We start from the raw sequence: 72089 nt of genomic DNA on the forward strand, positions 1-72089 counted from the left end.
TCCAGAAGGCAGCGCCCCGGGCAAAAGTCCTGCTTGCCCGTGGCAAGATCCGCTACTGTCTGTAGTATATGGGGGCCACTAATGCTGTCTGTATTATGTGGAGGTCCCTATTGCTGTGTGTAGTGTATAATGGTCACTAATGCTGTCCGTATTTTATGGTGGTCAATAATGCTATCTATAGTATATGGGAGTCATAAATGCAGTCTGTAGTATATGGCGTTCACTATTGCTATCTAGTATATGGAGATGAGGCCACGACCCTGTCCCCATGAGTCCACGCCTGTTTTTCGGTGGCGCACACAAAGAGACCCTTATTTAGGGTTAGGGGCCAAAACATATTGTCTCACCTGGGCGCAACAACCAGTAGTTTCACCACTGCCCTGTGCTCCCCCTTAATGTGCTGTGACCAGGAATTTTAGATTACAGGGCATTTATCACAATACATATAAAAAAAAATAAACTAGATAGGTGTGTGTGTGTGTGTGTGTGTGTGTGTGTGTGTGTGTGTGTGTGTGTGTGTGTGTGTGTGTGTGTGTGTGTTTGAGCATTTATAGGTTAGAGATTTATTTAAAATAAGTCATGACTAACATACAAACTACATGTAATGGTCTTTAGTAAAGCATCTTTAAAGGAAGTATAAAACTATTTTAAAATACTTCTTTGAACTGTGCAATCTATCTGTGAAACTAAATTCTCAGTACTCAAGCTAGCATCATATTCTCCTTAATAAAAAAAATGTTAAAAAATGAATCTGTGGTTGTTTAGAATTTCTTAAAATAGTTTTGGAGGTAAATACAAGATGAAAGAGATTTTGCTGCACTATGCTATACTCTGCAACATCATTATATGTTGGCATTGGTGACCAAACCCTTCCAGTAAACCTAGACCTTCAATTATAGTGAACGAAACAAACATGTTGGCATTATAGGGACATTCTTTGTAAACTGTGTGGCCGTAGCAAGTGTTGACATTAAAGGTTCTTGGTGAGAACCCGCATGGTGACGTTGTTCCAGTGGTTTGATTGGCTGGAGTGGAACAAAGCAGGAGTTTATATTGCAACCTGTCCAGCAAACTGAACAGGCTAAATCTGTGCTCTTCACTCTTTGCTTGAGAACACACTAAAGAAGGTAAGAAAATCTTGTCCCTTTTCTATTGTGCCTTTTTTCTTATAGCACATATAGTACTAATAGTCTATTCTGTAAAGCTCATTATACGAAGTCTGCAATTACAACAACACCTAGAATATAAATGGTTTCATTCAGATTTAGGCAAATGATCATTATACGGCTATTGCAAACCTACATGTTCCAGCATGCCATTTAACTGACAGCCATTTGCTGGCAGGGAATCCTGGAACTTTTAGTTGCTAGGTAGACACCATGTGATCACACCTGGGTTAAATTGCAAATGAGTTGATAGATGCATTATGTAATGTAATACATTAACAAAAATAAGCGTCTTACTTAAGGAAAAGACACATTAGTTATTTGTTTCAAAATACCAAATCCGACCTGTCAACAGCTTCTCAACCGCATCTGGTTTTTGGCCAAAATGGAATATATAACCAGTCTCCAAAACAACACGGTGGACAAGTTTCATGCAGTCTGGCCTCATGGTACAGGCAGCACTCAGAGTGTAACCCCTCCTGGTCTTTCCTAAGCCACCTGCTTTCTACTCTCACTACTCCCCTCCTCTGATCTCTACAACCCTTTCCTCTTTCCGCACCCTCTTCCCCAGCTTGCCCCCCGTTCTCATATTTTTTTTGTTATACTTTATATTGCTTTCTTTTCTCACTTTTATAGTTGATTTCCATCTCCTTTTTCTCATTACCTTTGATCCTGACTGCTCTTCCCACTAGGATTTCTGAGGACTCCCTGTAATAATAGATATGCTGCCAAGCAAACACTGCTACCCTCTGATTACCTGTTTTTTTGTTTTTGTTTTTTCTTTGACAAGGGGGGGGGGGTGTTCTTTTTTTATTCCTTTCCCATACGTGCCTTATTTTAATTGCTGCCCTCTCCCTATTCCTCTCTTTGTTTTTTTTGTGCACTCACTCCAGTAAAATGTATTACTGTTCTTATGTTGCTATACGCCATGTTTCTTAGCCAATAATATTCTATACACTTGTAAATGGATCATTTTGGTCCTCCTTTGCCATCCAGATTTTATTGGCGATTGATGTTCTGTTATTTCTGTTTGATTGTTATTGATTTCTCAACAAAGCTATATGATTAAAAAAAAAATACTTTGAGAAATGATGTGTAGTAATTGCTGGATTATAAAGACACTAATATAACAGTGTCAGACAACAAAAGCGTTTAAGGTTGTGGCGGATGTTAAGAGCAGATCTCTGGGAGTACATGTATGTAGCTTCCAAGGCTATTACCTCACCAAACATGTCATGAAAATTTAGCTTAGGGCAAAAAATATAACTGCTTGTTTTTTTAAATGAGCAATAATTTATTTTAAACCACCCCTGTCTAACGGCCACTCCCTTTAAGCTATCCTGGTCATGTGTATAGTGTTAAGTGAAGATAACAGTGAATTCATTAGCAGAAAAAATTTGTAAAAATACAGCTACACTGAAGTAAAATAGACAGGGAGAATACTGTGTTATGAGGCAGTTTTAAGGCAAGTAAACCTGCTTACCTCATAAAGGTGTTCCCAATTAATCGTGTGTGAGATGTGAGAGTTTATAATAAGGTGTGTGGTTAATGCATGCTATTGTAGAGAGCTAGCAATAGTATCTTACTGGTATATGTTACGTAATATTATAGATGCTGCAAACTTTTCCCTTATTGTCTGACTGCTTTGTTAAAAGCAGCTGACATCCATCCATAAGCCATAACTTTAAAACCACCTGCCTATAATTGTGTAGGTCCCCCTCGTGCTGCCAAAACAGCTCTGACCCATTGAGGCATGGTCTCCACAAGACCACTGAAGGTGTTTTGTGATATCTGGCACCAAGTCTTTAGCAGCAGATCCTTTAAGTCCTGTAAGTTGTGAGTTGTGGCCTCCATGGCTCAGACTTGTTTTCCAGCACATCCCACAGATTCTCGATCAGATTGCAAGAACCCAAGGTTTCCCAGCAGAACATTGCCCAGAGCATCACACTGTCTACACTGGCATACCTTCCCCATAGTGCATCCTGGTTCCATCTCTTCCTCAGGTAAACATGAATCATGAGACCAGGCCACCTTCATCCATTGCTCCATGGTCAAGCTCTGATGCTCACGTGCCCATTGTAGGTGCTTTCAGTGGTGGACAAGTGCCAGCATGGGCACTCTTACTGCTTTTTATCAAAGGCAGCATTTTTTGGGGGGGATATGTGCTATAGTAGATCTTCTTTGGGATCGGACCAGACGAGCTAGCCTTCGCTCCCCACACCCACCAATGAACCAGTTCAACAGTTGTCCTTCCTTGGACTACTTTTGCTAGGTATTAACCACTGCATACCAGGAACACACCATGTCTTGCCATTTTGGAGATGCTGCATGATCCCATAATGAGGTAAACTGGAGACATGATGTAAAGCCTCACCCCATGACTGCCAGTTTCCAAGTGTTGGGAGAATGGGAGCTGAGGGGGCACCCCTTTTGGGCTACATTTATGGCATAAGACAAAAAGTTAAATAAATTATGATTGTCAAAGAGACAAAATAAATTAATAATATAGAGTTTATGCTGGAGTGATGTGGGGATCTAAAAACAAAGCTAATTCATGTGGACATGGCAGTTGGTAAACATACAAGTAGGACACAACAGTTATTGTATAGGCACAGAGCACCATGACATAACTTATTATGCCATGGCAGCATACATTTCAAAGCAGAATTGGGTTGTGTATTTGGGATATGCAACATTTTAAGTGAAGGAGAGAGTGCAGTCACACTAACCATAGCTTGTGGCTATACAACAGTCAGTTGAGGGGTAATGCTTGGCTGTTTATTCTTTTCCTATTTAGCATATTAGTTAGTCAATTATATTTACATGGCGATTGCACTGATGCTTTTTTCATCCATAATAAAGTTAAACATAGTTAATATCTAAACTGGTGGTGGGCAACAGGTGGCCATAAACTGTGTTGTCAATCTCACTTATTTCCTGCTTTGCTATAAAACAGAGAATCAGATTGAATTGGAACAACCAGCTTCCACATAGGTAATCTTCACTGCATATGCAAGGAGGTCACGCAGTACAACTAATCAGTGCAGGAATAGGGTTGTCGATCAAAAGTTCTACAATCGTCAGTTTCCACCCATTGGTGGAAAACAATCGATTGGTTGAAATAACAATTGCATTGCCTATGGTAATGCACAGACCAGTTCTACAATCAACCACCAGACCTCCCTACAACTATATATACACCACTGGTGGTCCCCCATCGATGTCATGGTTGAAAGTGCAGTGTGTTCTGTACAGTGAGGTGTGCCTAATTCATCTTTGGTCTCTTGCTGTAAAAGTAGGTGTATTTAGGCATGTGAAGGATGTTTGAGTAAGCATGTCAGGATGGTATAAGTGGCATGTAGTAGAGATGAGCGGGTTCGGTTTCTCTGAATCCGAACCCGCCAGAACTTCATGTTTTTTTTCACGGGTCCGAGCGACTCGGATCTTCCCGCCTTGCTCGGTTAACCCGAGCGCGCCCGAACGTCATCATGACGCTGTCGGATTCTCGCGAGGCTCGGATTCTATCGCGAGACTCGGATTCTATATAAGGAGCCGCGCGTCGCCGCCATTTTCACACGTGCATTGAGATTGATAGGGAGAGGACGTGGCTGGCGTCCTCTCCGTTTAGACACTTGATTTACTAATTTTGGGGAGCATTAGGAGTACTCAGTAGTGTACAGTGCAGAGTTTTGCTGATAGTGACCAGTGACCACCACTTTTATTTATAATCCGTTCTCTGCCTGAAAAAAGCGATACACAGCACACAGTGACTCAGTCACATACCATATCTGTGTGCACTGCTCAGGCTCAGGCCAGTGTGCTGCATCATCTATATATATTATATATCTGTCTGACTGCTCAGCTCACACAGCTTATAATTGTGGGGGAGACTGGGGAGCACTACTGCAGTGCCAGTTATAGGTTATAGCAGGAGCCAGGAGTACATAATATTATATTAAAATTAAACAGTGCACACTTTTGCTGCAGGAGTGCCACTGCCAGTGTGACTAGTGACCAGTGACCTGACCACCAGTATATAATATTAGTAGTATACTATCTCTTTATCAACCAGTCTATATTAGCAGCAGACACAGTACAGTGCGGTAGTTCACGGCTGTGGCTACCTCTGTGTCGGCACTCGGCAGCCCGTCCATAATTGTATATACCACCTAACCGTGGTTTTTTTTTCTTTCTTTATACATACATACTAGTTACGAGTATACTATCTCTTTATCAACCAGTCTATATATTAGCAGCAGACACAGTACAGTGCGGTAGTTCACGGCTGTGGCTACCTCTGTGTCGGCACTCGGCAGCCCGTCCATAATTGTATATACCACCTAACCGTGGTTTTTTTTTCTTTCTTTATACATACATACTAGTTACGAGTATACTATCTCTTTATCAACCAGTCTATATTAGCAGCAGACACAGTACAGTGCGGTAGTTCACGGCTGTGGCTACCTCTGTGTCGGCACTCGGCAGCCCGTCCATAATTGTATATACCACCTAACCGTGGTTTTTTTTTCTTTCTTTATACATACATACTAGTTACGAGTATACTATCTCTTTATCAACCAGTCTATATATTAGCAGCAGACACAGTACAGTGCGGTAGTTCACGGCTGTGGCTACCTCTGTGTCGGCACTCGGCAGCCCGTCCATAATTGTATATACCACCTAACCGTGGTTTTTTTTTCTTTCTTTATACATACATACTAGTTACGAGTATACTATCTCTTTATCAACCAGTCTATATATTAGCAGCAGACACAGTACAGTGCGGTAGTTCACGGCTGTGGCTACCTCTGTGTCGGCACTCGGCAGCCCGTCCATAATTGTATATACCACCTAACCGTGGTTTTTTTTTCTTTCTTTATACATACATACTAGTTACGAGTATACTATCTCTTTATCAACCAGTCTATATATTAGCAGCAGACACAGTACAGTGCGGTAGTTCACGGCTGTGGCTACCTCTGTGTCGGCACTCGGCAGCCCGTCCATAATTGTATATACCACCTAACCGTGGTTTTTTTTTCTTTCTTTATACATACATACTAGTTACGAGTATACTATCTCTTTATCAACCAGTCTATATATTAGCAGCAGACACAGTACAGTGCGGTAGTTCACGGCTGTGGCTACCTCTGTGTCGGCACTCGGCAGCCTGTCCATAATTGTATATACCACCTAACCGTGGTTTTTTTTTCTTTCTTTATACATACATACTAGTTACGAGTATACTATCTCTTTATCAACCAGTCTATATATTAGCAGCAGACACAGTACAGTGCGGTAGTTCACGGCTGTGGCTACCTCTGTGTCGGCACTCGGCAGCCCGTCCATAATTGTATATACCACCTAACCGTGGTTTTTTTTTCTTTCTTTATACATACATACTAGTTACGAGTATACTATCTCTTTATCAACCAGTCTATATATTAGCAGCAGACACAGTACAGTGCGGTAGTTCACGGCTGTGGCTACCTCTGTGTCGGCACTCGGCAGCCCGTCCATAATTGTATATACCACCTAACCGTGGTTTTTTTTTCTTTCTTTATACATACATACTAGTTACGAGTATACTATCTCTTTATCAACCAGTCTATATATTAGCAGCAGACACAGTACAGTGCGGTAGTTCACGGCTGTGGCTACCTCTGTGTCGGCACTCGGCAGCCCGTCCATAATTGTATACTAGTATCCAATCCATCCATCTCCATTGTTTACCTGAGGTGCCTTTTAGTTGTGCCTATTAAAATATGGAGAACAAAAATGTTGAGGTTCCAAAATTAGGGAAAGATCAAGATCCACTTCCACCTCGTGCTGAAGCTGCTGCCACTAGTCATGGCCGAGACGATGAAATGCCAGCAACGTCGTCTGCCAAGGCCGATGCCCAATGGCATAGTACAGAGCATGTCAAAACCAAAACACCAAATATCAGTAAAAAAAGGACTCCAAAACCTAAAATAAAATTGTCGGAGGAGAAGCGTAAACTTGCCAATATGCCATTTACCACACGGAGTGGCAAGGAACGGCTGAGGCCCTGGCCTATGTTCATGGCTAGTGGTTCAGCTTCACATGAGGATGGAAGCACTCAGCCTCTCGCTAGAAAACTGAAAAGACTCAAGCTGGCAAAAGCACCGCAAAGAACTGTGCGTTCTTTGAAATCCCAAATCCACAAGGAGAGTCCAATTGTGTCGGTTGCGATGCCTGACCTTCCCAACACTGGACGTGAAGAGCATGCGCCTTCCACCATTTGCACGCCCCCTGCAAGTGCTGGAAGGAGCACCCGCAGTCCAGTTCCTGATAGTCAGATTGAAGATGTCAGTGTTGAAGTACACCAGGATGAGGAGGATATGGGTGTTGCTGGCGCTGGGGAGGAAATTGACCAGGAGGATTCTGATGGTGAGGAGGTTTGTTTAAGTCAGGCACCCGGGGAGACACCTGTTGTCCGTGGGAGGAATATGGCCGTTGACATGCCAGGTGAAAATACCAAAAAAATCAGCTCTTCGGTGTGGAGGTATTTCACCAGAAATGCGGACAACAGGTGTCAAGCCGTGTGTTCCCTTTGTCAAGCTGTAATAAGTAGGGGTAAGGACGTTAACCACCTCGGAACATCCTCCCTTATACGTCACCTGCAGCGCATTCATAATAAGTCAGTGACAAGTTCAAAAACTTTGGGTGACAGCGGAAGCAGTCCACTGACCAGTAAATCCCTTCCTCTTGTAACCAAGCTCACGCAAACCACCCCACCAACTCCCTCAGTGTCAATTTCCTCCTTCCCCAGGAATGCCAATAGTCCTGCAGGCCATGTCACTGGCAAGTCTGACGAGTCCTCTCCTGCCTGGGATTCCTCCGATGCATCCTTGCGTGTAACGCCTACTGCTGCTGGCGCTGCTGTTGTTGCCGCTGGGAGTCGATGGTCATCCCAGAGGGGAAGTCGTAAGCCCACTTGTACTACTTCCAGTAAGCAATTGACTGTTCAACAGTCCTTTGCGAGGAAGATGAAATATCACAGCAGTCATCCTACTGCAAAGCGGATAACTGAGTCCTTGACAACTATGTTGGTGTTAGACGTGCGTCCGGTATCCGCCGTTAGTTCACAGGGAACTAGACAATTTATTGAGGCAGTGTGCCCCCGTTACCAAATACCATCTAGGTTCCACTTCTCTAGGCAGGCGATACCGAGAATGTACACGGACGTCAGAAAAAGACTCACCAGTCTCCTAAAAAATGCAGTTGTACCCAATGTCCACTTAACCACGGACATGTGGACAAGTGGAGCAGGGCAGGGTCAGGACTATATGACTGTGACAGCCCACTGGGTAGATGTATGGACTCCCGCTGCAAGAACAGCAGCGGCGGCACCAGTAGCAGCATCTCGCAAACGCCAACTCTTTCCTAGGCAGGCTACGCTTTGTATCACCGCTTTCCAGAATACGCACACAGCTGAAAACCTCTTACGTCAACTGAGGAAGATCATCGCGGAATGGCTTACCCCAATTGGTCTCTCCTGTGGATTTGTGGCATCGGACAACGCCAGCAATATTGTGTGTGCATTAAATATGGGCAAATTCCAGCACGTCCCATGTTTTGCACATACCTTGAATTTGGTGGTGCAGAATTTTTTAAAAAACGACAGGGGCGTGCAAGAGATGCTGTCGGTGGCCAGAAAAATTGCGGGACACTTTCGGCGTACAGGCACCACGTACAGAAGACTGGAGCACCACCAAAAACTACTGAACCTGCCCAGCCATCATCTGAAGCAAGAAGTGGTAACGAGGTGGAATTCAACCCTCTATATGCTTCAGAGGTTGGAGGAGCAGCAAAAGGCCATTCAAGCCTATACAATTGAGCACGATATAGGAGATGGAATGCACCTGTCTCAAGTGCAGTGGAGAATGATTTCAACGTTGTGCAAGGTTCTGATGCCCTTTGAACTTGCCACACGTGAAGTCAGTTCAGACACTGCCAGCCTGAGTCAGGTCATTCCCCTCATCAGGCTTTTGCAGAAGAAGCTGGAGGCATTGAAGAAGGAGCTAAAAGGGAGCGATTCCGCTAGGCATGTGGGACTTGTGGATGCAGCCCTTAATTCGCTTAACAAGGATTCACGGGTGGTCAATCTGTTGAAATCAGAGCACTACATTTTGGCCACCGTGCTCGAGCCTAGATTTAAAGCCTACCTTGGATCTCTCTTTCCGGCAGAAACAGGTCTGCTGGGGTTGAAAGACCTGCTGGTGACAAAATTGTCAAGTCAAGCGGAACGCGACCTGTCAACATCTCCTCCTTCACATTCTCCCGCAACTGGGGGTGCGAGGAAAAGGCTCAGAATTCCGAGCCCACCCGCTGGCGGTGATGCAGGGCAGTCTGGAGCGACTGCTGATGCTGACATCTGGTCCGGACTGAAGGACCTGACAACGATTACGGACATGTCGTCTACTGTCACTGCATATGATTCTCTCAACATTGATAGAATGGTGGAGGATTATATGAGTGACCGCATCCAAGTAGGCACGTCACACAGTCCGTACTTATACTGGCAGGAAAAAGAGGCAATTTGGAGGCCCTTGCACAAACTGGCTTTATTCTACCTAAGTTGCCCTCCCACAAGTGTGTACTCCGAAAGAGTGTTTAGTGCCGCCGCTCACCTTGTCAGCAATCGGCGTACGAGGTTACATCCAGAAAATGTGGAGAAGATGATGTTCATTAAAATGAATTATAATCAATTCCTCCGCGGAGACATTGACCAGCAGCAATTGCCTCCACAAAGTACACAGGGAGCTGAGATGGTGGATTCCAGTGGGGACGAATTGATAATCTGTGAGGAGGGGGATGTACACGGTGATATATCGGAGGGTGAAGATGAGGTGGACATCTTGCCTCTGTAGAGCCAGTTTGTGCAAGGAGAGATTAATTGCTTCTTTTTTGGGGGGGGTCCAAACCAACCCGTCATATCAGTCACAGTCGTGTGGCAGACCCTGTCACTGAAATGATGGGTTGGTTAAAGTGTGCATGTCCTGTTTTGTTTATACAACATAAGGGTGGGTGGGAGGGCCCAAGGACAATTCCATCTTGCACCTCTTTTTTCTTTTCTTTTTCTTTGCATCATGTGCTGATTGGGGAGAGTTTTTTTGGAAGGGACATCCTGCGTGACACTGCAGTGCCACTCCTAGATGGGCCCGGTGTTTGTGTCGGCCACTAGGGTCGCTAATCTTACTCACACAGTCAGCTACCTCATTGCGCCTCTTTTTTTCTTTGCGTCATGTGCTGTTTGGGGAGGGTTTTTTGGAAGGGACATCCTGCGTGACACTGCAGTGCCACTCCTAGATGGGCCCGGTGTTTGTGTCGGCCACTAGGGTCGCTAATCTTACTCACACAGCTACCTCATTGCGCCTCTTTTTTTCTTTGCGTCATGTGCTGTTTGGGGAGGGTTTTTTGGAAGGGACATCCTGCGTGACACTGCAGTGCCACTCCTAGATGGGCCCGGTGTTTGTGTCGGCCACTAGGGTCGCTAATCTTACTCACACAGCTACCTCATTGCGCCTCTTTTTTTCTTTGCGTCATGTGCTGTTTGGGGAGGGTTTTTTGGAAGGGACATCCTGCGTGACACTGCAGTGCCACTCCTAGATGGGCCCGGTGTTTGTGTCGGCCACTAGGGTCGCTAATCTTACTCACACAGCTGTCTCATTGCGCCTCTTTTTTTCTTTGCGTCATGTGCTGTTTGGGGAGGGTTTTTTGGAAGGGCCATCCTGCGTGACACTGCAGTGCCACTCCTAGATGGGCCCGGTGTTTGTGTCGGCCACTAGGGTCGCTAATCTTACTCACACAGCTACCTCATTGCGCCTCTTTTTTTCTTTGCGTCATGTGCTGTTTGGGGAGGGTTTTTTGGAAGGGCCATCCTGCGTGACACTGCAGTGCCACTCCTAGATGGGCCCGGTGTTTGTGTCGGCCACTAGGGTCGCTAATCTTACTCACACAGCTACCTCATTGCGCCTCTTTTTTTCTTTGCGTCATGTGCTGTTTGGGGAGGGTTTTTTGGAAGGGACATCCTGCGTGACACTGCAGTGCCACTCCTAGATGGGCCCGGTGTTTGTGTCGGCCACTAGGGTCGCTTATCTTACTCACACAGCGACCTCGGTGCAAATTTTAGGACTAAAAATAATATTGTGAGGTGTGAGGTATTCAGAATAGACTGAAAATGAGTGTAAATTATGGTTTTTGAGGTTAATAATACTTTGGGATCAAAATGACCCCCAAATTCTATGATTTAAGCTGTTTTTTAGTGTTTTTTGAAAAAAACACCCGAATCCAAAACACACCCGAATCCGACAAAAAAAATTCGGTGAGGTTTTGCCAAAACGCGGTCGAACCCAAAACACGGCCGCGGAACCGAACCCAAAACCAAAACACAAAACCCGAAAAATTTCAGGCGCTCATCTCTAGCATGTAGGGATGGGGTCAGTGGCAAATGGGGGGAATGTGGAGGGGTCTGTGGTGAGGAGTGAGTAGCATATTGAGAAGTTTGAGTGGCATGTGTAAGGATTTGCTTGGCATGTGGTTTGGTCTAAGCGGTATGTAGGGTGATTCTAGTGGCATGTGGGGGACTTTTGGAGTACATGTGGGGATCTTAGATCATTAGGGGGCATTTTATTAAAATGGGGATCTGAATGCGTGTTGGGGCATTTTGGAGCAAGTGGGAGGTCTGAAGTAGCCATTTTGGAGTAAATAAGTCGTGTAGGCATTTTGGGATGAGTGATGTGGGGATGTCAAAGTAATTTTGAGCTACAGTATTTTTCCATTCTTGAAATTAAATGTTCATCCCTTTTGATGTCCTCACATGCAGCCTTTGCAGTTTATTTGGTTGCCCCTTACTGAACAGTATAGTAGAGATAAGTGAGTACAATTCATTAATAACTGGGGCAGGATTACTACATGGGGAGGGTTTTGAATACTTTAGTTAGGAAAAAATTAGGAATGTTCCTAAATCTTATAATTAGACTTCTAAATATGAGCCTAGTAATTCAGAGACAGCAAAGAAAATAGTGAAGAATTATTCAGATCTGTCTTCTAAATTAGACTACTAAATAAAATATGAAACATTACCAACTGTGCATTTCCAAGAACCCATTAGATTGTAAACTTTTGGCTGGGACCTCTTTATATTTACAGTTGCTGATCATCCTAAGTTGTTTATATATTTATATCTCCAAACCTTATACTAAAGACAACTATTCTACAAAATATTCACCTCATTCCGCATTGGACTACCAAAATTTTCACATTGTATCTATAGAATTTGTCTGTTAGTGTGTTCAGATTGACCCACAACACTAAGGGGTATATTCAATTAGCAGCGATAACGGACTTTTCGCGTGAAAAGTCCGGTTTTCGCGTGAAAAAACTGACTTTTCCCGCAAAACGCAATTACAGCCTATTCAATTTTCCTGGAAAATTTATCGGTGATCATTTTTTCACTAATTTCACTTCACCTACTCTGAAGCAGGTGAAAAGTTGGGAAAAGTCACTATTTTAAGGTAAAAATGTTTGGATATGGTACAGAACTCCTGGGACACCCCCCTTAATGACTAATTAGGCACGTTGAAGTTTTTAATTATTTTTAATTGGCCAATAATGACATGTCATTTTTTTGGTGAAAAAGTACAAAGTGATGGAAATTGGGGTTCAAGGTATGGGACAGGTATATTGGGGTGCTTTATGAGTGGGACAGGTGTTTTTAGGCTTGCAGATGGGAGTAATCGGTCTGTTTTCCCTTTTTTTTAAAGTACCCTAAAATGACCCAAATATATACTTATACCCATTTTCATGTACCCCAAATTTAATAAGAGCATTTATTTTGCTCAAAAAAAACTTGCTTTCTATCATTTTTTTGCATTTTTAAAAAATGCATATAACAGCCATTTCACACAATTTAAGTCCCCAAAAACGCTCTAATGTGATCTCTAACACACTTCTCTTCTGTTTTCCTATGTTAGTTTAGCATTTTTGGGGGTACAGGCTGATTTCCCCATTTTCACCTGCACTTTTCACTGCAAGAATTTTCACGTGAAACTCGTTTGGAATTAAATAGGTCGAAAAACTGAGCATTTTCGCGGCAATTTTCGCCCGATTGCCGCGAAAAATTTTCGGCCGAAAAATTGCCGCAAATTTGCGGATAATTGAATACCCTAGTAAACCTTCATTATACCACCATTTATTTATAAACAGTATATGTACAGTATATTACATCACATGTAATACATATTTAGAGAATGCAGAATGGCTTTTCCTGACATTGAGAAGCAAAAACTAAAGTATATGATTGCAATGCAGGAAATGTGCCTTTATACACAATTTCGATAACCTCTACTGTTATTACCATCTTCTTCTACATGTCTAAATATGTTTTTTTCCCCTTTAGAGACAGGAAGATGAAAACAGCACTCACATTCATTTTTCTTTTGGGTTTGAGCAGTGCATTTTATGTGAGTAAGACATATATTATTAATATTTCTAGCGAATTGTTACCGTTTCATATTGTTCTTAATATCACAATATTTTTTGGCACATAATTCTACCAGACCCAAACGCTAGGAAAACAGTTTCAGTATTTTTTATGTTATTATCATCATTTTATTGTCATTCAATTTCATAGACACCCACACCAGCGCTTAGGCACAGCCTTAGGGCTGTAATACAACAAGTGTGCAAAAGCTACCACTAACCTTAAAGTTCCTGATCTGAACATCATTGGTTTCACAGCTTGAACCAAGAATACACAAAGCAAACAAAAATAAGGAAACATTTCAAGCATGTTATTTGACAAAAATACTACTAAACACCAGTTACTCAAATTACCAATGAATACATGGGATATTCCCTCCAATTTACTCAGTTCTGGCCAGCAATATTTGCTTGTGGCATCCCGCAAAGCTCCTAATACAGAATAAGACTCAGATTATGTAGTTCTACAGCAAATAGTCCAACACATATAATTTCCTGGGGATGACTTTATTTGGCCTCTTTAATAATAGTTGATCTACAGTATTTGTATGTATTCAAAAACTGGAACAACAGACAAAATATTCTAAGAGAGAAATGAGGAGGTACCATGGTGAAGGGGGGGGGGGGGCTGGAAGGAAAGGCCAGTAAGGAAAATAAATGTACTAGAAAGCAGTAGAGAAGTGTAGAAGACATAAAAGTGATAATACCAGAGATGTATGGAGTTGGTATTAAGAACAAAGGTTAAATAATATGTGCAATGCCTAGTTTACAGATGAAGCTTGTGTCTGGCTTTCATATGGCATTTTCACCCAGTAATGAACACAGCACTAGCCCCACATGGTGTGTCAATCACTGACTACACTGCAGGGACAGGTGGTTAGTGTGCACAGTGAGCGAGATCATGAGTAATTTCAGTAATGTCAGTAACTGTAGAGATTTATCAAAGTGTTGTAGCAAAAAGGCTAGCTCAGAAGACACAGTTGGTTAATATGCATTAAAGGTGTTTAGTTATTTAACTAAAGCAATATTTTATCATGTTACCCTCTTACATAATTTAACTGCTTTGTTTACTGTAGACCATGCACTGTACATTACTGTGTATACAATTCATATGTCTGTGTATTCAGCACTTTGGTTGATATTTATTTATTCACTTTTTTTGTAAGATAAATCGTTTCCAGAGAAAGTGGAAAGGTGATGACTCTGACGAGAAAGGGGTGAGTAATTATATTTACTTTATTACCCAAATCTTCTTAATACAAATGTTTTCCCCTAGAATATCCCTTTAACTTCAAATACTTATTTGATCATTCCAATCCCCATCTCAGCATTCTATTTGATGTCCAGGTACAGTTTTCACAGGTATTCAGTATAATAGAATAAAATAGGTGTAGAAAATACAGTACTGGGAGTGATTACTGTAAGCAACAGTTGTAAGCTGACAACATATAGGTTTTTCAGTAGAATTCAAGGTGGCAACAGATAAGTTTTAAGAAAGAAAATACTTCTGATACTAATAAATTATTAATACAATGCATAGCACTATATAGTGATTCAGAACTGGTAACATCACTATAAATGATTATAGATTTGTTATATGCAAACTACACAACTAGCGGACATCTGTGGAAAGATTCATTGGAATTTATGGTGCATATTTGGCTGGTCTTAACTGTGAGTAGATAAACTGTTATTTTATACCATCTGAAAGGAATACTGTAAGTGTATGAATGTCTGGGATCACCATCTATATATGTTTTGGCAGCGTACAGCTACAATTACATAATTATAGAGGAACACCACACACCTCCTGTGCGCTGGGAGTAGAAGGAGGAACTTGACAATGAATACATGGCTCAGTGAAAACGGAAAACGTAGCTTGTTGATGGATGAGACCTTCACTTGAACTTTCTTACATATGGCCATGACATCAGACTCATGCTTCAACTAACTAAAATATAACTTTTGTTTGCTATATGGTCAAACAAATATCCTTTCTCTCCATAGTTCATATACTATCTGTCTTTTCTCTTGGAAAAATAATACAATTAATTGTAAAATGAAACCCACATAAGGTGCCAAAACAAGTGATAGGTGGGTTCATTGCAAAAAAAACAACACTTGTTTGTGTGCTGCATTCATATACTGTATGTGCATGCATAAAATGTGCATATTGTAGATTGCAGCTAGTCTGAGATGAGGCTAGTCGCTAGTGTTGAGTGCATATGCATACTGTACTTCTTTGTCCCAAGAACCTGAGATCAGTAAATTCATCCCAATTTGTGAGGGGGGCTGAGAAATATTTTATTGTCACACGTTGTGCAGTCAGGATAGGTATCTCCATAGCGTTCAGCATAAAATATTGCACCATTTATGCTGTGGCCACACCCCCATTCTGCTGTCATCACATGTGGTTTAGGGATATAGGTAGATGGGCAAAGTCATGTCTAAACACTGTTTACCTGAATCTACAGTATGGACCTCATTCAGGTTCGGTGGCAGTTCTGCTAAAATCACAGAACTGTTACAGCTAAAAATCGAAAATGCTGAGAATGGCCCAGTATGTGAAGCGCTGCCCAGTGATGCATTCACATTTCAAATGCGAACGCATCACAGAATTCGAGTACCATCGGGAATACCATTTATTTATTACCAGTATTCAACGCATAGTGAATGTCCACGCACATGCACTGGCAATGCAGTGCATGTGCAGATGGATGATAATTGTCCGATCTGCGACTTAGCAAAATTGCAACGAAGCTGAATAATGGGGGTAATTCCAAGTTGGCCGCAGCAGGATTTTTGTTAGCAATTGGGCAAAACCATGGGGGTCATTCTGAGTTGTTCGCTCGGTAAATTTTTTCGCATCGCAGCGATTTTCCGCTTAGTGCGCATGCGCAATGTCCGCACTGCGACTGCGCCAAGTAAATTTGCTATGCAGTTAGGTATTTTACTCACGGTTTTTTCTTCGGTCTGGTGATCGTAATGTGATTGACAGGAAGTGGGTGTTTCTGGGCGGAAACAGGCCGTTTTATGGGTGTGTGCGAAAAAATGCTACCGTTTCTGGGAAAAACACGGGAGTGGCTGAAGAAACGGAGGAGTGTCTGGGCGAACGCTGGGTGTGTTTGTGACGTCAAACCAGGAACGACAAGCACTGAACTGATCGCAGATGCCGAGTTAGTCTCGAGTTACTCAGAAACTGCTAAGAGGTGTGTGGTCGCAATTTTGAGAATCTTTCGTTCGCAATTTTAAGAAGCTAAGATTCACTCCCAGTAGGCGGCGGCTTAGCGTGTGTAAAGCTGCGAAAAGCTAGCTATTTTTTTGCAGTGCTGCGAACAGATAGTCGCCGCGTATAGGGGAGTGTGTTTTTGCTTTGCAAGCCTGCAATCGCATGTGCAGCCGAGCGCACTACAAAAAAAGTTTTGTGCAGTTTCTGAGTAGCTCAGAACTTACTCAGCCGGTGCGATCACTACAGCCTGTTCTTCACCAGAATTGATGTCAGACACCCGCCCGTGTTTTCCCAAACGCTCCCAGAAAACAGTCGGTTGACACCCACAAACGCCCTCTTCCTGTCAATCTCCTTGCGATCGGCTGTGCACAGTAGTGACCTGATCGCAGCGCAGCGAAAAATCCTAGCGTGCGAACAGGTTGCAATGACCCCCAAAGTCAAACATGTCTACTTTTGGGACCTCCTGGGACTATAATGATGCACTTTACTCAAAAAGATGTCATGATGCAACTGACCCACCAACTTGCCCGGCTCAATGAAATTCTGGAGTCTCCTGGAATTCTTAGAGAGCTGGCATATGGAAAATGTTTATTATGATGGTTATTGGGCATAATTCAGATTTGATCATAGATGTGCTAACTTTAGCACATCTACGATCAGTTTCTCTGACATGCGGGTGGACGCCCAGCACAGGACTAGTCCGCCCTGGCAATGGTCCGGACCGCGCCCTGCCAATGGCGTTCTAACGCTGTTGGCACACCCCCTCTCGTCCCGTGACCGCCTCTGCCTAATCACAGCCCTGAGATGCTGTTAGCATCTCACTGGGCTCCCGGAGTGCACCCGCTGCAGTGATCCAGTCTGAATTACCCCCATTGTGCGGCAACATCCCTGTCCACTCATTGCTCACTAAGACAAACCTTACAACTTTTCTGAAGCAGATAAATCAAAACAGGGTACCATCCCAAGAAGAGGTTGGGAGAGATACCAGAACAAAATACTCCTTTTTGGGCACACACTTTGTATAATATGTTTAGAAAATGTTAAAATATTACTTTTATTCAAACTTAAGTAAAATGCATAAGGCTCTTTTCATAATAAGACAACAAAGGGAAATATTTTTAGAAAAACTATTAAAATGTCTATCATAGACTGCTCTTCATCCATCCGCATACACCAACATCCATAAAGAAATAACTGACACTGACACCAGAATAATGTTTGCCAATAGAATTGTCAGCTTTTATTAAAACAAATGGTATGGTGGCAAGGAGGGACGGCCTATTTAAATAACGTCCCTATTTATTCTAACCTTTCCTTTTAACTGTGGCTGACCACAACACAAGAGGAGGCAAGGGCCCAACTTCAGCCCGGCCTCCATCGCATAACAAGGGGGGTTTTAAAGGGCCCAATTTCAGCCCAGCCCCCATCACATCACAAGGGTAGGCTTTTAAGGGGCCCAATTTCAGCCCAGCCCCCCACTCATCACAAGGGGCCATCATGGGCCATTTGCCACCCCTTGTGTTACTTGCTCTTTATCGGGAATACCGTGGCCAACTCTCCACTCAAGGTATTCCCCAACTCCCACCCAAAGGTGCTCAGGTGTGTACCAACTCCACCGGAGACCGAAGCCCACCTGGTCAGATGGCCCCGTAATGTATCAAACTCCACCACCTTCACATCTCCTGAGCACCTATAAAACTCTTTAAATTACAGCCACAATTTCAGGCCGTCCCAACCCGCCAAGCCGACACCAATAATAAACTCCTCCAGGGCGGGTGGGTGGGTCAATTTTCACTGAGGAAAAGGGGGAGAACCTATTCAGTCCTCTCCTTATAAGGGCTAAGCCCCTCCCATCACCAGATTCCTCAGTCAACTCATAGGCCCACTGTTACCATGGATACCTCCACTTATCACAGCTGCTTCATTCAGCCTGCTATTCAGAATTTTATGTCACTACAGCCATATAAAATGTCCTCCGTTCTCTTTCTTGCTGAGGGGTACAGTATGTAATAAACCTACAAAAAAAAAAAATAGTAATCGGTAAGGGTGATTCACCTTACCGCAAGTGGAAGCTTGTGAACATTTTTAAGGCAGGTACACACTAGATGATATAGCGTTCAACAATATAGTGCGTACACACTGAACATTATCGCTCAATGACATTGATGGGTTGAGCTGCATGTCAGCTCAATATTGGTGATCACTGAACGGCGCGCAGGAGCACCCAATGTTCATCAGTCACCAATATTAAGGGGGTACACACAGAGAGATCCGTGCTTAATTTCTAAGCAATTTGACCAGATTGCTTAGAAATTAAGCACGGATCTCTCCGTGTGTATGCCCCATAGCGATAGTGATGCGTGGTCCTGCGCATCGCTATTGTCGGTACTAGATTGGCCTGCATCACCGCTGGGTGAAATGAGCATTCTCACCCCCCTCGCTCAGCACACATCGCGATGTGTGCTGAGTGGGGGAGAGATGTGTGCTGAGCGTTCGTGCTACATCGCGCAGCACACATCTCTGGGAGAAATCTCCCCGTCTGTACTTACCCCCATACACACAGAAAATAAACAATATCGTTATTGTTTAGTTTTTAGGCTGAAATCGCCTAGTGTGTACCCCCCTTTATTCTTAATATTGGTCAACCGTTAAATGTATCACAATATTGTGTCAATCATGTGTGGATGACATACACAGAGACCAAAATTTCTTTGTGGACGAGAAATAGGAATTTATTATGGTGCCTGTATAAGCCGGACACACACCCTTGTTACAGTTGGTCTTAGTATCATTATCTTACCTTTCGTACCTTACATTTGTGCGGAATAAACCCCCGATAAACTCGAGGAATCTCTAAATTGGATTACCTTTTGTAAAGTGGCAGCTGGGACAAAGATGAGTGACTTCGAAATTAGGAAGAGTGGCTTAATGTTAAGGGGGCATGACTTCATAGGGAATGCCAAATCCACGAGCCTCTTCCCTATTTTCATCACGCTGGGGACTTGCCCAGTGCTCCAGGAGCTGCTGAACAACCCCTAGCCTCTCCCAGAGCCGGCAGAGTATGTGTGCATGTGCCCATCTCATCCATTCTCCACTGCTCTGCAGCGGTGTCAGAGTGTCCCCACAAAAACGTGACTATCCCACTGAAATCGGGACAGTTTGGAGGTATGCTAAAATGGGTGATGCTTGATGATGCAATTTACATCCTTAGTTCACATTCGTTGCACTTGTCTAAGGCATTCTGGAAAAGTAGACAACAACAGCTTTTGGTAAGACTACAGTATCTCATCTCAAACCCTGACACTTTATGTTTGAGCTTTTGTTTGAATTATTTGGCTGAAAATTTTATGTCATGATCAGTAGCGGATTTACCGCTAGGCAACCAAGGCAGCCGCTTTAGGGCCCAGCATGTCCCAAGGGCCCCGTCGACAGGACTGGTTCATGGAGCCATTTCTGATTGCCAGTGGATAATACTCCTGGCAGCCTGTTTAAAAATACAGTGTTCCGGCCAGCGCTGATCGGGTACTGGCCTCTCCGCATTAAAACCACAGTGAGCTGGAGGGAGGCCCCACCTCCAGTTGCTCACACCTCGGGGACGGCGTAACACTGATGGTGGCTGCCAATGTCTAATGCCTAGCCATGCAGCGCCGCACGGCACTACACCGCCACGACATGCCAGAGAAAAGGTCGCACTCCACCACCCGGCTCCTGAACGCATCCCAATGGCCAGACAGGATTTGCTGGCAGCCGGATACACAGTATTCATTGCAGCAGCAGCCGGAGGATGAGGGGCTGCTCTGGAGGTTGCTGTTGGTGTGCAGGGCAGCAACCCCAGGTTAGTGTTCCCATGCCCCTAGCCCATTGCCCCCGATCTCACCAACCCACATCCATCCAAGTGTCTCCATCCTCCCCAGACCAGTTTCCCCAACATCTCATTGCCCCCCCACCCACATCCCAGTGCCTTTCACCCTGCAGCTCAGTGTCTCCCGTCTTCCCTCCCTAGCCAGCACACTGCCCCATCTCACTTCCTCCTACCTAATACCCCCCAACGAGTCCAGACACAGTGTCGTCCCCAGTCATCCTAATGCCCCCCTTCGCCAGCCTACTGCTGCTACTCCCCAACCAGCCCACCGCCCCATCTCACTATCTCCCATCTATTACCCCCCCCAACAAGTCCAGACACAGTCTCACCCACCCTCCAGTCATCCTAATGCCCTCCTTCTCCAGCCTAGTGTTACCCCTCCTCAACCAGCCAACTGCACCCCCCCCCCCCCACACACACACACACACACACACACTATCCTGCCACTGTATAAAATAAAACAATTATGTTTTCATTGTAATAGTATTTTGTAACTGGATTCATATATTGGCATGTTTTATACATATATTTATGTACTTTTACACTAGGTTGGGGTGCAGTGGGCTGTGCCCTCCGAACTCAAATATACATATACATAGGTGTGCGCAGGGGGGGTGCCTGGTGCGCACAATGTCTGGCACCCCGATCTCACATGCCTGATGCAGCGATCGCCGAGCAGGCTGATTACTGTCCCCTCTGCGTTGCACCCTGTCAGGACTGCATTACTGACCGGACACCTGGGTTAATCAAGGGTGCCACTGCCACCGGCTTTCAAACTCCCGGCTCCACCTCCATGTACAAAAACAGCGTGATGTGATTACGTCATGCTGCTCGCACGCCCACCCACCACATGCCCACCTCTCTCCTTCTATACTATGCCAACGCCAGCCACTGATGAGGATCGGCATGCAGCCAGCGTTCCTCTTAGGAAGACAAATTCAGTACTGGCAGACAGCCGGCAGCAGCATTGACACGTCACTCGTTTTTCCAGCAGCAGCAGTACTAGACTGCGACTGTCAGTGTCAGTGAGTGACTGCAGCTTGCAGGGGAAAGAGAGGGGAGCCAGACCAGGCTGAGGTTTATTAGGATTGGTACAAAGGTGGATATTTTATATTGCGTTGACCGTCAATAGATAGTGCTAGACACGCCCAAAAGGCGGTGCTAGACACACCCCTCCGACGGTGCACCCCCTAATAAAATGTGCTGTGCACGCCTATGTACATATACAGTGAACCCTGGGTCTAATTCAGATCTGTTTGCTCGCTAGCTATTTTTTGCTGCGCTGCAAACAGATAGAAGCCGCCTATAGAGGAGTGTATTTTAGCTTTGCAAGTGTGCAAACGCATGTGCAGCCCCCTGTACAAAAACAGCTTCTGCAGTTTCTGAGTAGCTCAGGACTTACTCAGCCACTGCGATAACTTCAGCCTATTCGAGCTCAGAATTGATGTCAGACACCCGCCCTGCAAACGCTTTGACACGCCTGCGTTTTTCCAACCACTCCCAGAAAACGGCCAGTTGACACCCACAAACGCCCTCTTCCTGTCAATCTTCTTGCGAATGGCTGTGCGAATGGTTTCTTCGCTAGAACCACTGCACAACAACGATCCGCTTTGTAACCATATGGCGCGCCTGCACATTGCGGAGCATGCGCATGCGCATTAGTTACCTGATCGCTGCACAGCGAAAAACGCTAGCGAGCAAACAGATCTGAATTAGGCCCCTGTGTTGGTGACTGTCTTACCTATTAAAAGACATAAGTGTGTCAGGTAAGCTTTAAACCAGGTAAACACATTTCCCCTATGAGACAGCAGTAGCCAGGTCCCTCAAAAATCTATGTGAAAGTTTATGTGATAAAGTAGGACTTGCCGTGAAATGGGTCCCGTGGAGTGGGCTGCAAGCTTAAATGCATTGTACAATTCATAAACCAAAACACCATTGTTTATTTAGATGTATACTAAAGCATTAAGGTGAATGAAGCTGTCAAGAAGAGTGCAGGGTACTCAGTATATGTATATATATATATATATATATATATATATATATATATATATTACACGTGTACGGCGGCACTCAGGGCAATGAATACACAGACAGCCGTGTTTGTACCAACGTTTCAAAGCATGTTGCTTTTTCGTCAGGGCATATACAAACATTGAAACCCTCACCCTTTTAAGTGCTCACCATTCACCCCGCCGTCTCCCGCCGCCGGCTTCTCTTCCGGTAAGCCAGGCGCCAATTGATGACGTCACCCGTGTAACCCATCACCAAGGTAACAACTATACAAAACAGTATGTATATTATAACAGCGTTTTAGTGCATATATTACTGAATAATACAATGCAAAAGCAATGCACTCTGAACAGTTTTAAACTCTTACATGAAAAGTGCATCATTTCATATACTCAGTATAATGAAGGATTATAATCAAATCAGAGCAGGCCATAAGCATGTATCAACATCGCTCCTAAGAAAAAATGAGACACATACATAAACTTCAAAGAATAGACTACAAGAAGCTATTTAAACCACTGCTTTCGTTCAGACCTTTAGGACTTAATGTGTCCAACAAAAAAATCCACCTTGCTTCTCTCTACATCAGCAATTTAGATTAGTTACCTCCTCTAGGTAGTGGGGGGATGTGATCAATAATTTTATGTTTCAAACAGGTTGGGGAATGGCCAGCCAAGGCAAAATGACAGGCAACAGGTTGCTCGCTTTTACCCGAGAGAACAGCCTCTCTAATAGCATACCTATGCTGTCCCATCCTAACCTTAAACTCACATTCCATCTTCCCAATATAATATTTCCCACAGGGACAAATAAGTACGTAGATCACAAATTTCGATGAACAAGTCAAGTGATGAAAAATCTTAAATGTTTTGTTAGAAGCAGGGTGTTTTAATAGTATCACCTGTAAGCATGTAACCACACGTTACACACCCCGAACATTTGAAACAGCCTGCTTTGCAACTGTCAAGAAACGTAGTAACACTGCATTTACCATAACCAGTAATGTCCGTATGGACCAAAAAAAACACGTACATTTTTCTCCCTGGAGTGGCAACACATAATGCGCTTATCACTAAGAGAAGGGAGGTTTTTATCTGAAGTCACAATAGGCCAATATCTCTTTACAGCCTTTCTAACCCTTTCACTTGCTACATTAAACCTACTTGGCCAAATCATCTTGTTAGTGTTGGATTTAGGTCCCTTGGATTCTAAGGTCTTAGTTCTGGGTATAGCCAAAACCTTTTGATTGACCTGCAACAATTCATTCCAGTCATAACCTCTATCGACAAATTTGTCTACCATATGGTCAAGGGACACATTCAGATCCTGCTCACTACTACAGATACGGCGTACCCGCAAGAACTGTGAAAATTGCAAACCCCCGGACTGGCATTGGATGGTGACTAGTTGATTGCAACAACGTGTTGCGATCTGTGGGCTTTACAAATAGAGAGGTTTTTAATCCTGTACCACATCTCTCTATTCTGACATCCAAAAAATCAATGACATTAGGGTCTGTCTTACACACCAACTTGACACGACTGTTACTTGAATTATGTTTGTCAATAATGGTATTAAGGCTTAGAGAGTCTCCTGACCACACCAATAACATATCGTCAATGTAACGAGAATAGTATAACACCTTAACCGCAATATCAGGGTCAGCAAAGACAATCTCTCTCTCCACAGATATCATATAAACATTAGCGTACACAGGGCCAAAGAGGACCCCATGTTATTGCACTACGTGCAGTGTAATGTGAATAAGATTGTGCGTTTGTGTGGTGTAATTTTAATTGGGAGTACTATTTTGTGGCCAAGCCCCTTATTTGTGAGGCCACATACCCTTTTCAGGCTGCTTGCTGTCACTTTACAAAGTATGGGAGGGCTCAAAATTATAGTTTGCAAGGGGGCAGCAAACACACTGGCACGGGACATGGCAGCAGCTCCCCTGGCCAGGATTCATGTGCTCTGTGCTGTCCTCTTCTGGTGGGTTATGCGGGCCGCATGGTACCTGCTGTGTGGTGTTCAGGTGTGGATACTGGGGAGTGCAGCGCAGGTTAGTCTCTTCCCAGGGTAAGAGTGGAGTGGTGAGGGGATACAGGGCTTTGGGATGGGGTGGGGGATCTAGGAATGCAGCATGGAATCATTCGGGAGAGACAGACTGTGGGGTGTGTGGGAGGAAGGAGAGAGGGAGGCACAGACTGTGGTGTGTGGGGGGGGGGGGGGAAGGAGAGATACACATATTTATATATTTCTTCAAAATGATTTTTTTGAAGATAAAGGGGAATTTATTTCAGATAGAGTTAACATTTAGTAAAAAATATAAATAAAAAAATTGTTTATGAATAAAAGAATCAATTAAGAAAACCAATTTTAAAAAATCAAGATATAAATATGAATAATTGGTTCTTAGCTTAGTGTGAAGGAGGTCATAGAGGGAATTTCCAATGCGTTTCGCGTTTCGTCCTTAAGACTTCTTCAACTTCCTTAAGAAGTCTTAAAGACGAAACTCGTTGGGCATTCCCTTTATGACCTCCTTCACACTAAGCTAAGAACCTCCAATTATTTATATTTATATCTTGATTTTTTTAAATTAGTTTTCTTAATTGATTCTTTTATTCAGAAACTATTTTTTTATCTATATTTTTTACTAAATGTTAACTCTATCTGAAATAAATTACCCTTTATCTTCAAAAAATGCTTTTTAAGGAATGTTTTGATTCTGCTTATCTAGAGCTATATATCAGCATGTAGACACCATTTGGTCGCTTGAACCCCTATCCTCCCTTTTCTATAATTTTGTTACAGTATCTTACCAATACTGTGTACTTAAGGGTCAGTTGACGCCTATATTTGTAGGAGTGTCGCTTAAAACAAAAAAAAAATATCTTTGTGGGTGCTGGTCGTTGTAATCACAAGTGGCACCGCCTTCTTTTGGTTCTATATTTCTATATTTATATATATATTATGAATGATCTGAGGGGGCCCCAGAGAAATCAATATACCGGGACCCAAGATTGCTGTTGCTGGCCCTGTATGCAGCACCAGTTGCACACAGTCATACCTCTAGTTATAGCACTGCTGAAATGAATCACACACCACCAGTTAGGAGTCAAAAGCTGAGCACTCAGTACACAATGTGTGTACCCAGCGACATCGTCAGCAACGGGACCCGGCGGAGGAAGCTGGCATCAGCACTTGCATACTCACTTGCCAATGCTGGCAGCAAAGGAGCAACGGCCATGCTGCAGTCGCCCGTCGTCCTGCAGCGCGCATCATCAGCGACATACCATCTACACACTAGACCAGTGGATTCCAAACTTTTTTGAATCACGGCGCCCTAGAATATCAGAATTTTTTTCACAGCACCCCTAGGCCAAAAATTTCTTATTGAGAAATTTAGAAAGAAATATTACATTAAGTAGATCGCATTTATATGTCATCCTTAGGGTCAGTTGTGTGGTGAGGGACAAGATTTGCTTCTGTTTGGCCACATATTTTATGACTGGCAGCCACCAGCACTGGTTTTGCCTATTATATTGACCATGAATAATTTGAATTGGTCCTGGACCACCAATACAAGGCACCCCGTCCCCTACAAGTGTCCCGAGGCACCCCAGGGAGCCACGGCACACAGTTTGGGAACCTCTGCACTAGACGATGGGTCTGCTATGTCAGTCCGATCCACGGGATCAGAGGACATATCGTTTAGTGTGTACTAGCTATCACATTAATTAAATGGTAACTACAGTAGATGCTGATTGGTTTGTAAGGCTCACACCTCCACCTCTCCTATTTAGAAGGTTTGGTAAATCTCCCCCACAATCTCTTTTACTAATGAAGTGGAGAATTTATGCTCAGAAAAAGATATATAACACTCACACAAAAAGGGCATGCCTCCAAATGGGATACGGTCATTAGGTTGACAGCACTTAGGTTGACATTAGGTCGACCACTATTGGTCGACATGCATTAGGTTGACATGGTCACTAGGTCAACATGAGTTTGTCACATTTTTCCTTTTTTTTTTTTTACTTTTTCATACTTTACGATCCACGTGGACTACAATTGGGAACGGTAACCTGTGCTGGGCGTCCCCCTGCATGTCAGGGAAGCTGCTCAAGTCTGAATCACCCCCAATATACGGCAACTGTTCTGCTGTAAACTGGACAATATTAGCATTGCATTTTTTGTGACACTTGTGTACCATGTAAAGTTTGGCAAAATGGTTTACTATGTTATTTATTTTTATCTATACAGGCACTAAGGAATAGATATGGCAACTACTTTTTCAGACGTGTATACTTCCAGTCACCACCAAAATACATAACTCATGCCAGAGTGAGTATATACACAAAAGTACATGCCTATATATTTATGCTTATAGACTGTTTCAGAGGATGACTCTTGTGGGAGTCAAGAGATTATGGACCTAATTCAGATCTGATCGCAGCAGCAAATTTGTTAGCTAATGGGCAAAAGCATGTGCACTGCAAGGGGGGGGGGGGGCAGCTATAACATGTGAAGAGAGAGTTAGATTTTGGTGGGGTGTGTTTAAACTGATATCTAAATTGCAGTGTAAAAATAAAGCAGCCAGTATTTACCCTGCACAGAAACAATATAGCCCACCCAAATCTAACTCTCTCTGCACATGTTATATCTGCCCCCCTGCAGTGCACATGGTTTTGCTTATTAACTAACAAATTTGCTGCTGCGATGAGATCTGAATTACCCACTATGTTAGCAAGGATAGGGTTTCATGTGATGGGGCAGTGTAATGATGTGAGGAAGGCAATGAAGGAACCACAGATTTACAGTTAGTTTTTGAAGGGTTTCCCAACAGCACAGAATAGTATGTATCATGTCAAACTAATACAGAAGACTGTAAATTCATCTGTTCAACTATTAGTCTGGGTCAGGGGCGGATTGGGAACAAAAAGTGGCCCTGGAAAAATTTGTCCTAGTGGCCCCACATGGGCAGCGCCAGAGGTGTAAGGTCTAGCCATGGGCCATGGCAGCAGCACCCTCCCCCAAAGACTTTCCAGATAGTGGGCATGTCCAGCATCAAGGGGGAAGTTAAAAGGAAATAAAATTAAATATTATGAGCACATTATATGATACACCTTTAGAATTTAGGAAACTATATAATTCTTTAGAAAGATATATTTTCTTGCTTATTACACCAACCGTATCCCAATCACTATTCACTCAATCTTATATGTCAGCCAAGCAGGCAGACAGAGCATACACTAGATCATCTGCAACCACAGGCTAAGTGGCAAAGTAATTTTCATATATGCAAATTGTTTGGCATCTTATTCATTATGTCTATAAATAGGACCACATGTCCTCAAACAAAACAGGCCCCGCGGGTGCGTCGGCCCACCGGGAATCCTCCCTGTAACCCCTATGGCCAATCCGCCTCTGGTCTGGGTACACACTGTTCGATATATTGGCCGTCCAATTGAAAGGCCAATATATAGAAGGCATGACGGTGGGTGTGTACCAGCAATCAGGGCCAGATTAAGGGCCTAATGGGCCTGGAGCTGAAAATGTTCAAGGGCCTATTATGAGAAGTGGAGGGGGTGAGGCCAATGCCATGTAGGAAAGTAGACACCGTATACTTTAAGCCCCAATGACTCCCTACATCATGCATGTACAAACTGCAGCCCTCCAGCTGTTGTGAAACTACATATCCCAGCATGCCCTGACACAGTTTTGCTGTCAGAGAATACTAAAGCTGTGTCAGGGCATGCTGGGATGTGTAGTTTCTCAACAGCTGGAGGACCGCAGTTTGGACATGCCTGCCCTACATACTGTATATAAAAGTACAAAAATTGCATCATTTCGTGTTGAAAATAGAAATTCAATTTTAACCCTTATGATTTATGGACGACCATGTGGCCAGCTGATAGCTGGTCATCATCATGCTATCATGGTGATGGGCCTATTTTTATGTGGATGCCTGGAGCTGCAGCTCCATCCACCTCATTATTAATCTGGCCCTGCCAGCAATATGTCAGTGAATGACATTGTTCACAGACAAATCGCGTTGGTCCTGCAGCACAGCCAATGGCCGACATAGAGACATGGCCTATATAGCGGCGTATCGTGCTGTGTATACGCTTGCTACGGAGGATGATGTCACAGCTGGGCGGGCAAATTCAAATGCCCACCCACCTGCATGACAGGGACAGACATATAGGGTTACTGATCGATGAGTGTGTCATATTTGTCAGGTACCCAGCCTTAATGTACAAAGCATTTCCAGTACAGTGGGCAGATATTTACAATGAGGATGTTACAGTATATTAACAAGTTATTATTTATTTACTGGTTCAAATACATACATGGTCAGTCAAGATCTTGGAGGTCGGGATCCCAGCAGTCGAAATACAGACGCTGGAATCCCGACACTACTCGGAATACCGGCACTGGCATCGAGAATAGGGTCATCTGACCGGTGCCGGAATCCCGACCACAATTAGCTGCAATAAGGAAACATTATTCTCCCAGGTAGACCATTGACAAGTCAGCACATGTGCAAGCTGGAGCCACTAGGAGGACATCACCTTCTACTTTGCCTCTGGGCGCCTGGTATGAAATTTACCCGCCTGGTCTCAAAAATGAACATTACCTCAATAAACCTCAATTAATTGAATTTATATATTCATGTATTTTAGACAGGTACAAACCCAACAATGCTAAGCATAAAGTGGTATTCCCTATATAAGGTATAAGGAGGGTATTTCCAGCATTCATTAACCCATCATCTTCCATCCTTAACTGACCATCATATATGATTAACCATTCTTATTAATACCCTTTTACCATCATTCTTCATTAACTCCCTTTCAACATCATTCTTTATTAACCCCCCATACTCATAATATGATTTACCCAGCCATGCACCCATAGGCGCTTCTGTCATTGGTGCAGCGTGTGCGGTGCACACAGGCCACTAGGTCCAGGAGGGGCCCACACCGCACATATTGCACCCATATATTAATACTCACCTATCTGGAGTCCAGCGTCGGGTGCTGCAGCTGCAGCCGTCGTAACAAAAAAAATCACTTCCAAAATCGGCACCGTACATGCGCAGTATGAACTTTGTCTCCGGAAACATGGTGACCTGTGCATGTGCAGTAGACTCCTATGGCACCATGGAGAGGAGGTGGCCCACCCAGAGTCTGCACAAGGGCCCCTTCCTCTCTTACGACGCTCCTGCACGCACCCCTTACTCATGCGATTCTCCCAGTTTCTCCAGAGGGTGACAGACAAGAGAGATACAATTCAGATTCCCTAAAGTAAATTTTGTATCACACTACAGAATCCCGGGTGACACGCACAGCATTCTGGGAGGTCTGTCACCTGCCTTTGTCAGTGGTCAGAGGAGATACCTCATTACAGAGTTTCCTGCTCCGCCACTCTGGTTATTAATTAGAGATGCGCAACTCAGCAAAAGTACAAGTATAAGTTACTAAGTGCATCTTATTGGAAGTCCAGAATGAGACCTCACCTTGCCGTGCCATAGTGGGATAATTATGTCATTTTGTGCCTGATCCATGCTAATCAAGAGATAACCCTGACTTGCCCAGTTCTTACCAAGGAACTATGAAAACTTTGGCACATCACCACAAAGGCAATCATCTATGCGGCAATAATGGGTGCATATGTGCAAAAGTACCTTGGAAATGGGCCTTAATGAACAATTTACTTCTGGATCCATACTGATACAGTATCTATTATTTTTTAGGGCAGTGATTCTTCTGAGGAAAATGAAGACAGTTCCGATGAGGTATGTTAAATAATTAGATCAGGGATGGGGAACCTTCGGCCCTCCAGCTGTTGATGAACTACACATCCCAGCATGCCCTGCAACAGTTTTAGCATGGTCAAATAGCAAAACTGCAGCAAGGCATGCTGGTATGTATAGTTCAACAACAGCTGGAGGGCCGAAGGTTCCCCATCCCTGAATTAGATCATCACTCTTAAGATTACTTTATTGCTCTAAAAGTAATTATTCATCAGCAATAATTCTCCAGCACAAGCAAGCAGTTACTAAGATAAGAATGGCAGCCTTACCTAAATAAAACCGGGTTAAGAGAGAATAAGTTAAAGTGTATGCTTCTTAATGCAAGAAGCCTATCTGGAAAAATGGGGGAATTGGAACTAACAGCAATGAGCGAGCAATAGGACATCATAGGTATCACTGAAATACGGTGGGATGATTCTCATGATTGGGCAGTAAATTTGGAGGGCTACATGCTATTCAAGAGAGACAAGGAATATAAAAGGGGGGAGGAGCTTGTCTTTATGTTAAGCCTATCCTTAAACCATACCTAAAGGAAATTGATTGCGAGGGTAGAAGTGATAATATTGAGTCATTACGGGTGGAAATAATACTCAGTGGTAAATATCCGAAGAAACTACTAATAGGGACATGTTATAAACCGCCAGATATAAGTGTGGCTGAGGAAGCGCAACTCCACCAGAAAATTGTTAAGGAAGCAGCAATGGGGGAAGTGTTAATTATGGGGGACTTTAATTATCCTAACATTAATTGGTCATTGGAGGCAGGTGGTACAGCTAGGGTAATAGGTTTTTAAACATACTTAAAGATAACTATTTGTCCTAAGTGATTGAGGAACCGACTAGAAATAATACTGGACCTGGTGATAACAAATAATGTAGAGGCAATATCAAACATTAATGTAGGGGAGCCCTTGGCAAATAGTGATCATAATATGGTCATATTCAAAATATGTTACCAAAAACACCGTTATAAGGGTTCGACTAAAACTTTTCATTTTAGGAAAGCAAATTTTATCATGCTCAAGCAATCTTTAAAGGGCATAGATTGGGACCAAATTTTGAATGGTAAGAGCACAGCTGAAATGTGGGACACCTTTAAAATGTTGCTGTACAAATTTATGCATATGTTCATTCCCATGGGCAGCAAAAGCAAGAGTAGCAAGTTTAAACCGATGTGGCTAAATAAAAAGGTAAAGGTATTAATGGACAAAAGAAGGTGAGCATTTAAAGCATTTAAATCTGATGGGAGTATGGAGTCCTTACGCTGCTACAAAGAATGTAATAAATTATGCAAAAAGGAAATTAGAGCAGCTAAAATAGAAAATGAAAAAATAGTTGCAAAGGAAAGTAAATCAAACCCCAAAAAAGTTTTTAAGTATATCAATGGTAAAAGGATAAAAAAAGACAACATAGGACACCTAAAAAATGAACTAGGTGAATTGTTAAATAGTGACAATGAAAAAGCAGAGACATTGAATAAATTCTTCTCATCTGTATTTACTAGAGAGGAGAAGCTGTTGAAAACAGAACAATATAACAGTAAGGATAATGACCAAAAATGTTTAACGTGTTTAAGTGAGGAAGTAGTCAAAGGGCATAATTCAGATCTGGTTGCAGCAGCAAATTTGTTAGCTAATGGGCAAAACCATGGTTTTGCCCATATGTTAACATATTTGCTGCTAAATTTGGTCTGAATTAAGCACTTTGTCTTAAATTAAGAGAGCTTGGTATTGGAGACAGCATTTGTACTTGGCTCAAAAATTGGTTGGAAAATAGGGAACAGCAAGTGGTAGTCAATGGAACATTTTCAAGTTGGACTAAAGTATTAAGTGCGGTACCTCAAGGGTCTATACTAGAACCTCTGCTGTTTAACATATTTATAAATGACATAGGAGATGGTATTGAGAGTAAAGTATCAATTTTTGTAGATGATACTAAACTTTGTAAGATAATTAGATCAGATCAGGATATTGACTCTCTTCAAAGAGACTTAACTAAACTGGGTGTTTGGGCAGCAAAGTGGAGTATGAGGTTTAATATAGAGAAATGTAATGTTATGCATTTTGGGATCAAAAACAAAAGGCAATCTATACATTGAATGGGGTAATTCTTGGAAAATCAGTAATGGAGAAGGATTTGGGGGTGATCATTGACAGTAGACTTAACAGTAGTGCCCAATGTCAAGATGCTGCAGTTAAGACCAATAGGGTATTAGCATGCATAAAACAGGGAATAGAGACTAGGGATGGAAGTGCAGTCCTGCAACTGTATAAATCATTGGTACGGCCCATCTAGAATACTGTGTACAGGTCTGGGTTCCTCACTATAAAAAAAGATATAGTAGAACTAGAAAAGGTTCAGAGAAGAGCTACAAAATTGATTAAAGGCTTAGAGTCATTGGATTATTAGGAAAGGCTATATACGTTAAATATGTTTACACTAGAAAAAAAAGACGTCTAAGAGGGGACATGATCAATATCTTCAAATATACGTGCGGTGAGCTAAATAGCTCAGGGGGCACTGGCTAGCACCAGAGCCAGATTTACATGCAATATATGAGCCAAAGCGTACATCTGGGCATTATATACACGGGGAAGCAGTATAAACACCTGGAAATTTGGTGAGTTTTGATCAGAGATGTTCGGAAAAGTTAGCCAGGTGAGGCACTGCCTCACCTGCCATAAACGTTTTGCTCCAGAGTTTTGGCTACAAAAATTATTAAAATAATGCAAAAAAGATATTTCAAACATATTCTTTGTATTTTTCATATACTTTATACAGTCAAAACTCTGGCACAAACGTTAGTATGACAGGAAAGGCTCTGCCTCACCTGCCTCACCCCACCGCACGTCACTGATAGGAAGGGCTTCTTCACAGTGTGGCCAGTAAGATTATGGAATTCACTGCCAGAGAAAGTTGTAATGTCTGACTCAATTGAGGTGTTTAAGAAAGGATTAGACACATTTTTAGCCGACAATAGCATCCAAGGATATAATCTGTAAAAAAGATGTAATACACTAGTATATAGCTCTATAGGTTGAACCTGATGGACAATTGTCTTTTTTTCAACCTCAACAACTATGTTACTATGTAACTATGTTACCTGTAATTTCCACTGAATGAAAACACGTACAAATTAAAAAAAAACAATACAAGACACATTAACATTTCATTAGCATTGCAGTCCACATTTCTGCAGAAGAACATTTAGGACATGTGACGTTAGACCTTTGTTTAACGTATTAGCAAGGTTTTCCTAGTCACTTATTTATCACTACTTAATTTACCATCTACCAGCTCTGTTATAAAATGGTGTCTTATAGCAATGTGTTTAGAAGGGCTATGATGTTTAGTGATGGAAGACAAATCAATGGCACCTTTTTTTGTCACATGCAATGAAAGTTATGACTATATTTTATGTTTCTGACTCTACACCTCTCGTGAATAATAAGCAGCATCCAGGTACACCAGCTCATAATAATCTCAAAGACAACCATAGAGAGGGAAATATTTTAGACACAAATTTTCTACAGTATTTATTTGAATTTGCCTTTGTTTAAAGAAAAGTGTTCCACACACAATATATTCTATTATTTATACTATTTTAAAGTTATAAAATAAAAGTTAATTTTTAACAAACTTCAGGCGGTATCCTATTAGCAGCAGTACTTTATCACTGCTTATAGGAATGCCAGGGGCTATCCTATTAGCCCTGATGCTGGCTCTGTTAGCGCGATGGCAGTATTTATCATGGATTATGCTTTGGGTACCTCAGGCATCAGTCAGCGAGGATTCAAAGTTTTCAAGAAGAGAGTAATGCAAACAACAATAAGCTTGTGAGCCTACACCATTAATAATAGCCCTTTCATACAGAATTTTAAATTACCGGGTGAGGAAGTTTCACCCGGTAATTTGACGATTAACACTGGTCCTTTTTCTATGTGAAGTGGTCAACCCGGATTAAAATTCCCTGGACTTCAACCATAGAATTTACCAGGGTCGGAGACCTGGGAATTTAATTCGGGTTGACCCTTTCACACAGCCCGTGCTGATCCGCAAATTACCGAGTGGAAATTCTTGACCTGGTAATTTGCTTGTCTGTGTGAAAGGGGGGTCAGGCAGGGACTGGAAAATCGATGCGGCATTGAAATGCTGGGTAAAAAACGTGGCTTTCAGACATTTCTGTCTGAAAGTGGTATAAGTAAATTGGGTAGACAAGGTAGAACAATGGGTCTTTAATGGTCATCAGTATTCTAAGTTCCTCCCTATACCAGTGACATACCGGCCATCATGTTAAGCCATGCCAATCAGCCACAGCGCTCAACGCAAAAGCAATTTGCTGGCAAAAGCAAATCAATTTAGCCATGCATCTAACAGGTCACAGGGTAGTGGGCTATACAAACATAAAAACCTTCTGTAAAATTATACCAAATAGAAAAAATACACTTGAAAATAAGACATTCTTGGTCTTCATTTCAGTCCAAAAATAGCGTAACGACAGTCAAATGAGACTGTATGAGGACAACTAATTTTTTAGCTTTCTAAAAAATTGTATGTTCAAAAGTCAATAAAATGCAATGTGCAATCATCCATCCTGTTTTTAAATTATGTGGCTTCATGACTCATTATAAGGCTCTTTTCCCAGAGATGTATTTCTTGCCTCTATGCCACAATAGAAGCTAACCACAAAATAACAAAGAGCAGCACTACACGGTCACAGCTCTGCAGAATCCACATGATGCTGGTTTAGTCTGAAGCAAGTCCAGCACAATATATTTACTTGTATGTGCTTACTACAACACCATGTTGCAACATTAGACAGATTATTTATGTAATTATTACAATAATTTAGAAAGTACTACAGCATTGTAATATATTTCTGTTATTGGAACTAGAGGGTAACACTGGGTTAATGCAGGTATATCACAGATGTATAGAACAGGCATATACAGATATGCTGGTATAGTGCCAGTTACGCAGGCAAATACTGTAGTCTCCGGCAGGGCAGTCAAAATAGGTAGCTCACCCCCCCCCCCCCCCCCCAAACTTCCCCCCACCCTCTTCCTTCCCCCAAGGAATTTCCTTTATCAGAGCATTTATCTATTTAGCTGTTCTGGATACTGTCCATCTCTCTCTTCATATAAGGGGCAGAGTCTCTTATTGAGCGATTGCCTGCCGAGATCCTGCACTTGTGGCCTGTCTTCGAGATGGAACTACCTGATGCCAATGTCGGACTGGGGCATGAAGGGCCCACCGGGGAATGCAGTAATAGGGGCCCATACTTAGGGGTGTGGCCAGCCTACAAAGGGGGTGTGGCCAGCCTCCACAGAGGATTGAATTACACAATTGTCTTGTGCAGTGTAACATATCTACCTTGTATAATACAACTGCACAGTCTGGAAACTGGTCCATAGAGAAAGGAGTGGGCCCTCAGGCAGAGGGGTCCACCCGTGGTTTCCCCTGTACCCCTGTGGGTCAGTCCGACCCTGCCTGATGCTGTGTCTCTTCCATGTCTGGAAGCACTGCCACATCTGCCCCAGCTGTATTTGTAACTTGGGGAGACTGTTCCCCCACTACAGTCTCTCTGTTCCTAGCTCCTGGAAGCTCAGCACTCTTCTTATTAACATACAGTGCTAGCTGTGATCTTGTGGTTGGCATTCCAGTTCCCGGCTCTCTGAGGCCTCTGTCGGTATACAGCTAATGTTGGGAGCCATCTTCAACCAGTTGGTGCAGGGCAGGAATGGCGACATGAAATCGTGAACCGACAGTCAGTCAGTCAGTCATGGAGACAGCGGTGGCATTTTGAAATAGGTGCCGGCTGCGAGCAAATCACAGCTCATGGACCACAGCCAATTAGAAGAGGCAATTGGGTCCCCTTATCTATTCTGGTCCATGACTCCAGTATGTGGAGAAACTCAGGTGCACATACTGGGATGGAGGTCACTCTATGATGTTAGTGCAACCTCTGATGTTAGCTATATAGTCCCAGATCCAGCAGTAGAGGGAGAAACAGTGCAAAGCGAACTCCCCTCTCAACCCCAGTGAGCGTGTGATGAGTTCAATGGCTGGGGAGGCACTGGCTAGTATCAGAGCCAGATTTACACACACATATATGATTTGGTGGTGAGTTTTGACTATAAAAATTATTAGAATAATACAAAGATGATATTTAAAGTTATAAATATCTTCTTTGCATTATTCTAATAATTTTACAGTCAAAGCTCTAGAGCAGGGGTGGGGAACCTTTTTTCTACCAAGGGCTATTTGGATATTTAGAAAATACAAAAATTATCAACTTAAAAATTAGCCTGCTGTATTTGATAAAAAAATTAATTAACTCACCCCTAATGTGATGGTTGGACTGCTTCTCTTTGGTCAGGCTTTTGATGTTAGCTGGTACTGATGATGATAGCACAGTAGTGCCACTTATACACATTACACCAGGCAGAGCTCCTTATATACATAACGCCAGGTAGAGCCAGTCACACATTATTCCAGGTAGAGCCCCTTTTACACATTGTGCCAGGTAGAGTCCCCTTTAAAATGCCAAGTAGAGCCCCTTTCATACACTGCGCCAGGTAGAGTCCCCTTTTACACATTGCGCCAGCTAGAGTTACCTAGAGCCCCCTTTTACACATTGGGCCAGCTAGAGTCCTCTTTTACACATTGCGCCAGCGAGAGTTACCTAGAGCCCCCATTTACACATTGCGCCAGCTACAGTCCCCTTTTACACATTGCGCTGGGTAGAGCGCCCTTCTACACATTGCCATGCACCAGGTGGAGATTGGGGGGGAGGTGATGTCTCGAACTCTCACCTGCACAAAGAAGCCTCCATCCCTCTTTCACCATCCACAAAATAGCATAGACATAGAGTGCTGCAGTGCTCCCCCAGCCTAAACGCAGCTCCTGCTCTCGCCCCCATAGGGTGACTGTGGAGACTCACCTGCCCGCTGCGCTCACGGCTCAGTAAGAGGCAGCCACAATTCACAGATACAGTCACTGCTCCCGCTGACGCCACTCCTCAGCAATGTGGGTAGCTGCTGCAAGGCGCTCCTGCAGCTCCCGATGCTCCCACGTAAGGCTGTCTATGAGGCTGCTCCCGCCGCTGCTACAACTGACAGCCTGGCAAGAAGCTGGGCACACTGCTGATAAAAGCATTACAGTGTGTGCCCGGCAAATGGAAATTTCTGCAGCTGCCGGTTCCGCCCCTCGTCAACGCTGCGTGCGGTGCATGCCGTCCATCCCAGTCTCCCTCCCCTGGCCAAGCCGTATGAAGTGGCTGTGCAGGCCTTATATGGCCCGCGGACTGGACGTTCCCCACCCCTGCTCTAGAACATATTTGGGCATGACAGGTAAGGCTCTGCATCCCCTGCCTAGCATGACTGCATGTCACTGCTTAACACCCACTCTCACTCAAGGATGTCTCTGGTAACAGAACATAAACATTCCATATTTTTGAATGTGTCACCTGTACCTGAAACAAAAGTTATATACGGAACAGAAAAAAGTCCAATTTTGGTCGATAAATACTGTCTCTAATTGGATACCGCAATAATGACCATCGTTCATACATCACGATATCCGGATGTTTTTACCAACCGAAATCACATTGGAGCTAATAGGATACTGCTCTTAGTTGTAACTACTAAATCACACAAAAAGTGTGCCCTTGCTTTTATGCAAAACTCCTATAAAATAGTGACTTAGACGACTCTTAGGACCACCGCCTACGGCATAATTGTAATGGTATCTCTAAACTATTTATGGAGGATCATATAACTACATCAAATAAAAACGTGTGTAATCAAACCCTTACTTTGCTTAGACTCAGAATCAGGCCCATAATGTATAAGCTGGTGGTTTATAACATGTGCTGGTGGTTTATAACATGCACCCTTATGTGCAGGAGCAAGGCTCAATTAATGCTGCCACCAATCCACCAATTGGATGCATATAGGGGGTAATTCAAAGTTGATTGCAGCAGCAAATTTGTTAGCAGTTGGGCAAAACCATGTGAACTGCAGGGGGGGGGGGGGGGCAGATATAACATGTGCAGAGAGAGTTAGATTTGGGTGGGGTATGTTCAAACTGAAATCTAAATTGTCGAGTAAAAATAAAGCAGCCAGTATTTACCCTGCACAGAAACAAAATAACCCACCCAAATCTAACTTTCTCTGCAAATGTTATATCTGCCACACCTGCAGTGCACATGGTTTTGCCCAACTGCTAACAAATTTGCTGCTGCGATCAACTCTGAATTACCCCCATAGTCAGGAGCAGTGTTGAATGAGGATCATGATGTAAGACGCTGAAGGGACACACAAAGCAGACCACAATAGAATATCAGAAGTAGTCAAATCCTATGTTCAAATTCTAATCAGATTATCAGGGAATAATAAATTGTCATGGAATAATAACATTCATAGTGTTTATGAATATATTTTATTGAGGTTATTTACCTATTTATTTTCTATTTGTTTATCTTGCTACGTGAATACAGCAGGAGGAGTCAGTGAGTGTTGGTAAAAATGGAAATAATGCTGCATCAGAGGAAGCAGGAGCCGAGGAACCAGAAGGGAACGGGGCTGAGGAAGAGGCTGATTCTGAAGGCGCAGAGGAAGAGAATGGAGGCACATCAGCTCCAGAGGTGATAACATCATTCATAGCCATACTAAGAAAATTTGAGAATAGTTCGTGCGCAATACTTTTAGCAGCTGGTATTGTCTCAAAGCCTCCTAGAGGTTTCCTTCACCCCTCACCAACACAGTGCACAACAGAAAAAATATAGAGACTGAGACTTAACTAGCGCTTCTTATTCTTGCTGGTGCTTATTCACAGGCTTCCATCGTTCGTATTGAAGTATCATATAAATATAAAGTGCATATAGTGAAATACCGTTTTAATAGCATACATATATGACACACATCTTTAAAATATAAAAGGTCAGATATTGCACAGATCACTGCAAGCAGCAAAGGAAAGACAAACTAATTACCAGATCAGTCAGAACTGTTGTTAGGCAGTTCTAAAAGCGCATGGGAGATGGTATAGGGATTTCCGGATAATCCCACCATACACACGTTAGATCTTACTGGATACTGGTCCTTAAGTCCGTCCTAGGGCTTGTCAGAAGGTAACCAACGCATTTCCACCCCGAGCTGGGGTCTTTGTCAAGGTTCAAAAAGTCTGAATGCTGACCTCCTCATTCAGACTGCTATTTAAATACATGCAGCACCAATGAGAATCCTAATCGCCCAGCTGGACCCTATACATGAAAAAACTACCAGTCCCATGGTCCTCTGCTGTGGGCGTCCCTATCGTCATGGAAGCTCCAATCCTAATCTGGGAGTTCTGTAAGAGGCGGGCTTGTTGTCATGGTGCCCAGTCTGTGTTCCTTTCTAGTGTGTCCTCCGGCGCTACACGGCGTAACGTCACTTCCGGTTTCCGTTGCTATGGAAACCCGTGTCTCTGTTCGTCACTGCTTGCTCCGGCGCCGCGTAGCGCATGTGAATGCATCATGCACTCATTTAGTTATCCCACTATATGGTTCTCCTGAATCCTCCATTAGAAATTTATAGAATGTCCTTTTGGTGTTAATTAGAAATTCGATCAGTTTTAAAACGTAGCGTCACTTCCGGTGATGTCGATGGTAAATTCTCATTGTTTACATTTGCCTACAAAGAATGTTTTGATAATGGACAGAAAGTGAGTCATCAACCATCTTAAATCATCTTAAATAAATGACATTATAAAATCTACTATTTTAAATATATTTATATTTATAAAACTTTGTTCATACATATTAAAATAAGAATTTACTCACCGGTAATTCTATTTCTCGTAGTCCGTAGTGGATGCTGGGAACTCCGTAAGGACCATGGGGAATAGCGGGCTCCGAAGGAGGCTGGGCACTCTAGAAAGATTTATGACTACCTGGTGTGCACTGGCTCCTCCCACCATGACCCTCCTCCAAGCCTCAGTTAGGACACTGTGCCCGGACGAGCTGACATAATAAGGAAGGATTTTGAATCCCGGGTAAGACTCATACCAGCCACACCAATCACACCGTACAACTCGTGATACTATATCCAGTTTGACAGTATGAAAACAACTGAGCCTCTCAACAGATGGCTCAACAATAACCCTTTAGTTAGCAATAACTATTTACAAGTATTGCAGACAATCCGCACTTGGGATGGGCGCCCAGCATCCACTACGGACTACGAGAAATAGAATTACCGGTGAGTAAATTCTTATTTTTTCTGACGTCCTAGTGGATGCTGGGAACTCCGTAAGGACCATGGGGATTATACCAAAGCTCCCAAACGGGCGGGAGAGTGCGGATGACTCTGCATCACCGAATGAGAGAACTCCAGGTCCTCCTCAGCCAGGGTATCAAATTTGTAGAATTTTGCAAACGTGTTTGCCCCTGACCAAGTAGCTGCTCTGCAAAGTTGTAAAGCCGAGACCCCTCGGGCAGCCGCCCAAGATGAGCCCACCTTCCTTGTGGAATGGGCATTTACAGATTTTGGCTGTGGCAGGCCTGCCACAGAATGTGCAAGCTGAATTGTACTACAAATCCAGCGAGCAATAGTCTGCTTAGAAGCAGGAGCACCCAGCTTGTTGGGTGCATACAGGATAAACAGCGAGTCAGATTTTCTGACTCCAGCCGTCCTGGAAACATATATTTTCAGGGCCCTGACAACGTCTAGCAACTTGGAGTCCTCCAAATCCCTAGTAGCCGCAGGCACCACAATAGGCTGGTTCAGGTGAAACGCCGACACCACCTTAGGGAGAAATTGGGGACGAGTCCTCAATTCTGCCCTATCCATATGGAAAATCAGATAAGGGCTTTTACATGATAAAGCCGCCAATTCTGACACTCGCCTGGCTGAAGCCAAGGCCAACAACATGACCACTTTCCACGTGAGATATTTTAGATCCACGGTTTTTAGTGGCTCAAACCAATGTGATTTTAAGAAACTCAACACCACGTTGAGATCCCAAGGTGCCACAGGAGGCACAAACGGGGGCTGAATATGCAGCACTCCTTTCACAAATGTCTGAACTTCAGGTACTGAAGCTAGTTCTTTTTGAAAGAAAATCGACAGAGTCGAGATCTGTACTTTAATGGAGCCTAGTTTTAGGCCCATATTCACTCCTGCTTGCAGGAAATGCAGAAATCGACCTAGTTGAAATTCCTCTGTTGGGGCCTTTTTGGCCTCGCACCATGCAACATATTTCCGCCATATGCGGTGATAATGATTTGCCGTAACATCCTTCCTGGCTTTAATAAGCGTAGGAATAACTTCTTCCGGAATACCCTTTTCCTTCAGGATCCGGCGTTCAACCGCCATGCCGTCAAACGCAGCCGCGGTAAGTCTTGGAACAGACAGGGCCCCTGCTGTAGCAGGTCCTGTCTGAGCGGCAGAGGCCACGGGTCCTCTGAGATCATCTCTTGAAGTTCCGGGTACCACGCTCGTCTTGGCCAATCCGGAACCACGAGAATTGTGTTTACTCCTCGCTTTCTTATTATTCTCAATACCTTTGGTATGAGAGGCAGAGGAGGGAACACATAAACCGACTGGTACACCCACGGTGTCACTAGAGCGTCCACAGCTATCGCCTGAGGGTCCCTTGACCTGGCGCAATATCTTTTTAACTTTTTGTTGAGGCAGGACGCCATCATGTCCACCTGTGGTTTTTCCCAACGGTTTTCCAGCATCTGGAAAACTTCTGGATGAAGTCCCCACTCTCCCGGGTGGAGGTCGTGTCTGCTGAGGAAGTCTGCTTCCCAGTTGTCCACTCCCGGAATGAACACTGCTGACAGTGCTAGCACATGATTCTCTGCCCATCGGAGAATTCTTGTGGCTTCTGCCATCGCCATCCTGCTTCTTGTGCCTCCCTGTCGATTTACATGGGCGACTGCCGTGATGTTGTCTGACTGGATCAGCACCGGCTGGTGTAGGAGCAGGGATTTTGCTTGACTTAGGGCATTGTAAATGGCCCTTAGTTCCAGAATATTTATGTGAAGGGAAGTCTCCTGACTCGACCATAGTCCTTGGAAGTTTCTTCCCCGTGTGACTGCCCCCCAGCCTCGAAGGCTGGCATCCGTGGTCACCAGGACCCAGTCCTGTATGCCGAACCTGCGGCCCTCTAGAAGATGGGCACTCTGCAGCCACCACAGTAGAGACACCCTGGTTCTTGGAGACAGGGTTATTAAGCGATGCATCTGAAGATGCGATCCGGACCATTTGTCCAATAGGTCCCACTGAAAGATTCTGGCATGGAACCTGCCGAAAGGAATTGCTTCGTAAGAAGCTACCATCTTTCCCAGGACCCGCGTGCAGTGATGCACCGATACCTGTTTTGGTTTCAGGAGGTCTCTGACTAGAGATGACAACTCCCTGGCTTTTTCCTCCGGGAGAAACACTTTTTTCTGGACTGTATCCAGAATCATACCCAGGAACAGTAGCCGTGTCGTCGGAACCAGCTGTGACTTTGGGATATTCAGAATCCAGCCGTGCTGGTGCAGCACTTCCTGAGATAGTGCTACTCCCACCAACAACTGTTCCTTGGACCTCGCCTTTATTAGGAGATCGTCCAAGTACGGGATAATTAAAACTCCCTTTTTTCGAAGGAGTATCATCATTTCCGCCATAACCTTGGTAAATACCCTCGGTGCCGTGGACAGTCCAAACGGCAGCGTCTGGAATTGGTAATGGCAATCCTGTACCACAAATCTGAGGTACTCCTGGTGAGGATGGTAAATGGGGACATGCAAGTAAGCATCCTTGATGTCCAGGGATACCATGTAATCCCCCTCGTCCAGGCTTGCAATAACCGCCCTGAGCGATTCCATCTTGAACTTGAATTTTTTTATGTATGTGCTCAAGGATTTCAAATTTAAAATGGGTCTCACCGAACCGTCCGGTTTCGGCACCACAAATAGTGTGGAATAGTAACCCCGGCCTTGTTGAAGTAGGGGTACCTTGATTATCACCTGCTGGGAATACAGCTTGTGAATTGCCGCTAGCACCGCCTCCCTGTCTGAGGGAGCAATCGGCAAGGCAGATTTTAGGAACCGGTGGGGTGGAGACGCCTCGAATTCCAGTTTGTACCCCTGAGATACTATTTGAAGGATCCAGGGATCCACCTGTGAGCGAGCCCACTGATCGCTGAAATTCTTGAGGCGGCCCCCCACCGTACCTGGCTCCGCCTGTGGAGCCCCACCGTCATGCGGCGGACTTGGAAGAAGAAGCGGGGGAGGACTTTTGCTCCTGGGAACCTGCTGTTTGTTGCAGCCTTTTTCCCCTACCTCTGCCTCTGGACAGAAAAGACCCGCCTTTTCCACGCTTGTTTTTCTGGGTCCGAAAGGACTGAACCTGATAAAACGGCGCCTTCTTAGGCTGTGAGGGGACATGGGGTAAAAATGCTGACTTCCCAGACGTTGCTGTGGAAACTAGGTCCGAGAGACCATCCCTAAATAATTCCTCACCCTTATAAGGCAAAACTTCCATGTGCCTTTTAGAATCTGCATCTCCTGTCCACTGGCGAGTCCATAAGCCTCTCCTAGCAGAAATGGACAATGCACTTACTTTAGATGCCAGCCGGCAGATTTCCCTCTGTGCATCTCTCATATATAAGACTGAGTCTTTGATATGGTCTATGGTTAGCAGGATCGTGTCTCTGTCTAGTGTGTCAATATTTTCTGACAGTTTATCTGACCACGCAGCGGCAGAACTGCACATCCATGCTGACGCAATAGCTGGCCTAAGTATAATGCCTGAGTGTGTGTATACAGACTTCAGGATCGCCTCCTGCTTTCTATCAGCAGGTTCCTTGAGGGCGGCCGTATCCGGAGACGGTAGTGCCACCTTTTTAGACAAACGTGTGAGCGCTTTATCCACCCTAGGAGGTGTTTCCCAACGTGACCTATCCTCTGGCGGGAAAGGGAACGCCATTAGTACCTTCTTAGGAATTACCAATTTTTTATCAGGGAAAGCCCACGCTTCTTCACACACTTCATTTAATTCATCTGATGGGGGAAAAACTACGGGTAGTTTTTTCTCCCCAAACATAATACCCTTTTTAGTGGTACCTGTATTTATATCAGAAATGTGTAACACCTCTTTCATTGCCTCAATCATGCAGTGAATGGCCTTAGTGGGCATCAGGTTAGACTCATCGTCGTCGACACTGGTGTCAGTATCAGTGTCGACATCTGGGTCTGCGGTCTGAGGTAGCGGGCGTTTTAGAGCCCCTGATGACCTGTGAGACGCCTGGACAGGCACGAGCTGAGAAGTCTGCTGTCCCACATTTGGCATGTCGTCAAATTTCTTATGTAAGGAGTCTATACGTGCACTCATTTCTTTCCATAAGCTCATCCACTCAGGTGTCTGCCCCGCAGGGGGTGACATCCCTTCTAAAGGCATCTGCTCCGTCTCCACATCATTATCCTCATCAAACATGTCGACACAGCCGTACCGACACACCGCACACACACAGGGAATGCTCCAACAGAGGACAGGACCCACAAAAGCCCTTTGGGGGAACAGAGTAAGAGTATGCCAGCACACACCAGAGCGCTATATAATGCAGGGACTAACTGAGTTATGTCCCCTATAGCTGCTTTTTCTATATAAATGTATACTGCGCCTAAATTTAGTGCCCCCCCTCTCTTTTTTACTCTTTTCTGTAGTGTAGACTGCAGGGGAGAGCCAGGGAGCTTCCTTCCAGCGGAGCTGTGAGGGAAAAATGGCGCCAGTGTGCTGAAGGAGATAGCTCCGCCCCTTTTCCGCGGACTATTCTCCCGCTTTTTCCTATATTCTGGCAGGGGTATTTTCCACATATATAGCCTCTGGGGCTATATATTGTGGTATTTTTGCCAGCCAAGGTGTTATTATTGCTTCTCAGGGCGCCCCCCCCCCCCCCCCCCCCCCAGCGCCCTGCACCCTCAGTGACCGGAGTGTGAAGTGTGTGTGAGGAGCAATGGCGCACAGCTGCAGTGCTGTGCGCTACCTTGGTGAAGACTGATGTCTTCTGCCGCCGATTTTCCGGACCTCTTCTTGCTTCTGGCTCTGTAAGGGGGACGGCGGCGCGGCTCCGGGACCGAACACCAAGGCTGGGCCTGCGGTCGATCCCTCTGGAGCTAATGGTGTCCAGTAGCCTAAGAAGCCCAAGCTGGCTGCAAGCAGGCAGGTTCGCTTCTTCTCCCCTTAGTCCCTCGCTGCAGTGAGCCTGTTGCCAGCAGGTCTCACTGAAAATAAAAAACCTAATTTCTATACTTTCTTTCTAAAGGCTCAGGAGAGCCCCTAGTGTGCATCCAACCTCGGCCGGGCACAAAATCTAACTGAGGCTTGGAGGAGGGTCATGGTGGGAGGAGCCAGTGCACACCAGGTAGTCATAAATCTTTCTAGAGTGCCCAGCCTCCTTTGGAGCCCGCTATTCCCCATGGTCCTTACGGAGTTCCCAGCATCCACTAGGACGTCAGAGAAAATATATAAAATATGTGAAGTTATTAGAGGAGGGCCACAGATTAGATAAACGAGATTTGAGGTATTTTTAAAATCCATAACGGACTTCATTACATGCAATTCTTCTAATGTGATTTATGCAATAGAATGCACATGCGGCCTTTGGTATATAGGCCGCACTTCAAGAGCATTGAAAATCCGTATTAGCGAACACCTGAGAAACATTAGAAATGGCCTGAGTACACATGCATTATCTGAACATTTCAGGATTGTCCACCAGAGTAACACTTCAGCTATTAGACAGTTTTGCGGTATTAAACATGTGAAAGGAAATTGGAGATGTAAAAATATACCTGGTCAATTGGCGAAAAAAGAGATGCAATTGATTTATGAATTCGGTACGTTGAAACCGGGAGGTATCAACTCCGATTTTGAGGTTAAATGGTTTTTATAAATTTATGGATTTTAAAAATACCTCAAATCTCGTTTATCTAATCTGTGGCCCTCCTCTAATAACTTCACATATTTTATATATTTTAATATGTATGAACAAAGTTTTATAAATATAAGTATATTTAAAATAGTAGATTTTATAATGTCATTTATTTAAGATGATTTAAGATGGTTGATGACTCACTTTCTGTCCATTATCAAAACATTCTTTGTAGGCAAATGTAAACAATGAGAATTTGTCTGTATGAACAAAGTTTGTATGAACAAAGTTTTCTAAATATAAGTAGATTTTATTCAAAATATTAGTAGATTTTATAATGTCATTTATTTAAGATGGTTTAATATGGTTGATGACTCACTTTCTGTCCATTATCAAAACATTCTTTGTAGGCAAATGTAAACAATGAGAATTTACCATCGACGTCACCGGAAGTGACGTTACGTTTTAAAACTGATCGAATTTCTAATTAACACCAAAAGGACATTCTATAAATTTCTAATGGAGGATTCAGGAGAACCATATAGTGGGATAACTAAATGAGTGCATGATGCATTCACATGCGCTACGCGGCACCGGAGCAAGCGGTGATGAACAGAGACACGGGTTTCCATAGCAACGGAAACCGGAAGTAACGTTACGCCGTGTAGCGCCGGAGTACACACTAGAAAGGAACACAGACTGGGCACCATGACAACAAGCCCGCCTCTTACTGAATTCCCAGATTAGGATTGGAGCTTCCATGATGATAGGGACGCCCACAGCAGAGGACCATGGGACTGGTAGTTTTTTCATGTATAGGGTCCAGCTGGGCAATTAGGATTCTCATTTGTGCTGCATGTATTTAAATAGCAGTCTGAATGAGGAGGTCAGCATTCAGACTTTTTGAACCTTGACAAAGACCCCAGCTAGGGTGGAAACGCGTTGGTTACCTTCTGACAAGCCCTAGGACGGACTTAAGGACCAGTATCCAGTAAGATCTAAGGAGTGTATGGTGGGATTATCCGGAAATCCCTATACCATCTCCCATGCGCTTTTAGAACTGCCTAACAACAGTTCTGAGTGATCTGGTAATTAGTTTGTCTTTCCTTTGCTGCTTGCAGTGATCTGTGCAATATCTGACCTTTTATATTTTAAAGATGTGTGTCATATATGTATGCTATTAAAACGGTATTTCACTATATGCACTTTATATTTATATGATACTTCAATACGAACGATGGAAGCCTGTGAATAAGCACCAGCAAGAATAAGAAGCGCTAGTTAAGTCTCAGTCTCTATATTTTTTCTGTTGTGATCATTTATAGCCAGTAGATGTGATGCACAATCTTCCCAAATTGCTATATTTTCCATTAGGTCATACTGTAACTTTAGAATGCCAAGTAGTACAGGTAGTACAGAGCTCTCCTCTTACACAGTTCCTCTTCTGCCTTACATTACAAGTGCCAGCCTCCACATATTTTTTGCAGATGTAATTGTTGGATGGTAAAGGCTATCAGGGCTTTTCATGGTAAAGGGTAGCATAAAAATGTCCTAAAACTTTCTGTATAAAACACGTATTACTTATTTAAATTAAGGTGAGCTTATAAAGGGGATTAAGTGTGTGTATCGTATTGTATCTTACATTAAAATTAATCTTTAATAATACTTTATAGTATAGTCAGTATTCCACAATATAGCAACTGCATCAGCGACATTCTTGCCTACTCTCCCAGAAGATGTGGGTGACTTTTCGAGTAGTTTCCCATACCCCAGGAAGAGTGGCTGGATTAAAGATAGCCATTGACCACTGATAGTTAGAAACAATCGATGGTTACTCACTGAATTCAGATGGTTTTACCATCGCTGGCGGAGATATGAATAGTTTCCCAACATTGATGGTATCCATGACCCCAATGTCCCCCCCCCCCCCCCCACACACACACACACACACACATACTTGCAGTGCAGAGCTACTAGGTTGCCAGCCAGTAGCTCTTTGCCACCGCCAGTAGAAACCATCGATGATGTGCAATTGCATAGTTTCATATGATCGATGGTTCTGTCCGTATTTACCATAGATGGCAACCATTGATGGTGGCCATGCCGATGGCTATTCCTAGGCTGGACCTCCCATATCCCGCACACGTCCTGGTGAAGTGGGCAGGATGAGAAAATAATACTAGTAATTGTCGCTCCTTATAAAGTGGTGGGGCTACATATATGCAAATTAAACCATTTTAGCCCTGCCCCTTCCATGGAAACCCAAATCCACAACAGTTTGAAGAAGCAGGGGCCGAATGAAGCGAGTGTCCTGCCTCGACCCTCCGAAGTGGCTGCAGTGTCTCCTCTCCGGGCTTCTCCCAGAGAAGAGCAACAAAATGGTGGCAAGTATGATCAGCTATCCCACCCTTAAGCTACCTGCCTGGCTTTCCATCTGCACTGGGTTACGTGAGTCCCACATGTATCTTTGTGATCACAGGCCTCAGTTCTGCACTAGTGCTCACTATCCTGCTGCATGAGTACTGACACTGAGGATCTTGGGCCTAATTCAGATCTGATCGCAGCAGCAAATTTGTTAGCAGTTGGGCAAAACCATGTGCACTGCAGGGGAGGCAGATATAACATGTGCAGAGAGAGTTAGATTTGGGTAGGTTATTTTGTTTCTGTGCAGGTCAAATACTGGCTGCTTTTTGTTTACACTGCAATTTAGATTTCAGTTTGAACACACCCCACCCAAATCTAACTCTCTCTGCACATGTTACATCTGCCCCCCTACACTGTACATGGTTTTGCCCAACTGCTAACAAATTTCTTGCTGCGATCAACTCTGAATTATGCCCTAGGTTTTGCCTGGGTGGTCTTCAGTTTGCTGGGGGCCGGGCTCCCGACCGCCAGCATACTGACAGCATACGACCCCCCTGGTGGGAAAATAGATAGAGTAGCGCGCCACCGTGCCTACAGCATGGCGAGCGCAGTGAGCCCGCAAGGGGCTCATTAGCGCTCACCCAGCTGTCGGTATGCCGGCGGTCGGGATTCCGGCGCCTGTATGCTGGCCGCCGGGAGCCCTACCGCCGGCATAATATACTACACCCGTTTTGCTCTTTAGCTAACTACTGTAATTTGCTGCTGCTGTCAGATCTGAATTAGGCTTCTTATATCCTACAGTGCTCCTCTTCCCACAAGAAACAGAATTTAAAACTGAATGGCAGCAAGTGACTATTGATGAGCACAAAAGCAGAATGTTTTTGTTTTTATTTTATTTTTTAGATTAAGCATTTCAAATAAATCTAAAAATTATGTTTTTTATATTATTGTGTAATTTGCACTTGTTTACAAGATATTCAAGAAGTATCTCCTGGGATTATAGTAAATCATTATATAACAAAACAAAATGTAATTATCAAGACTATAAAGAAAGACGAGATATTTAAACTGCTTGTGCATGGCAGGGTCATTCCCTGCATATTGGCCCTGCTGCAGAGTTTATTGCAAGTCAATCACTTTCTGTCCATGGAAATAAATGTATTTATTATTATTATTATTATTATTATTATTATTATTATAATCATAAATCCCATGAGGCACATGAGGGCGCCAGCCAAACCGTAGTGAAGGATTGTTAGAATAATCCTCAACACGTGTACATTTCATACCATGTGGTGTGATGGAAGTAATGCCCTCTTTTATTGGCCCTTAAAGAGTAACAAGGTAACTTTTCTAGGTGTCCAAAAACTTTTGAGTGTGGCTCCATTCAGAATATAAGGAAATATTTCCCACTTTTACGCGGAGAGTCAGAGTGGGATGTGAAAGGGAATTCTTACATAAGCAATGCCCAGTAAGGGCGTTCGCGTAAAACGGCAGCCCATGCAGATAAGCCCTTATTCCTAGGAGCTGTAGCTTCCCACACAGTATAGGGCAGGTGCACATACACACTGATGGTGACAACAGTTAGTAAACCAGGTGCATATGCTGACGATGCAGAGGCATACTCCTCTCCAGATGCCTATAGCTCTGCATTCAGTATGTGTGAGAACAGGCTATTTTTAGAGCATATTTCTTATCAGTAATGTATGCCCATTTTACTTCCAACCCTGCATCCCAAAAAGCCATTTATGCTAGAGCTCCGACATTATGCAGCTTTATAAATTACCTTTATATATCTGTAGAGTAACTTTATATCTGAAAAAAAAAATGTTACAATGCAAGGGGTGCAAGTACATTATTGTTTTGATTGCAGGGTAAATACTGGCTGCTTTTGCATGTAGCCCACAAATGCTGGACAGCCTCATTTTTACACCGCAAGTTAGATCTGAGTTTGGACGCATTCGTCCTAAATCTAATCGCTCTGCACATTATACATCAGCCCCACCTGCAGTGCAGCATGGTTTTACCAAATTACACAGGGCCTAATTCAGATCTGATCGTAAAAGCAAAATCTTTCTCTAATGGGCAAAACCATGTGCACTGCAGGGGAGGCAGATGTAACATGTGCAGAGAGAGTTAGATTTGGGTGGGTTATTTTGTTTCTGTGCAGTGCAATTTAGATTTCAGTTTAAACACACCCGACCCAAATCTAACTCTCTCTGCACATGTTATATCTGCCCCTCCCCCTTCCCCCCTTGCAGTGCAACATGGTTTTGCCCATTAGAGAAAAAGCTTGCTGTTGCGATCAGGTCTGAATTAGGCCCATAGTTATTTGCTCAGAATCAGCCCCCTTTTTTCAATAATTACCCACAGCACACTGAATTACTAGAAAAGTTATATACTGTAGCTATCCTACTGTTAGGCTGAAGATTGAGACAAATAAATCCGTACTGTACAAATTCCATGTCTATTTGAAAGTACGGTACATAAGCCTGGTAATAGGTATGGGTTGTAGCCAACATAAATGGTTACTCAATACAAGTAATATTGCGATCCACTATGTACAAATATGGGCCCTCATTCCGAGTTGATCGGTCGCAAGGCGAATTTAGCAGAGTTACACACGCTAAGCCGCCGCCTACTGGGAGTGAATCTTAGCTTCTTAAAATTGCGACCGATGTATTCGCAATATTGCGATTACTAACTACTTAGCAGTTTCTGAGTAGCTCCAGACTTACTCTGCCTGTGCGATCAGTTCAGTGCTTGTCGTTCCTGGTTGACGTCACAAACACACCCAGCGTTCGGCCAGGCACTCCCACCGTTTCCCTGGCCACTCCTGCGTTTTTTCCGGAAACGGTAGCGTTTTCAGCCACACGCCCCTGAAACGCCGTGTTTCCGCCCAGTAACACCCATTTCCTGTCAATCACATTACGATCGCCGGAGCGAAGAAAAAGCCGTGAGTAAAATTACTTTCTTCATAGTAAAGTTACTTGGCGCAGTCGCAGTGCGAACATTGCGCATGCGTACTAAGCGGATTTTCACTGCGATGCGATGAAAAATACCGAGCGAACAACTCGGAATGAGGGCCATGGGTGCACTGATTTAATGCACAATACTATTTGAAATAAAAGCCAACTGATACGTATTTTTGTTGCCATGTGATTAGGTTGAAGACAGCACTGCAAGCCAGAATGAGACAGACACTGATAATGGAGAGCAGTCGAGCACGGCCAGTGAGAGCAGCACTGAAGTGCAGCCTACAGAAGCTGGCACCATTCAATCTGCCACCAAACAGCCTGAGAGCAATGCAGGTGTGCCCACCGGGATCCCTAATAATGACTATGATAACGTAGGCACTGAAGAAGGTAGCAATGGAGGTGTTGCAAGCACTGCTGCTGTATATGAGTCAGAAATGAAAGGATACCATTATGATAATGGTTATTATGACCATGAAAATGAAGTTGATCCTAGAAGAGTACGAGGTGACACTTACGCAAGATATGAAGATGAATATCATTATAGAAACCAAGTATATGATGCCTATGGTCAGCCATACCATTACTATCAATAGGCCCGTACCTCCCAACATTTGTGACTTATATTCAAGACTTTTAGCGAGAAAGTGGCATGGTCACACACTATACATAGGCATGGCCATGTCACTTTGGGTGTGTGCCCAGTGCTTCAGAAGCATTGAGCCACACCCGCTTCCTTCACCTACTCAAAAACCACCCGATCAATGTCACCTGCACATGTTGCTGCATAAAGGTGTATCATCTAGTGGCATATATCTCCCAACCGTCCTCATATATGGACAGAAGTCTTTATACACAGAAAGGTGGGACAATATTATCTAACTGAGACTCTCACCTAAGTTGAGATATTGGGAAGATATGTAGACACAAACCAAGTTAAAAACGTTTGCATCAAGTTCTCTTTTACCAGATATTGTTTTGTTTTTATTATTGTTTGACACTACATGCTTCTATTATTAAAATCAGTATAGAAGTAGCATTTCCGGAAGATTAAAAAGTCTGACTATCTAACACAAATGTTCTGTTTAATGTATGGATAATCATTAATGGGTTTTGACTTTTGACTATTCTGACTGTCCAGCTCAGGTATCCTACCTTACTTGCTTTAAAGACAACAGGTTCCTCTAGCACTGGTAGAGCGCATCAAATTATGTCAGCATTGTACATGGCTTTATATACCCACTCTCACTATATTGTCTAAATTAAAGTGGAGGGGGTAAGGGGTTCACATAGATGTGCATAGCAACTTTTTTTCTTAATTAATAGAAACATACAGATGTATACAGATACAGAAGATCTTAGCATGTGAGGTCAATTATTTTCTCTACACCAGAAATAGCTGTACAGTACTGTATATGGTCAGATAAATAAACGCTGCAGTTTTGTCAACTACAGTATGTTCATGTTATTTAAGCACTATATGAATTACTATACTTACATTCCTTATGTTAAGTGTATTAAATGAAATAAATTTTAAATAAACTATTTGCTGTATATTTGAGTTGTGTATTTAATAATTAATTTTGTTAATTCATTTTCCTTCACGCTTTCATTAACAACAAACGTTTCTATTCCTTGTCTATGTTATTGATGGTAGCGTTATGTAGGTGGAAATATAGATGTTAGTCCACACAGGTTTATTATAAGCACATGGGATTCTGCATACACATATTGTAGGTCACTGTACACATCCAATACAATAGAAGCATGTAAATGATAGATATGGCGTTATGTTCTACGCATCACATCTCGATGTGATACATCCCACCACTTATTGGGTACATACTGTATGTACAGTACGTATGTGATTAGTATAGCAAAGGACAGCTCTCCCGATAACTGGACTTTCTGGTTTTTGGGTCTCAATATCAGGTTTAACCTCAATATCAGGTTCAGGAGACTGATGCCGGAATCCCAACCGCTGGGGAAATACCCCCAGACAGAATCCTGACCTCCGCAGGGTATTCCAACTCGGTTGGTGGGTTCACGCCACCAACCGAGTGGGAATATAACCGCTGGGCCCAAAGCTTGGCGAGCTCAACGAGCCCGCAAGGGGACTCTCTGTCGGAATTCCGACAGACGGGATTCCGCTGTTGGTACAGCCCTCATCCTGTCTGCCAGTAAAACATACTGATTCTCTTCCACGCAGTGCTAACAGCTTGTGGGCCAGATGCATCATTGCTTGGAAAGTGGTAAAATGGTTTGTGAAAAGTACCAGCCAATCAGCTCCTAACTGCCATTTTTCAAACACAGCCTGTGACATGGCAGTTAGGAGCTGATTGGCTGGCACTTTTCCCCTCTCCATTTTATCACTCTTGAAGTGATGATGCATCTAGCCCCGTATCTGTACTGGGGTATAAAAGGTATAAGGGCATTAACATATCAGCTACTGCTGTCTCTGATTTCAACTTCCCAAAAGGAAAGATGAAATATTGCTAATAGCTTTCCTATTTCTCAGTGCTTATTATATTTCAGAATCTCAAGAGGCCATTGTGAATGGAAGTAAGGACAATTTCAGGGGTGATTTTCAAGGTGGTTATACAGAATTGATAATCCAGTACTAATGGACAAAAATGATCAAAAGACTATTGAAGGGGTGATTGCACAGGCAATTATTTATTAAGAGACCTGCAATTGTTTCATTTAATGTAAGAGACGCCCCCATGAGAGGGACATTATTCAGCAAAGATCAGCTAATCAAATAATTAGTAATAAATCACTGAATGGCGGTAATTTGTGATCACAGGTAGGAGAGGAAGGGCTGGTGAGGCTGCAATCAGCATGCAGCAAACTATTATTATAATGTGTACTAGAACTGATAGTATAATATCCTGGGATACTACTCGTATATTAGGTGGCATAATGTACTGGGGGCAGTGCAGGTATAACATGCTGGAAGGCACTAGCAGGTTATTCTGTGGGCATTGGTGGTATGATATGCATTAGTGGCACTGCACATATAGCGTATATAGCAGTACTAAGATGACACTGTAATGTCTTTTTCTTTTATATGAAATCCTTTTTGTTATATTGCCTGCATATGAACATTACGTTTTTGATTGCTAGTATTTAAAAAAGCTGTGCATCCCATTAACCATACAAATCACATGGTTTGGCCACTGTTATCAGTACCCGCTCGTCCTGATCAACCAATTGATCCTACCTATTTTTTCTCTAAATTCATATCATGTAGTGATTTTACAATTACAGCATTTAAAATATATTAATGTTTCCCATTCATTTAGATAATGTTTCTCAGGGCTTAACGTGGTCCTAAAGAGGTAACTGAACTCATCTTCCCCTCAGCCACTCTGAAATAATGCCTTGCCATTGTCAGAGGAGCAAATAGGGTTGATGGCACACAGAGCAAATAAGGAAAATGTTGCACCAGAGCAATAACTAGACATTTTGGTGCCCTGTGTAAGAAAGAAAATTGGTGCCCCCTCCCCATAATTAAAAAAGGGGAACACTGTGCGATAAAAGTCACACACCAAAAATTTAGGGATGTGCTCAAGGAATAGTACCAATTCACATTACACCGCACAATAGTGACCGTTATTCACATTGCACCACACAGTAGTAGCCCTTATACATGCTACGCCACACAGTACAACACATCACTAAGACACGTCCTACAGAGGGGTATATTTACTAAAATTCGTAATTTCCCGTTTGAGGTCAAAGTTCAATCACGAATGACATCGAAAGTGTAAAGTTGCAACTTTTTGAATTTAGTACGACTAATTTACTAAGATGTCGTATTCTGCATTTTCGAATTTACCGATATTGATGTCATTCTTTTTTTGGGCAGTGTTTTACGTGAGTGACTTGTAAAACACTGCCGACTTTAATACAATGAATCTCGGCCGGATCTGAGAGATCTGTGCTGGGCTTCATTGTGCACCTTTGTAAAAAATGAAATCAGTGTTAAATTGAAAAAAAAAATTGCGTGGGGTCCCCCCTCCTAAGCATAACCAGCCTCGGGCTCTTTGAGCCGGTCCTGGTTGCAAAAATATGGGGGGGGAATGATAGGGGTTCCCCCATATTTAAACAACCAGCACCGGGCTCTGCGCCTGGTCCTGGTTCCAAAAATACGGGGGACAAAAAGCATAGGGGTCCCCCGTATTTCTGAAACCAGCACCGGGCTCCACTAGCCAGATACATAATGCCACAGCCGGGGGACACTTTTATCTAGGTCCCTGCGGCCCTGGCATTACATAACCAACTAGTCACCCCTGGCCGGGGTACCCTGGAGGAGTGGGGACCCCTTCAATCAAGGGGTCCCCCCCTCCAGCCACCCAAGGACCAGGGGTGAAGCCCGAGGCTGTCCCCCCCATCCAAGGGCTGCGGATGGGAGGCTGATAGCCTTTTTGACAAAAAATGAATATTGTTTTTAGTAGCAGTACTACAAGTCCCAGCAAGCCTCCCCGCAAGCTGGTACTTGGAGAACCACAAGTACCAGCATGCGGTGGAAAACCGGGCCCGCTGGTACCTGTAGTACTACTACTAAAAAAATACCCCAATAAAAACATAAGACACACACCTTGAAAGTAAAACTTTAATACATACATCCACACCTCCATATACACATACTTAGCTATGTTCACACGAGGGTCGGTCCTCTTCTCCATGTAGAATCCATGGGGTACCTGTTGAAAAAAATATACTCACAAAATCCAGTGTAGATCGGTCCTCTTTTAATCCATTTGTAATCCAGGTACTTGGCAAAAAAACAAAACGGACACCCGACCTCGCACTGAAAGGGGCCCCATGTTTTCACATGGGACCCCTTTCCCCGAATGCCAGAAACCCCCTCTGACTTATGTCTAAGAGGGTTCCATCAGCCAATCAGGGAACGCCACGTTGTGGCATCCTCCTGATTGGCTGTGTGCTCCTGTACTGTATGACAGGCAGCACACGGCAGTGTTACAATGTAGCGCCTATGCGCTCCATTGTAACCAATGGTGGGAACTTTGTGGTCAGCGGTTGACCGAAAGTAACCTCACCGCTGACCACAAAGTTCCCTCCATTGGTTATAATGGAGCGTATAGGCGCTACATTGTAACACTGCCGGGTGCTGCCTGTCATACAGTACAGGAGCACACAGCCAATCAGGAGGGTGCCACAATGTGGCGCTCCCTGATTGGCTGATGGAACCCTCTTAGACATAAGTCAGAGGGGGTTTCTGGCATTCGGGGAAAGGGGTCCCATGTGAAAACATGGGGCCCCTTTCAGTGCGAGGTCGGGTATCCGTTTTGTTTTTTTGCCAAGTACCTGGATTACAAATGGATTAAAAGTGGAGCCATCTACACTGGATTTTGTGAGTATAATTTTTTCAACAGGTACACCATGGATTCTACATGGAGAAGAGGACCGACCCTCATGTGAACATAGGTAAATATGTGTATATGGAGGTGTGGATGTATGTATTAAAGTTTTACTTTCAAGGTGTGTGACTTCTGTTTTTATTGGGGTATTTTTTTAGTAGTAGTACTACAGGTACCAGCAGGCCCGGTTTTCCACCGCATGCTGGTACTTGTGGTTCTCCAAGTACCAGCTTGCGGGGGAGGCTTGCTGGGACTTGTAGTACTGCTACTAAAAACAATATTCATTTTTTTACAAAAAGGCTATCAGCCTCCCATCCGCAGCCCTTGGATGGGGGGGACAGCCTCGGGCTCACCCCTAGTCCTTGGGTGGCTGGAGGGGGGGGGACCCCTTGATTGAAGGGGTCCCCACTCCTCCAGGGTACCCCGGCCAGGGGTGACTAGTTGGTTATGTAATGCCAGGGCCGCCGGGACCTATATAAAAGTGTCCCCCGGCTGTGGCATTATGTATCTGGCTAGTGGAGCCCGGTGCTGGTTTCAGAAATACGGGGGACCCCTACGCTTTTTGTCCCCCGTATTTTTGGAACCAGGACCAGGCACAGAGCCCAGTGCTGGTTGTTTAAATATGGGGGAACCCCTATCATTTTTCCCCCCGTATTTTTTCAACCAGGGCCGGCTCAAAGAGCCAGAGGCTGGTTTTGCTTAGGAGGGGGGACCCCACGCATTTTTTTTTTTAAAAATATCACTTTCCCATCCCCTTCCCACTGATAAACATGCACGGATCTCATGGATCCGTGCATGCCTATCCAAACACGGGGGGAAAAAGCAGGTCTGTTTTTTTTTAGCACTTTTTCACGAATTGTATTTCAGCACGGCAGTGTTTGGCTATTGTCGGCAGTGTTTGTGATTTGCACTTTTTAGTAAATTACCGATTTCTACCAAATTGCAGTCGTATTTGACCGATGGTGTATTGATTCGTAATTTTTTCCTAGGACTTCCAAAATATTACGAATGCCCTCATCACTGCCGAGATTTTTGCTTAGTAAATTCCCGACATGACACTTTGAAGAAAAAACGTAATCTCGGTCAAAATCGGGACCTTAGTAAATATACCCCAGAGATGGGAAGAGACATAAGCTTCCAATACGCGGGAATACTGCCGGTGATACAGCCCAGTACACACCATACATGTCACATGTACAACACATAACTGAGACAGGGAAGCATCTAATTTCCCTTCGTGGAGAGGACCTTTCCCATAATGCACTGGTTCCACGTCACCAACTATTTGGAGTAGTAACCTGTGGTGAGCGGAGCGGAGCAACATAACCCTGGCTGTATCTATTTCTCCCAGAAACTTTCTGACTCCTACAATTCCCCCCTCCTAATTCGTTCTAAGTCCTCCTTTCTGATTGGTTGACTGTGCTTTTCAGAGGAGAAGGAGGAGGCTACCTTGCTGCCTACTTCTGACAGTGTTCCTGTGTGACTGCTGCAGACTGAGGGCTTTCATTTAAGAAAACAAAACTTGGGCCATAGGATTAAATCTTTCTTTTCTAACATGCAGGCAAGTCCTAGAGGTACCTTTCCCTTGCCTCCTCACAGCATCTATTTATACTTACCTAGCTTGGAGAGGAGATGCTGCAGGAACTTTCTGGGAGCGAGGCCGGGACCTGACATAATTACCCCCTAAATGACGCAATTCTGGTCATTTCAGTCGCACCGCACGGACATCCGAATGCTGTAGATTCTCTCCATCCTGCCCACTTCACTAGGGTGCAGGCAGGATGCTGGAGATCTGCCTGCTCTTCTGGGGATGTGAGGGGCGGTTCCGGTATGAATGGTCGACCATGTTATGGTCGACAGTCATTAGGTCGACCACTATTGGTCGACATTGACATGGTCGACACGGACACATAGTCGACACATGAAAATGGTCGACACATGAAAGGTCGACACATGAAAACGTCGACATGAGTTTTTTAACTTTTTTTGGTGTCGTTTTTTGTGTAAAGTGACTGGGAACCCCAATTAGTGCACCGCGTCCCCTCGCATGGCTCGCTTCGCTCACCATGCTTCGGGCATGGTGCCTTCGCTCCGCTACCGCTTCGCTCGGCACAGATTACCGTTCCAATCGTAGTCCATGTGGATCGTAAAGTATGGAAAAGTTCCCCCCCCCCAAAAAAAAACTCATGTCGACCTTTTCATGTGTCGACCTTTCATGTGTCGACCATTTTCATGTGTCGACCACGTGTCCATGTCGACTATGTCAATGTCGACCAATAGTGGTCGACCTAATGACTGTCGACCATAACATGGTCGACCATGTGAACGGATACCTTGAGGGGCTACCTCAAAAATCAGGAGCCGCCCACAACTTCTGGGAGAGTAGGAAAGTATGCATCTATTCAGTGTGATCACCGGCTGCTTTGCAGATCATCAGCGATCACAGGCTCCCCCAACTCCCCCCCTTGCCCGCGGGACACTGCAGCCCGTGGGTGGGAGAGTGTCCAAATATTAGTAATATATACATTACATGATTGGTGAATGAGTCTGACACTTAATTTAAACAAAAGCTTTGTAGAACTGAAGTGATGATGAATAGACCCCTCAGGGTCAGCGACAGACCTAGCATTGTATACTTTCATTTTGCTAACACCAACACTTATTCTGTTCAAACATACTCCTACAATTAAACACTGTATAAAAATCAAGCATTGGTTAATTACTATAGTTTATGTGTTACAGCATAAGACCACCAGAGGGCTTGTGTGTGAAAGGTACAGTCCTTGCTTTAAATAAAAAATAAAATTGGTTATAAATAATAGTAGCATTGAAATATTCCAGCATAATAGAACATAGCGCACTATAATTATTTACAGCTTTTAGACATATACAAAACAATATTTTTTTTTATGAAAACTTAAATGCCTATCTAAGCAGGATTCCAGAAAAAGTCCAATATATTAGGTAGTCTCATGTGCAAAGTAGTAGTTATTTTAAGAGTACATTTAAAGCAGCATTATAAAATATAGATCTAAAATAAATAAATAAATAAATAAGGCAAGTTATAAAATATACTTAAACAAAATTTAATTTACAAAAATCTTTAATTAAACATATTTAGGTCTAATAAAAGTATGCTGTTGCTTTTAATGCAGCTTTATAACCTCATTGAGAGGGTTTTGCAGTGTTCTCAGTGGCGTCACTCCGGGTAGTGACACCCGGTTTGGCGCTGGGAAGTTATCGGCTTTTACCTGCACGCAAGGGGGTGCCGCCTCGTGTCCAAAAAGCCACATCCCCTGGCCTGTGATGTATTTGGGGCATGACGGACTTTTATGATCCATTTTCGTCATGCTGGGAGCTTGCCCAGAGCTCCAGGAATGGACAGACAGCCCCCCAGCCTCTACTTGCACATTGTATGATGTCTGCATGTTTTCGTCATTCATCACTGATTCACGGCAAGAGGGTGACACCAAGATAGCAGAGCAGCTCTGCTATTTTGGTGTCATCCCCTCAGAATGGTGTCACCCAGAGCAGCCCGCACCCCCTTAGTGACGCCACTGCATACAGCATCTCTTAATCCATAACAGCTATAGTGATCTGAATTCACTATCTGCATTATTTTTATTTTTTTTAAGTCATGAAATCTTTGTGATGACGCTAGCATAACTTATGTAGAATTGAATATCGCAATTAGCGCAACCATACCAGGTAAACTTAATATTCTAAAGGTGCATACACCAGGTGCAATGTAACCTTACGATTTTGACTATATAGTCAAAATCTTAAGGAAAGTTAGTGCAAATCCCATTGTGTGTAAACAGCTTGTGATACCGATGTGCGGCCTCGTAGGATCAGTAACGCAAGAAAAAATAAACTGTGCAGGCAAGTCAGTCTTGATGTTCAAAGTATGCCATAGTCATAATCGCACATAGCCAAAATCGCATCGTGTATACGTATAGACAATATCGGTGCTTCTGGGCTCTGAGGGAGTTCAAGGGAAATTGCATTGTCAAAATCGGCCATAGACAATATCTCACCATGTGAACGCACCTTAATAGGAAGATAGTATAAATTATACAAAGCCACTTAGTGTAAACTTTAATATTCTTAACTGTATTTACTTATTTACTGTATTGTACCAGGGCCGAAACTAGGCTTTTCGGGAACTGGGACAAAGCAGTAATTTATCGCCCCCACCCCCTCCCCCCCACATAAAATAAAATAACAAATAAAATAAGTAATAAAAATAAGACAAATAAAAAAAAAGAAATAAAAAAAAAGTGCCACACAGTAGTGCACCTTATTCTCATTATACTGCACAGTAGTACCCCTCACTGACATTACAACGAGAGGGGGAGAGAGAGAGAGATGGGAGAGATAGAGGACAGGGGGAGAGAGATAGAGTAGAGGGTGAGAGATATGGGAGAGATAGAGGACAGGGGGAGAGAGATAGAGTAGAGAGAGAGAGAGATGGGAGAGATAGAGGACAGGGGGAGAGATATAGAGTAGAGAGAGAGAGAGAGATGGGAGAGATAGAGGACGGGGGAGAGATATAGAGTAGAGAGAGAGAGAGAGAGAGAGAGATGGGAGAGATAGAGGACGGGGGAGAGATATAGAGTAGAGAGAGAGAGAGAGAGAGAGATGGGAGAGATAGAGGACGGGGGAGAGATATAGAGTAGAGGGGGAGAGAGATGGGAGAATGCGGAAATGAAATAAATTAAATGCTGTTCTTTACAGTGCCATCCAGTTTGTTCTAAAGGCTTTAATGCCCTAAAGGTTAGCACAGTGTCACTCTTTAGGGACCTACACTGAGGCAGGTATCAGGATATCTTTTAGGGCCCCCCTTATTCCATAGACCATCTAATCCCGGGGCCTATGTCCCTTTAAAGTGAGTGTAGAGTTTGATGAAAAGTCTGCGAGTGTAACAATGTAAGTGGCAGCATCATGCTAGAGATCCCTCTCCACTCACCAGAAAAGTCTGAGAGTGTAACAATGTAAGTGGCAGCATCATGCTAGAGATCCCTCTCCACTCACCAGAAAAGTCTGAGAGTGTAACAATGTAAGTGGCAGCATTATGCTAGAGATCCCTCTCCACTCACCAGAAAAGTCTGAGACTGTTAAGGCCCGTACACACTGGTCGATATATCGGCCATGCTCTTGAACGGCCGATATATCGCGGAACCGTCGGCCAGTGTGTACGGCCGATACGTCTGTGAACTCCGTCGTTCACAGACGTATCGCGTCGGCCGCGCAGCACAGCCGACGGCCAATATATCTACCGATATATTGGCGCGTCGCTGTGTGTGTACGGCGGTCGGCCGACCGCCCGTACACATGCTGCGGCGGCCGGCGGTGATTGACAGCTGAACTGGGCGGGCGTGTGTACACGCCCGCCCAGTTCATGACATCAGTCCCCGACGGATCGGGCAGTGTGTATGCACAGCACACTGCCCGATCCGTACATAGATATATCTGCAGATCAATTGATCTGCAGATATATCTATTAGTGTGTACCCACCTTAACAATGTAAGTGGCAGCATCATGCTAGAGATCCCTCTCCACTCTCCAGTGTGTACACAGTTCGTTCTGTATAGAAGGGGTAATTCAGACCTGATCGCTTGGCTACGTTTTCTCACAGCCTGCGATCAGGTCCGAACTGCGCATGCGTATGCACCGCAATGTGCAGGCGCGTCAGGCGCCTGCACCGGGCATTGGTGCATAGCGACAGGATGGTGTGAAAAAAGCGATCGCACGGGCGAATGCAAGGAGATTGACAGGTAGAGGGCATATGTGGGTGGCAACTGACTGTTTTCTGGGAGTGTCTGGAAAAACGTAGGAGTGTCCAAGAGTTTTCAGGGAGGGTATCTGACGTCAATTCCGGTCCCGGACAGGCTGAAGTGATCACAGCGGCTGACTAAGTCCTGGGCTGCGCAGAGACTGCACAAAATCAGTTTGTACAGCTCTGCTACATATGCGATCGCACACTTGCACAGCTAAAATACCCTCCCCCTGTAGGTGGTGACTATCTGATCGCAGGACAGCAAAAATTGCTGCCCAGCAATCAGGTCTGAATTGGGCCCAGAGCCTTGCTCCTAAAGGGAGAAATAGCTGGTGGAATGCGTGGAACATTCTTCCCTTTGATGTCCCTGGAGCTCAGAGACTGCTCTCACCCTCTGTCCGGATCCATGTGCACGCAGGGGATGGTAATGTGCGTCCTCTGACTTCCAGGAGCGGGGTCTCGTGGTCCCTTTTCGTCTCTCTCCAGATCCCGCACTCAGTTTATGCAGAAGATTGCTGTGTCGGCTATGGGGATGGTGAAGTGCGTCCTCTGACTTCTGGGTGCAGGGGTATCGTGGTCCCTTCTCGCGTAGCTCGACGAGAGTAGGGACTTGCTCCGGTCGGAGGGGTTACTTGGTCTTTCCATGTACTGCAGTCAGAGGGTGCATAAGGATTGTCAAGGGAGCTGAGCAGAGTTCCTGGCGCCCCCTCAAATCCGGCCACGGGGCACGTGACCCCTTAGGCCCCGCCCCCTAGTTGCGGCAATGACTGTATAGTATTTTAAAACGGTTTAGCTCAGAACAATAGATTCTATTTATTAATATTACATTTACTGCACCAATAACCTGTCATGGCAAAAGCTATTAAGAGCAATAACAAATACTTATCACTGTCATTATAAAAAAAATAATAATAATAATAAGCTAAAATTAATTTAAAAAAAATCTTTATTGTATCTACTTTTTTTTTTACTTTCCCTTTTGATCTCCAGAGCCAACACTGGAAAACTTTTACTATGTCAAAGTGTGACTTCGTTGCCACAGGGACACAATAGTAATAAATGGAGTTGAAAATGATGAGACAACAAAAAAATACACTTATCACTGTTATTTGTTTTTATTCATCTGTTATTTTTGGGGAGAAAAAAGGTATATATATATATATATATATATATCTATATATATATATCTATATATATATTATATATATATATATATCTATATATATCTATATCTATCTATCTATCTATATATATATATATATATATATATATATATATATAGCTATATATATAGCTATATTTAACATCTAGTTGGAAATGGGGCAATAGCTCTGTACATTTTAAGCTGAATATATGAAATAGGAATAACAGAGAAAAAGTGATAAACAAGGTCCACTATGAAAAAGCTATAACATTTTACTCGTCACAGCTCTATGAAAGAGAAACCCTGCAGCAATAGGGCGCATTTGCCCTCTGATTAAACTGTCCAATTTCTGTCACTAATGTTGGACTGTTCATACATGTAACCTATCTACAATGAGTAATTTTTGTGCCTTCAAGATATGACATTATAGTCACTTTACCAATAGTAACCTTGCTAACAACTAAATATAAGCACAGTCCCCCTGTGGAAGTATTAATTAACATTTAACATTTATTAATACTGGTTCATGATTATTTTTTTTTAAAGGCTTTTATTGCTGAATTGCCCTCCTCCTCCAGCCAATCACAACCGATCAGTGTAGGATATTATTGTGATTGGCTGCTGCTGAAGAGGCGTGCCAGTGACTTCTGACATTTTTAAAGGGATTTATTTTCTTTTATATTTAATAAAGTGATACATAAGGGATTTGTGGAGTCTTATTTAATCAATGTTTGCTTCTGCTGCGGGGTCACTGGGCTCCACAAGGATTGGACAATGGGGGTGTAGAGTAGGATCTTGATCCGAGGCACCAACAGGCTCAAAGCTTTGACTGTTCCCAGAATGCACAGCGCCGCCTCCTCTATAACCCCGCCAGGAGCTCAGTTTTGTTATTGGTGCTGCAGTAAGCAGGCACATAACAGAGGGGCTGCCCGAGGCAGCCCTAAAAAGAGCTTTTTTTGTGAGAAAAAGTGAAGACATCAAGGCAGTGGCGTAACTAGAAATTTTTCTCCCCCAAGCCAAAAAATTCTTCGGCCCCCCCCCAAACCCATAATTGGCACTAGTAAAGGGACAAAAAGGGTGTGTGGCTTCGTTGGAATGGACGTGGCTTCGCATAAAGGGGCGTGGCATTGCAGGAAAAGACTACCTTATACCCCAGTTTTGCAACCTGCACGCCCAGACGTTAGCCACCACAGGAAAGAAAAATAATCCTGATTCATGCCCCTTACATTATTTGTCATTTTTCCTCCTTGTAGTAATGCCCAGTATACATTATGCCACATATTGCAATGGCCCTTAGACATTATGCCACACACAATAATGCACATGACACAATATGCACACACCGTAATGCCCCTGACACATTATGCCACACACCGTAATGCCTGTGACACATTATGACAGGAATCGCAATGCCCGTTATACATTATGCTACACACTGCAATGCCCCTGATACATTATAGCACATACAATGCCTGTGACACATTATGACACACACCGCAATGATCCAGAGACATTATACCACATACCACAATGCCCGTGATATAGTATACAACACACCGTAATGCCTGACACATTATGACACACACCGCAATGTCCGTGATACATTATGCCACACACTGCAATGACCCTGAGACATTATACCACATATCACAATGCCCGTGATATAGTATACCATACACCGTAATGCCTGACACATACCGCAATGCCCGTTATACCCTATGCCACACACCGCAATGCCCGTTATACATTATGCCACACTGCAATGCCCCTGAGACATTATACCACATACCACAATGCCCGTGATATAGTATGCCCCACACCGTCATGCCTGTGACACATTATGACACACACCGCAATGTCCGTGATACATTATGCCACACACCGTAATGCCCATTACACATTAAGTTCTACAGTAAGGCTTCTAATTATTTTTAAATTACCTGCTCATTGCCAGGGGTTTCATGCTCTTGGTTCCATGCACGGTGCCAGGGATTTTCATGCTCAGGGTGTCATGCTCGTTGCCAGGGGTTTCATGCACTGGGTGTCATGCTCGTTGCCAGGGGTTTCATGCACTGGGTGTCATGCTCGTTGCTAGGGGGTAGTGCTTGTTGCTAGGGCCGTGCTCCCAGTGTCACATATGCCCCTAGTGCCAGGTATTCCCCCACAGTGCCAGGTACTCACATGCCCCCAGTGCCAAATATAGCCCCCCCATGTGCCAGGTACACGTATACCCCCCCAGTGCCAAATATTCCCCCAGTGCCAGATATTCCCCCACAGTGCCAGGTACTTACGTGCCCCCAGTGCCAAATATACCCCCCTAGTGCCACATATGCCCCCAGTGCCAGATATTTCCCCACAGTGCCAGGTACTCACGTGCCCCAGTGCTAAATATACCCCCCCCAGTGCCACATATGCCCCCTCAGTGCCTGCCACATATGCTCCCCCAGTGCCGCGCTCTCCCCCCCCCTCCCTCCTCCTTTGTATTGGAGGGACACGGAGGGCACAGCGCGCGCCTCTCCTGTGTCCCTCCGGCGGGTCTGTTAAAGGAAGTGCCGGTTCGTGAGCCAATCAGAGCTCACGAACGGCACTTACTTTATTAGACCCGCCGGAGACGCAGGACGGAGGGACATGGGAGAGGCGTGCGCTGTGCCCTCCGTGTCCCTCCTTACAGCAGCGGAGAGAAGGAGACCGCAGATTGACATGCGGACGCTCGTCCGCATGTCAATCTGCGCTAAATCAGTGACGCCCCCTCAGCCCCTCGCCCCCAAGCCACCGCGAGGACTGCGGGGGCAGTAGTTATTACGCCACTGCTTCAAGGGCAGCTGCGGTGGTAAATGTCAGGAGACATTCACTGCTGCTGCTCCAGCTCTCCCCTGCGGCGCTGTACACTCCCGAGCCCTGGTTGCCAGGGACCTACAGCGGAGGCTCCGGTTTTCTTCACACTAGACACACACGGCTGGGGCTCTCCAGGATCGCGTGGCCGTGTTTCGGGAGGTGGTAAATGGGTCCCGCTTGCGGGACCCGGTCTTTATCGCGATCTGGCGCAGTCAGTGGGAGGCGGGCCGCGCGCGCTGGCGGTGGACACTGTGGCAGTACAGGCGATCCCACCAGATCACCAGGGCATGGGCGCAGGTCAGGTTTTCTCTCTAAACCGATTTTTATATCGCCCACAGTACCCGGTGGTTTTGCCAGCAGGGGGATAAGGCTTAGACCTGAAGCCCCTCCCCCAGCCCCAGGGCGCCATTTCTAGCAAGTGTTCCCGCCCTGGAGCTGCATCTCTGTCTTTTCCTCACTCCCTGTCAGTGTCTGCGGCGCCATTATCCCTCAGCTCACTGTTCCTGGGACTGCTTGGGCAAATCCTCCTATGTAAAGCCGCCTGGTTGTCAGCGCTGTGCCTTTACATGACACTTAAGTATTCTACCTGCCTTTTTAGACAGTGATAGTTAGACTGCGTATGGAATATAATGTCACCATAGCAGCATAAACGCACCGTCTGGGCTTGCGGAGCGCCGCTCAATGCATCACTTTGGCTTGGAAGGGGTTAATGTTTTTGTAGTGGGAGGAACATAGATGGAAGGACCGGGAGGCTATTGGCTGGATTGTGGATAGGGGCTGAACTGCCATGGATATATGTTGCTAACCTAGTACTTCCTGCCTCTTTCAGTTTCTTCACGTGAGGCTGCAAGTACTCCCATTTTCATTCAGTAATTTCCAGTTCATTCCCTTGCTCTTTCTGCCACTTCTACTTTACTATTCCTACTGCTGCTTTCACTCTCCTATTCCCTCTTTTCTTATCTTTTACTCTTATTTCTTACTGTGCCTCCCCTCTCCCCTGTTTCTTATTCTTTGCTGCTAACCCCTCAGCCCCCCTCCCTTTGTGTGATGCCTGCCCGATCCCGTCCTACCCGCAGCGCTGGCCTCCACGCCCGGCTTTTGGACTCCTCTGATGTCCTGCCGGGCCGGGGTAGCCCTGCTGCGGCTGCCATACGGGAGACGAGGGGCGTGCGCGGCCGGGCTCGGCCGCCCGCGCTCCCCCGCGTTCGCGCTCTCCGTCTCCGTCCCCGCTGCGCCGGGGAGCCGAGGGCGTCTTAGGCGCCCTGCAAGGGACGGTGTACTGCCGTCCCTGACCCCGCCGCTTGGTGCGGCGGATGGCCGCATGGGTCACGTGGGGTGGGGACAGAGCTCCCGCCCTGCGGCCCGGCTGCTCTCCCCAGTCCCCAGTCTCCTTCCTCCTGGGTTTAACAGTGGGCGGGTGGGAGGTCGCGCGGCTGCCGGACGCAGGCAGTCTGGGCAGCGCGCGCGTGCCACAGATCAGCCACACAGCAGGGGGGCCCAGATGAGGCCTACCCCCTCTGTGACAATACCTTCTTTGCCGGTCCGGTCAGTGCCCTCCCGCGTTGGGGTGGGGCGTCGACCCCGCTCTGCGGCTGCGGAGGGGGCGTTGCCGGTTACAGACAGTGCGGGGCCTGTCGTGCGGGGGCGTGCCGCGTCCGCCCACGGTGGGGTGGCCCGCCCGACCTCACCTGCCGTGGATGGGCCCGGGACGCCGGTCCCTTCCAGGGCGCCTCCCTTGGCGGGTAGTTCTGCCGCCGCCCGCGCCCGCGTGGCTCCTGCCGGACACCGGCCGGGGTCTCGCCTGCCAGTCACTCACCCCATAAGGGAGCGGCGTGCGCAGGTGGCTCACGAACCAGCTCCCCCTCCCCGCGTCCAGTCGTCTCCTGCCGACGCTTCTGTGGTCAGCTCTCAGTCCGACGTCGCGCTGCCCCCTTCTAGTAGTGATGACTCTCCGATTTCTCCTCCTGTGGCCGACGCTCGGGTTAGTAGACGGTCGCGGCGCCGGCGGTCTGCCCGCGGTTTAGCACAGCAAGACGGTTGTGCCGTGATCCCCGATAGTGAGGGATCCTCCGGGTCCTTGCTCCCGACGGGAGGTTTGCGTACCTCAAGTGGGGCGCGCGACTCGCGTGGCGTGTCTGTTCTTACTTCGCCTGCCACTGCGGCTGCACCATTGGTGGACGCCACCGTCTTGTCCGCCATTTGTGCCGTTGTTGTGTCGGCGGTGGCTCCCTTGTTATCCTCCGTACCCGGGGGACTGGGGCGGCCCACTGCTTCTTTGGCGGATAGCATTGCGCAATCTCTTATCCTGCTTCTGTCCTCTGGCGCGACAGTCCCCCCTCCTTCCCCGCTCCCGGCGGCTGCGGGTCCGGTGGTGGAGCAGGGGAACAATGTCTCTTTTGTCTCCCCAGCCGCGGACGTCGGGTCAGCAATGGAGTCAGTCGGTGCATCCACGAGTCGTTCGGTGGCCGGTGGGACGGACGGTGTTCCCTCTCGTGCAGGGGAGTCTTCCTCGGACCCCGACTGGTTCAGGGGGAGCGCTGTGACACCCCGTAGCGGCTTGGGTTCGGGTACTCGCTCCAGCTCCTCTAGCATAGGCAGCAGTGCGGGTAGGATTTCCGGCAAGCGCAGCAGGCGCAGGTGCAGGCGTCGGGGCACAGATTCCTCCCTTGCCTCCACGTCCTCGGAGGGTCTGTCCTTCTCAGATGGTGGCTTGCACAGGGTTAAGCGTCGCAGACGACGCGAGCATCGGTATTCCACCTTGTCCGCCTCCCAAGTATCGGTGGAATCGGACACCGTGCACTGCGCCAATACGGCTGTGCAGCGTGGACTCAGGCCCCGGGTTCGGGACCGTATTCGTAAGGGCCAATATGTCAATATTTTTGCTCTTACCAGCGACGATCGTAAAGCCTTGCTTTCAGCTAAGAAAAAGGGGCAGGGTAGCGAGGACGCTTTGCGGTCCTACCTGAATTGGGTACGCTGCATGTTGATCTTTGCGGCGTGTTACCTGGAGACGCGCCCGGACGAACACATGAACGTTGTGCGCTATCAATTCCTCAAACACGTGCTGTACCATAAGTACAAAGGGTCGGCCTGGCGGCGTTACGACGAGGATTTCCGGCGCAAACAACACGGGTGGCAGATCTATAACTTCGGTAAAAAAGATGTGGAATTGTGCTCTGAACTGACCCAGGGTTCGGCCGGCACTGATGAAGGCGGCACTGCGAGACGATGGGCAAAACGGCCTGCCTCTCGTTCTGCCGGCTTTCGCGGAGGTGCAGGGCGCGCGGGGCATGGGAAATGCTTCGCTTTTAATAATGCCCAATGCGACTTGGGGGAGCGGTGTTGTTTTCGTCACTCCTGTATCAGATGTGGGGGGGGGGGGGGCAAGGGATTAAGGATTGCCCCAGTCCAGGGACTGGGGGTGCTTCTGGTTTGCAGCCCCGGCAGAGTCGCGCTCCCGCAGCCACCGGCGTTAGCCACAGCCCCCACCCCAATTAGACTTCAGGCGCTCATTCCCTGGCTGCAACGGTACCCGCGGCCGGTGGACGCCCAATTTTTTTTTGGCCCGGGGGCAGTGATGTGTAAATTGGACATCCAGTCAGCGTTTCGTCTCCTTCTGCTGCACCCTTCCGCCTTCTGGTTTATGGATTTAAGCTGGACGATGGCTATTACATCGATCGGTGCCTCTCTATGGGCTGTTCTATCTCTTGCGCCTACTTCGAGAGATTCAGTTCTTTCCTCCACTGGTGTCTCGAGCAGGCAACGGGAGAACGGGAAATTTCGCACTACTTGGACGATTTTCTTTTTATCGGCCCATCAGATTCACCTCGCTGCGTCAACTTGCTGCAGGGGACTCTGGCCCTCTTTGCACGCTTGGGGGTTCCGGTTGCACCAGAAAAGGGTCCCTCCGCCTCATTGGTTTACCTCGGGATTCAGGTTGATACGGTCGGTGGTCTCTGTAGGCTTCCTTCGGACAAGGTGTTGCGTTTACGTGACGGTATCCTATATGCGCTGGCTGCGGGCAAGCTCACTCTCAAGCAGGCTCAATCCCTATTGGGCCTGTTTAACTTCGCTTGCAAGGTGATCCCCATGGGCAGGGTTTTCTGTAGAAAATTGGAACGGGCTACCGTGGGGGTTAGATGCCCGCATCATTTCCTTAGGTTGTCCCTCGAAATCCGACGGGATTTACGTATTTGGGACGACTTTCTTGTTCGTTTCAACGGCATCTGTATTTGGCAGGAGGCGGTCGTGTCTAGCCCGTCCCTGGCGCTTTCGGGTTCGGCGCTTATTTCGCGGGCTGTTGGTGCGCGTCTCCTTGGCCACGTGTCTGGCTTAGCAAGGGCCTCACTACGAACATGCTGTTGCTGGAAATTTTTCCTATTCTGGTCGCTTTGGAATTATGGTGCGATGCCCTGCGTAACAAACATGTTGTCTTCTGGTGCGAGAATTTGGGTGTGGTCTTTGCCATCAACCGCCAAAAATCCACGTCCTTGCCGGACCTGCGGGTCATTGCACAGATAGTCTTGTTATGCTTGGTGAACAACATTACGTTGCGAGCCAAGCATGTCCCTGGCGTGCGTAACGAAATAGCAGATGCCCTGTCTCACGGCGATTTGCAGCGGTTTAGGCACTTGGCTCCTGCAGCTCTAATCCATGGGGAATCATGTCCTGCTTATGTGTGGCAGGTCATCCACCCGGATTGGAGGCGTTAGCCCACAGGTCATTGGCCCCTGCAACTTTTGCAGCCTATCGGGCCGCCTGGGAGCGGTGGTGTCGCTTCCTCCTGGAGAGAGGCCAGTGTGGTAAGACCTCTCATGATTTACTTTTAGACTACATCTGGGTTTTGTACTCCGACGGGATTTCGCGGGGGTCTGTTAACAGGGTTCTGGCGGGTATATCTTACTTTCTGCAGCTTCGTGGGGAAGCGGATTTTACGAAGTCCCTTTTCTTCCGGCGGGTGTTGAAAGGATGGGCTCGGGCAACTCCACCTCTCCAAGATACTCGCCAGCCGATCACTGGTGCTTTGCTGAGGCGGATTTTGGGATTCCTACAGAGCATTTGCTCTTCGGGATACGAGGTTCGCCTCTTCCGGGCGGCCTTTAC

The 72089-nt window shown here is 45.0% G+C and overlaps 1 protein-coding gene across 1 annotated transcript; it reads left to right on the top strand.

Annotated features, from left to right (window-relative positions):
• Window positions 1-1049: 1049 nt before the first annotated feature.
• Window positions 1050-53394, top strand: IBSP (integrin binding sialoprotein). The gene is made up of 7 exons (XM_063932458.1): window positions 1050-1127; window positions 13591-13654; window positions 14840-14890; window positions 27038-27118; window positions 30534-30575; window positions 39093-39239; window positions 52032-53394. Exons 2-7 carry the CDS (start codon window positions 13601-13603, stop codon window positions 52434-52436), a joined length of 780 nt encoding a protein of 259 aa, XP_063788528.1. The 5' UTR covers window positions 1050-1127; window positions 13591-13600; the 3' UTR covers window positions 52437-53394.
• The last annotated feature ends 18695 nt before the right edge of the window (window positions 53395-72089 follow it).

This window comes from Pseudophryne corroboree, chromosome 1 (genome assembly GCF_028390025.1).
Source record: "Pseudophryne corroboree isolate aPseCor3 chromosome 1, aPseCor3.hap2, whole genome shotgun sequence".
NCBI lineage: Eukaryota > Metazoa > Chordata > Amphibia > Anura > Myobatrachidae > Pseudophryne > Pseudophryne corroboree.

Excerpts from the sequence above, each read along its gene's own strand:
- IBSP (XM_063932458.1), top strand. The coding sequence starts at position 13,601 with ATGAAAACAGCACTCACATTCATTTTTCTTTTGGGTTTGAGCAGTGCA. Across the intron at positions 13,655-14,839 it reads GTTTGAGCAGTGCATTTTAT|ATAAATCGTTTCCAGAGAAA; the intron begins GTGAGTAAGACA and ends TTTTTTTGTAAG. Across the intron at positions 14,891-27,037 it reads ATGACTCTGACGAGAAAGGG|GCACTAAGGAATAGATATGG; the intron begins GTGAGTAATTAT and ends TTATCTATACAG.